General features: G+C 63.3%; 1 long non-coding RNA gene across 1 annotated transcript; it reads left to right on the forward strand.

The window, feature by feature from the left end:
* Positions 1-35,819: 35,819 nt before the first annotated feature.
* On the forward strand, positions 35,820-41,189 carry LOC147575148 (uncharacterized). Its single transcript, XR_015243353.1, has 2 exons — positions 35,820-35,985; positions 39,471-41,189. It is a non-coding gene; the product is annotated as an uncharacterized LOC147575148 (long non-coding RNA).
* The last annotated feature ends 28,597 nt before the right edge of the window (positions 41,190-69,786 follow it).

Genomic DNA, 69,786 nt, shown 5'->3' on the forward strand with positions numbered 1-69,786 from the left:
CTTGGAAAAGCATTTGCTAAGCAAAGGTCAGCCCTGACCCGAAGCCTACTCACAGAATCCTCAATCAGCAGCCGTGTCCTTGCTGGGGCGGAACTCGGCTGCTGGTTGGGAAGGGCCTCGGTTTCTGGCTCTGGTCCCAGCGGGCTCGGAGAGCGTGGCGGGCACTCCCACCACTTGCTGGTGCCTGCTGTGGAGCGCCAGTCACGGGCAGGAGGGCGTCCCCATTCTGGAGGGCCGTCTTCACGCGAGGGCCGCGTGACTTCACATGAGGCATGTCCCTGGATCTCGGTGATGTTACAAGGGGACCCCTGTAAGCACCCCCCACCCCGCTCCGTACCCATGGGACAAGTGAGGCTCGGGTCCCCGGGGCCACGAGAGGAAGCAGACCCAGGACGCAGCATCGCGTCCACCAGCCTTAAGCTCTGAACTGTCCCGGACCCCCTCACCCTGCAGGGGGGCCGGCCGGACGGACATTGATCGCCTCGTCTACAGATAAGGAAACCGAGTTGCAGGGGGATGATGTCATTTATCATATTTATAAGCAACGGGCCACGGTGTGTCCAGGCACCTGACCAGGGGCCAAAAGCTGTCTCTGGTCTCCTGTCTCCTTTTGTGGGCAGGGGACTGTCCTCTGAGCCGGGCCCTGTCCCCCAGAGAGCCCAGCCCCAGCTCTCCTGGCCCCGCAGAGCAGAGTCACATCAGAACACCTCTGCCTCACCCCCCCACCCCCAGCCCAGGCCTCAGCAGGAAATCTCAAGCCGTCGGCAGCCCCCGCTGACGACCCGGGGTGTGGAGCCTCCCTCCAGTCCAGGGCTTCGTCCACCCGAGACGGCCCTCATTTGTCATGAAATCACAGGCCTGCTGTCCCCGTCTCCCCCCACCCCACTGCAGAGGCCCAGGGGGTACAGGCCCAGGGGAAGGCTCGCAGAGCTGGCCCCTTTTCCCCTTAAGTGAAGTTCCTGCCGGGTCTGTTTAAGCTCTCAGCATCGTAATGCCTTAAAAGCTTCTGCTTTCTCTCTGGGTCAATTTTCTTCCAACAAAATATCAAGATGAAGCTTGAAAGGCTGCCACCGGGGCCTGTGTGCCAGACCGGGCCGTCAGCGCCCGGCCATCAGCGCCCGGTCTTGCATCACACCCGCGTAAATATTTAAAGAGATGACAGGGGAGTGGGTTGCTCTCGGGGAGCGTGGGGCCAGCGGGGCTGCAGAGAAGGAGAAGGCCATCCGAAGGTCCATCTGGCCGTGACAGGAGCCATCTGGTGGGGAATCGTCTGAGCCCCAGGTCGCTCGTCACAACGGCCGTAAGTACCAGCCGTGGGGTTTTTAGCGACGCCAGGTGCCAGGGTGCGGCGCCTGGCTTGGTCTTCTCAGAGCCCAGGTCGTGAGGACAGAGCGTGAAGGACTCAGTTTTACAGAGGGGGAAACTGAGGCACAGAGCGGTTGAGCAGCCCGCCTAAAGCATACACCAAAACCGTCCAGAACCCCTTGAATTTTGCCGTGTTTGGGCAGTCGTAGAATGGCCCCACAGGGAGGAACGCAGAGGTCACCAAACCCCTTATTTCACAGGAGGGAAACTGAGGCCCAGACATATCCAGATAGGTGGGGGCGGAGGGGAGAACAGAGCCAGACTTTGCATCGCAAGCATTTATTCGTTCCTTCAGTTGTTCATTCACAGACGTGCGTGGCACACGGTAGGCCCTCAAATTAGCGGGCGAATGAACGACTATCTAGGTGGTGCCGAGCGCAGTGCTAGACCTGAGACCCTACAGTGGGAACCTTGAACCTGAGCCACAGAGAGAAGACAGACAGCCAGGCAGCCCGGCCAGCGTCCGGGGAGGGAGAGGGGTGGTGGGAACGGACGGCAGGGTCGCTGTCCAGCTGAAGCTCGTGATGGATTCCTCTCTGTGCCCAAGCTGCCTGGGCGGGACTCCCACGGAGGGTCGCAGTGGGGACCCGGTTCCTACGATCCACCCTGGCGTGACCGAAAGGGGCCGGTCCATGTAAATACACACAGGCATGTGGGCCTCCCTGAGAAGAGACCCCCGTCTGTGGAATCTCCCCTCTTTGGGGAGCCTCTAGAGACAGGGTCTCTGGAGCCCCGTGCCCAGTAGGTGCCGTGGGTGCAGCGAATGCTAGCGGAGAACATTCCCGGCTCTTTTTCCTCTGTCCGGACACTGTCTCCCTCGCGTTCTTGCCTTCGGGGGGCAGCATCTGGGGGGGGCGTGGACGGGGCAGCCGACGTCTGGTCTTGGCCGATGACGTCTTCCTCTAAGGTCTGGTTTCCTCGCCTGCAAAGTGGGGACGGTGACAAGGGTTCGTCCTCCCCGGTCATCTTGAGGACGAAGGATCACAGTCCTCGGGGAATGCCCATCGGGGCCCCGTATACGGAAGAGGCAAAACAAAGTACCTCTCTTCCCTCCTTGCTCTGTCTTCCTTTGACAGCCCAGGGCAGAGGGGACGACCAAGACTGGTGGGGCTCCGGCAGGCTCTCGGGGGGCTGGGGGGTGGTGCATCCGTTTGCGAAGGTTCAGGTTCGCCGGTCCACAGCCCCTCGTGTTCCTCTTGGACACCGGCGCCCCCAGACCTAATCGGTACCCTTCCCCAGCCAACAGGGACAAACAGACCCCTGACCGCTCCCCCCACCCCATCTCGCCACAGCCCTGCAGCATCACCTTCAGGGGCGACCCCTTACCACCTGAGTTCAACCTCCCAGCTCAGCCGTAAAATCCCATAAACAAGTGCCAGGCCTTCTCTGCAGCCGGCCGTGGACCCTGCTCCCTGCACCAGCCTCTCTCCCGGGATGGGGCTGGGGCCCTGTCGCCCCCTTGCTCCCTTCTTGCCCCCTTACTGTCCTTGCGCCTTTGCACCTCGGCTTGTACCCGGTCACAGGCTGTTCGGACACATCCGTGACTGCCCCGCGCCCTGCGGCTAAGTCCAGGGCCCCTCTGGCCTGCCCTTCAGCTCGTGGTCCGGCTTTTCCTCCCCCTCCTTGGCCGGCTTTGCTGCGGCCACAACACGCAGCCACAGACACGGCACTCATCACCACACACCTTAACTACCTGTGGCTCTGAAATGGGTCTCGCTGGGCTGAACGCCAGGTGTGGGCACGGCCAGGCTCCCGTGGAGGCAGCAGGAGAATCCCCTCCTTTGCCCCTCCCTGTTCTAGAAGCTCCCACCTCCTTGGCTCCTGGCCCCTCCCCTCAAGGCGGCAGATCTCTCCCACCTGCCTGCTGCAGAGAGCACACTTTCCTTGAAATGACAGCTGGGGAGACAGAGGCCAGAGAAACACCAGAAGCAGACCTTTGTGGGAGGTTCCAGGCAGATGGTCCAGGAATTAGCATCACAGCCTGGAGGCCGCTTCGGGGCAGGAGAGGATCTGCCCCTCACGGCAGGAAAACAGGGCTCTGGGAGCCAGACACGACCCCCTTGGGCACCCAAACACATCTGCCTTGACACCCCCCACCCCCAACCCGCGGACAGACCCCAGATGTCAGCAGGATGGGGTCCCTACCCCTGTGAATGCGCTAAGGAGCCGGGCCCAAGCAGAGCGGCCGTCGCAGGCGGAGTCGGGTGCTGGCAGGGTCTGATCCCCAGTAAAACAAACAGCCGGGGGCTAAGCAGCCCCAGGGTGGCCTCCCGCTCAGGCCCAGAAGGTGGGGGATGGTGGCAGGTGTGACAGCAACCGCTGACCCTCTGCCACACAGGTCCCCTGTCCTGCTCGATTCCACCTCCAGGGGACCACGCGGTCTCCTGCACCCCAACGATCAAGCGGAGGCCCGCTCCCCCCTCTGGGGGCCCCCACGCGGACGTCCGTGCAGGAAGCCGCTCGGTCAGAAGGACCAGGACGAGTTTCGACCCGGCAAAAGCAATCTCAGCGCTGATCACTTCGAAGAAGGTTTTCCAATGTGCTATTGGCTTAAAGACGGTCTCTCACGCTTCTGGGGCGAAGGGGCCCCCACGGCCACGTCGCGTCGCACCCAAACTCCGTCCAGATGCCGTGCCGAAAGCCCACTCGTCCTCCTGGCCACGGCTCCGCATTTCAAAGTGGAAAGAAATTGTTTCTATCACCAGACAGCTCACTGTTGCACACATTTCAACAGCTGGTTGAACTTCTCTGCCCAGTTTCATCATGGCTGTGACCACCCGGCCTGGTGCTCCCTGGGCAATGTGCCGTGGGCCTGAGGGGACAGGGCCAGGGGCCCGGCAAGGGAGTCCCGGGCGGTTTCCCGGGATGGCCACAGGGGCGTAAGGGAGGGGACCGTCACAGAGAGGCTATCTGAGCCTCTGAGCTCTCTGAGCACAACATCCCAACAGAGACAAGTCCGCAGACAAGACAGCGGGGTGAGGGGTGAGGGGCCAGGGGTGGGGGAAGGGCCTTCATTCCTGCAGGTGCACCAGGCAGTGAACCCTCAACCGCCCAGGGGAACCGACGTGTGGGGTCCCGCTGCCTCACGTCCCTGGGCTCTGTGGACCCCTCTACAGACCCCCCATCACTGCCACGGTTTCCTCCTCCAGTCTCTGTTGGCGGAAAACACCTCTCAGTAGTGGGAGGTCCCACCAAGCGGCCTGTTCTGCCTCCCTCCTTCCCTCCTTCCCTCCCTCCCTCCCTCCCTCCCTCCCTCCCTCCTTCCCTCCCTCCTTCCTTCCCTCCCTCCCTCCCTCCCTCCTTCCCTCCCTCCCTCCTTCCTTCCTTTTCTTTTTTCCTGTAAAACCCAATGAATGCACCAGCTGGCTTTGGACACCGGTCTCCAGAAACGCAGTGGGCCCACCACATCACCAAGGGCAGCTGACCCACATTTCAAGGTCAGCCAAAATCATTAGAACCGACCCGACTTTTGCATAACACACCAGTTACCGGCCCGACAAAGGACACTCGTGAGCACCACAAGACTCGCTGGAAAGCCGCCAGGAGTCCGGAGCACGTGTGAAAAATGGGGCCTCGTCCGCTCACGGGGGCATGAAGTAGCCAGCAGGGAGGACGTCTTCAAAAGGCCCCCGCCCAGCACAGGCAACGCCGCGGCCTCCGTACTCCGCGCGAGTGTCCTTGAAGGAGGGGTACAGGAAGAGCCCAGGGGACCATCCGCCACGACCCTGACGACGGTGCTCAAGGTCACGGCCACCCTCGGGCCCATTCTTCCCATGAGGAGGCTCAGGCTCAGAGAGACGGGGAGGCGAGGCAAAGGACAGCTTGTGAGCGACAAGAAGCCCCAGCACGGGTGCCCAGGAGCCCCCGTCGTACAGACAGCAAGCGGACAAAGCCAGCGCGACCGGCGTCTGCTGCTTCCTCCGGGCCAGAGCTGTCCCGCGGGCGGGGGGGCGGGGGGCCCCACGGTAGTGACGGGCAAGCCGCTCAGGGCAGGCTCCGCGAGCACTGCCCCGGGATATTGCCTCCTGCGGGGACAAGTGCCACTTCCTGTCCCTCGTCCGAACCGTGGCGGTGGCCACGCCGGGGCTACACATTGGGAGGGCGCCGTCTGCCCCCGCGTCACCGTCTTCGCCGGGAGGCCGATGTTTCCGGAGCCGAGAAGTTGCCAACGCCGTGGGCTCCTTGCACCTCCCCCGCTAACCTAAGCCGACGGCCCACAGAGCAAACCGCCACCTCGGAGACAAATACCAAAACCCCTCTTGAGGACCCGGGATGGACAGCAGCCAGCAAGACGCGGCTTAGTCCCGCCCGGCGTGTGCTCAGACCGCACGAACCCCGAATTCAGACAGGCTCGGGCTGGCACGTCTGCTCGCCGAGACTAGCTGCGCATCGTTGAGCAAGCGCCTCGACCTCTCTGAGCCTCAGGTTTGTCACCTGCGGGGGGGGGGGGGAACGGCTGCCAGGGTGGGAGGCAACGTGTCCCCTGGAAGGTGACGAGGAAGGTGTCGGGGCCAGTGGCGGCAGCTCGGGACTCCTGAGAGCTCGCTCTGCCCACGACTATCGGGGACCGATCCTCGTTACTCCCCCTACTCTACAGCTGAAGGAGCCAGGGCTCAGAGAGGTCGAGTGACTTCCCCGAGGTCACACAGCTGAAGGCGGGGGATCGCCAGACCCACCCACCCGAGGGTCATCTGTCTCCAGTCGAAGCTGGCCGGGCCCGGTCCTTCCAGGAGACCTCCGCGGCGGGACTCAGGCACGAACAGAACCGTGCGGACGTCTGAAGCCTAGGGTCAGAGGGGTCGGGCCGATCCCCCCGGGGCCACTCGGCGATGGCCGCTCACCGCACGAAGCGAGATAGCAACAGCAGCAGCGGCAGCTTCCCCAAACCTCGGAAGCAAGGCGGCGGGCAGGCTCGGGCCGGGTGGCCCCCACTTCCTCCGAAACAGCACCCTGGTGCCAGACTTCCAGGAAGATTAAGCTGAAAACTGGCTTTTCCAGCATCGCTGCCGCGGGAGGAGAGAGGGTTGCCATGGAAACAGCATCTGGCTGAGTTTTAGAGGCGAGGAGACAGGGGGGGGAGGCTCGGAGAGCCCCCAGGCACTACGCCCCCTTCCCCTGCCCTGACACGCGTGTGTGTGGGGTCAAGCGGGAGCAAAGGGGGTGCTTTACAGCTCGCGGACACAAGCCATTTAGGATTTGTTCACGGCCCTTGAGGACCCAGCGCCCCGAGCCTGGCTTTGACTGTTCTGTGGCCAAAAGGGCACGTCAGATGTTTGGCACCGGGACAAGCAGAGCGGCAAGGAGACGCACAGATGCTTCCCTGCGGGCGCGCTTCCTGGGAAACCGACTCCTCCGAGGCCGCGGGCAGAGCTGACGCCCTGTGCCCGTCGCTCACGTGCCCAGAGTGAGGCTGAGACACGCGGGGCCCCGTGGAACTGCCACCGGTGGTGGGGGGGGGACCGAGAATCTCTCGCGGGGCCGGGGGGGCAGCAAGTCCCGAACCCGGGGAGCGGTGGGCCAGCCGGGCAGCCCCAGGGAAGATGCCAGGGAGGCTTCCTGGGGGAGGTGGCGTCCGAGCTGAATTCTGCAGAATGGCTCAGCTACAGGAAGAAGGAGCCGGTGAGAAAGCCAGCAGCACAAAGTCCCTTCCGTGAGGACCCCAGTGATGTGCGGCCTGGCCAGAGCCGGGTGACCGGGACTGCGCGGGGACGGTCCTCGGGGCATCTTTAGGAGGACGCAGTGGAAGGTAAGCCCGTCCCAGCCAGAGCCCCCTGCCCCTCCGGGAAGGTGAGCTGTCCCCGCTCACCAGGTGGGGACCGGTGCTCCAGGGCTGGGATGGGAGCAGAGGCCAGGAAACCTGCAGCCGACCCCCAGGAGGACCTCGGCTCTGCTGGCCTCGGCCCATGACAGCCAGCGGGCTGAAGGGCGGGGGGCCTGGGTGGGGGTCCAGAGAGCCAGGGGAGGGCTCTGCTCCCCAGGAGGGTCGGGGGCACAGGCTGACACTCAGACAGATGGAACAATGTCCTGGGGCCTTGGGGAGCGGGGCTGGGGGAGCCGGGCATGCGTGCTGGGAACCCATTGCAGGGTCGGCAGGGAGAGGCCTGGAGACAGGACCCGATGACTTACGAGGGGCCTCCTGCCGCACACCCTTGTTTATATGCAAATGGAGCCTTCTGAAATCGCATTTATTTCCAAATCTAATTTCGTGAGCCACATACATTCATCACGGAACATCGTGGGACGCACCAGGAAGCCGAGGGGAGACACAAAGCCCGCCCCCTGCCCCCGCCACACACACAAGGGCCCGGCAGTGTCCGGGGCACCCATGTCTCCCTGCACACCTTAGGGCCGCTGGGTGCCCGGAGGCTGCCATCTCCAGTAAACACGTCCGTCTCCCAGGCACCTGCCAGGCACCTCGCACGTTATCAGTAAACACCCGTCGCACAAACGCACGGAAGGAGGAACACCTCCTCCTCTGCGATCTTGTGCCGACAACGCTTCCGACGGCTACCTGGGGACCCACCATGTGGAGGAGACGCTGTGTTTTGGGGGGGCCCACGCCGTGGGTCTGCAGGACCCCAGAGGGTGGGCGCTGGGCGTCCCCGCGGTCGCTCTTTCGACGTCACCTCGGCAGGCCCTTGACACGGACTCACTCGACGTCTGTCGAGAAGGCAGGTGGACCCCCGCCAACGCCCGCTGGGGCCCACGCTGCGCTCGGCGACAGTCGCTGCCATACTGCTTTCAAAAAAAAATTTCTTTTAATGTTTATTTATTTTTGACAGAGAGAGAGAGAGAGAGAGCATGAGCAGGAGAGGGGCAGAGAGAGAGGGAGACACAGAACCCGAAGCGGGCTCCAGGCTCCGAGCCGTCCGCACAGAGCCCGATGCGGGGCTCGAACCCACGAACCGTGAGATCATGACCTGAGCCGAAGCCGGACGCTCAAGCGACGGAGCCACCCACGTGCCCCCATGCTGCTTTTTTTAAAGAGAAAAGTTTATTATTCACAGTTTTCATCTTGTGTTTCCCAAACCCACCGCGGCAAAGACTAGGGGTAGTTTTTTCCGATCAGCACAGACCAATCCCAGAAAAATGAAGCCCCCCCAAAAACTCATTAACAAAAACTCACAGATTGGGGTGCCTGGGTGGCTCCGTCGGTTGAGCGTCCGACTTCAGCTCAGGTCGTGATCTCGCAGTTTGCGGGTTCGAGCCCCGCGTCGGGCTCTGTGCTGGCAACACAAAGCCCGCTTTGGGTCCTCTGTCCCCCTCTCTCTGCCCTTCCCCTGCTCACGCTCTCTCTCTCTCTCTCTCTCAAAAATAAACATTTTTTTAGAAACCCACAAATCATAAGCCCCAATGTTCTGTTCTTAGATTCAACAGACAAAATTATCCCGTCAAGTGGCTCTAAGACATTCTCGGTTTCTGTGGCTTTCTGACCTAAACGCTTAGCACTTAGCGGCTGGCTCACAGACCACCCCTGGGTAGCGCTGGCTGAAAGGATTCCCTGCGGAAGAGCCACCATTCTGTCAACAGGACGACCTCCCCCGGGGGAACAGCAACCTCATTTACATCTCCAACCTCCAGAGGTATTCCCATTTTAAGGAAGGGCAAAGCAAGGCCCCAGAGGCCCTCACCTTCACCCACCCAGGGGCTCGTTGAGGCCAGGGCTTGGATGCAGAAATCGATCGGCCTCCCAGTGGGTGCCCTGCGTCCAGAGCCGGGGGCCCCTCTGGGTCCCAGGATGCCCCTCCGCAGCCGCAGGCGCCCCCCCCCCCCCCGTCGGACACGATGCCCCACGCGCCCAGAGCGGTGAGACGGAAGCCTGAGGAGCGCCTGGGCTGGAACCAGGCGACGGACGGCACACAGAGCAGGTGGCTGAGCACCTGTTACAGCCAGGTCCCCACGGCCCTCCTGCCCACCCGCATAGTCAGCTCCCACTGCTGAGCGGGGAGCACGCGGAGACGCCCGGCCACACCCGCGGAACGACTGACCGCACCATGCACGCGAGGGAAGGTGCCGGAACTCTCTCGATCGCTGCAAGCACTCTGGGAAACCGTTGGCGGTCTCTAACCAAGTTATGCGCGGAGTTACCACCGGACCCAGCAATTCCGCTCCGAGGGGACTTAGGGAGGACGGATGAGCGTGCGTCCACACCACGGTCTGTCCGTGAGCGCTCAACCCAGCTTCGCTCATCACGGCACCAAACTGGAAAGAAACAAAAGTGCCCCAGCAGGAGCGGGAGCCAAGTGTGGGTGGTGTCACGCCCCAGGGAATGGCGGGGAGCCTGGCAGGGCCAGAGAGGCCCAGGCATCACCTGCCCACCTGTCAGTCCGTGGCCGCACCCGGCTCGGTGGCGGGACAGACGCGGTCTGGCTAGCCTGCCCGCGGCCGTGCCGGAGGCTTCCAAGCACAGGGCGGGTGGCGGGGGGTGACCAGTGACCCGCGAGCCCCGGGCTTCCCCCACTCCGGATCTGTCAGGCCGCTCCCCGCTCGCTGGGCATGTCATGGCGTCCAGTAAACAGCCACCGAGCACTGAGGAAGCCATCAGTGCCTGTTCCTCTTTCCCCCACCCTTGTTCCGTGGCTTACAACCAACACCCCCCGTCCGGTTTGCCCAGAGCTGGATCCCGCCCTCACGGGCTGTGTGAGCTGGGCCCTCCCGGGCCCGGCTTTCCCATCTGTAACATGGGCGGAATGAGCTGGCGACCTGCAAGGGTCCTCCCCTCCACCTCCACCACGCAGGACCCCAGCCCCCCTAGACTTTGGGGAGCACATCCAGAGACCACCCCCAGACGCGGAAGGCGGCCACGATGTCTCCACCTGGCCTGTTTGCCTCCCTTGGATGCGGTCAAATGCACCGTGCTCTCCAAGGGATCAGACATGACTGGTTTTGAAAAAATGGCCTCATCGAAACCTTGTGGCTGTATTGAATCCGGAGCTAAACTCCTGGATCTTTGAGGTCTGGGGTGGACGCTCCATCGAAGATTGATTGTGTTCCTTCGGAGGCCACGGTGACTCCTTGTCGAGTGTGGTCTGACAGATGGGGCGGGAGAAGAAGCTTGTTGAGGGAGGGGCCCAGTCCTGCCACCCCCACCCCGGGCATTGACGACCTGGAATCTATACAGCAGGAGACGGACGGGGTAGCTCAGTCTCGAATCCTGGGCTCCTCCCGAGGCTCCAGAGGGCATCCTCCAGGCCAGCGCCCGGGGAAGGTGCGCTCCTGCCCATCACCTGCCTGCCTCACATAAATAAAGGGTATGTGCTTCCCTCTTGTTCATCCAGGACCGACTAGTCTGCAACCCAGGGAGACCCCAGGCCTCCACCCCAACGGCAGGACCTATGACTGGAACACACAGGCGGGGCCAGACCCTGGAGGGCACTGGGGCTGGGCCTCCAGACGTGGGGGAGGCCCCGTAGGGCGGGTGGGGTGGGGGAGGCAAGGCCGCAGGCCTGCAACCTGCACCCCCTGTCCCGTGGGCAGACCCCTGACCTGGGCTCCCTCCCCGGGGGGGGGCGGGGGGCACGTCCCAGCCTCTGTCTGCAGGGCATCTCTCACCCACCAGCCAGAGGTCTAGTAGGAGCAGAGAGAGGTCCCTCTCTCTAGGGAGAAGGGACACAGGGACAGGGAAGGGCTAGCCTGGGGCCCAGCCTCAGTAGCAGACAGTTGGCTGTCAAAGGGGAGGCTCTGCCTGAAGGCAAGAGACCCAGACTCTCTCCACCTGAGCTGGCAGCTAAAAACTAAAATCCAGAAGACTGGGTCCCTTTGGGAGGCAAGAAAGGAATGTGCTTTCAGTCGCCGGGCACCCAGCTGGCTTCTTCCGGCTGAGCCCGTGAGAGGCAGAGAGCGGCCAAGGGGCTGTTCTGTCCCTCCCCACCACCACCAGCCACGCAGTCCCCAATAAATGCCCTTGGGCCCCATCCCTGAGCCCAGGACCTGTCATAGGAGGACAGGCATCCCTTTCCCCACCCAGGTGTGGGGTCAGAGCTCCCGCACCCCCAGGAGATGAGCAGGAGGCAGGGACCCGGCTGCCTGGTGGGAGGCACTCTGGGGAAGTAGCCAGGGGTCAGCGGTCTCCCGACGCCCGGCCACAGCGTGGGTGGTGGGGAGCCCCGCGCACCCCAGGTGAGGGTGTCTGAGCTCCAGCTCTCTCTCTCTGTCTCTGTCTCTCTCTCTCTCTCTCTTGGGTCATACGGGGAACGAATCTGGTCCCCCAGGGAGGGAGGAGGGTGAGGGGAACAGTCAGGAGCACAACGGGCTGGGTTTGCTGAGCCACGTGAGAAGATTGGGTGTGCTATGATACATGGGCCTCCGAGGGCGGCCGGTTCACAGGCTGGAAGGAGACTCCGAGATTCCTGGCCTCTGCAGAGGGGCGGCCACAGCCGGGGGCTGAGGGCAGGGGCCCCGGAGGCGTCGGCTCTCAGCCGGGACCTGGCGGGTCAACCGCACGACGCAGCCCCGCGTAAAAATAGCTGGTGTCGCGGGCACAGAGGCGCAGAGACACGTGCAGACGGTCTCATTTCTGGTGATTACCCGGGTGTCAGTCCAGGCTGTCCCTTCCCCGCCCTGTCACACCGGGTTCCTCTGAAATCCTAACAAGCCTCCTGGTCAACCCGGCAGCCGCCACCAGGAGCGGAGACGCGCCCAGAGGTGCAGAGGCTGGCGGAGGCTTTTCTCAGACTTGGCATTTAATTACCTCCTGGTTGCTTTCGTGCCTGGCGGGCAGGTCTGTCACCGGGAACTTCACACCAGAGGCCGCAGACGAAAGAGGCAGCAGGGCGGGCGGCCCCCTGGCAAGGCAGCCGGGCCCCCCTGGGGCCTGTCCGGACCGCACTTGGGGTTCTCGGGGAGCCGTGGGTTTTCGGGGCTGGGCTGCACCTGCTGGCCTTGGGCCGAAGCCCCGTCTCCCCCACCATTCACCGTGCTCACCGGCTACAAGCTCTGTCCTGTCTGGGGACCATTATTTTGCCTGGAAGCTGGTCTCCCGACGCTCAGAGAAACCAACAGGCAATGGTGATTCTTTTGCAAACATTTGCTTTTATATGTGGAGTTTTTTTTGTTTTTTGAGCCCCTCGAGAAACAGACCTCTTCCTTTCAAAGGAGCAGAGTGCCTTTTCTGCAGCCAGCTGGGCAGCCCCCACCCCCAACCCCATCAAGGCTGGAGCCCGATGGGGCAGGAGGGCCAGAGGGTGTGTGTGGGACCCCAAGCCGCTTCCCATCAGGATGACGCCCCCCCAGAGTCACTCCCCGGCATCTCATGTGACTTTCACCAGGCTCAGAAAATCAGCACATCTTGGAATTGCTTTTAAACAACTTGGACCCTGGGCTGTGGCCACAAAGGGCCTGCCTTCCACCCCCCAAAGTCCCCCGCCCGCCTGCCCTTCCCACCCCGGCCGCCCTCTGGGCAAACCCCATTGTGGGGACAGCTGGCCTTGGGACCTCCACCAACGGGGGTGTGAGGGGATAGTGGCCCCTGCTCTCGGCCCCTGTGGTCCCGTGGCCACCGACGGCCGCAGGACAAACAGACAGATGTACCGGCACCCAGGTCTGCCATTTGACCCCCCGCCCCAGCCCTGCGAGGCTCCCATTTCTATTGTTATCTGTTCTTTCTTTGATAACTTTTATGTTACTCATTCGGGATTTGTATTTGATATAATTCTGGGCAAGAATAACGCGAAGAAGCCCCGCGAGCGAGCCCGCCCCTCACGGTTAGGGTCTCGCCGTCCGTGCACGGGACCCTTCTGAGCCACAGGGCGCTGTTGGGTCGAGGCCTCCTCACCCCCACGCGCGTTTCTTAGAACCAGACTTTTCCATTCTCGTGCAGCCATCACTTGCGCGTGCGGTCCCCACAAACGTCAGCCGCCGCCCGCGGTCACGGCCCCGCGGACCCAGTCACCGGCACGGCCCTCGGGCGCCTCTGTCTTTCCCGCCTGACGTTTGAAGGAGCGAGGGGTGCAGTCCCCACGACTGCTCCTGCTCGGGCTTGTCCCCTGGCGGTCACGACTGCTCACTGCGCATCTGGGGCAGGAGACCCCCAGCGGTGACGTCGTGTGTTCTTGGGGCCTCCCACCCCGGTGACCGCGGCTCTGACCTGCCCTGAGAGTGGACAGCAGGTGAATGAACCTTCACCCCCAGCGTCGGGAGGATGGATAGCATCGCGGACCCGTGGTTACTGTGACCGTGGCTCGGACAGCTCCGTCACAGAAGACGCTGTGACCTCGGGGAAAGGGTGGCGCGGGGTCGGGGCGAGGGCACGCGGCGGCCGCTCCCTCCACGGGGACCGAGCCCGCCGGCCTCCCCACCAGCCGCGCGATGCCAGCTCCGTGACCCGCGCCAGCCAGACAGGCGACAGGGATGATGATCGGATGTCTTTCGGATGTCTTTCTGGTTCGTTTTGCCCTTGCTAGGGAGGTAACACGGCTTGTGTGGGAAATTGCACGCATGTCTCATGCGGGTGGCAACGTTGTGCACCCTGAGTGGTAGGCCGTGTGCCCAGCGCTCCACAGACACCGCCCCAGGTGCTCCCGCAGGCTGGCCCCCACCTACAGACACAGACACTGAGGCTCAGAGCCAAGGGCCCTGCCCAGGGTGCCCGGGACTGGGGACAGAGCCAGGATCAGAAAGCCGCCCCCCACCCCGCCATGCAGCCCACAGGGGTGTGCAGGCCGTCCCCACACCCAGCCCTGCCGGGTGCATCACAGTGACGCCCCAGGAGGGCTGTCCAGAGGGCCCCATCCCTCTGCCCTCCCCGCCAAGCCTCTAAAATGCTTCTGATTATGAAATACTCCAAGTGCTCGAGAATTCACGTGAAAAACACCCCGGTACCCACCACCCAGATGGAACAGATGTTAACATTTTGCCATCTGTTCCAAACCATCCCTCTTTGGGAGGAGACGGAGCCTTCGAGACGGCACCTGTCCCTTTCCCATCCCCTCCCCACCCCCCAGCCCTGCTGGCGTCACCGTCTCTCGTCCTGTGGGCTCCGTGCTCTCACCACACGCGTGCGTGTCCACAAACACCGTGTCTCGCTGCCTTGGGAGCTTTGCTGTTGGCACAAAAGTCCTCACGCCGAGCGTGTCTCTGCATCTCCACTTGCTGGGTCACCTGGCCACGTGGACGCCCGTGGCTGCGGCCTTCACGCCTTCCCTGCTGCCGCCCTCCTCTGCCAGCGGACCTCACCTCGGCTTCCTCGTCATCCTCCTCCTGGGGCACGCGGGTCCTGCCTGGCATTTCAGTTTCCAACAGTGCGGCACGGGGAGAACGTTCTGGAACATCCCCGGTATGCATGGAGCCAGGGTGGGTCAGCAGCGAAAGATGGGCCGGGGACCCCTCACCTCCACGTCGCTCGCCTTGCCAGAGGCCGCCACGGAGTGCCGTGTGCATGCGCCCTGCCTCGTCCGCCGGCCGCCCCGTCCCCCCGCCCCGCCTGCAAGCGTCCTCGCCGCTGCGACCCCCACCCGTGCAGTTCTCTGGCCGCGCATCTTGTCGCAGCGCTGTGGTCGCTCCCGCCTCCTCCCCAGCACGTGTGCTGTCCCGCGTGCGCTCCAGCAGGAAGCAGACGCGTGGTCAAACAAGGAAACTGAGGCTGATTTACGGAGCGTGAGGGGCGAGTGGCGGCTGCCCCGACCCCAGCCCGGGGGAGCCAGGAGGAGCCTGGAGAAAGGGGGTGCCCGACCACCTGCCAGCAAACAGCGTCGAGACGGCCACTCCAGACCGTGGGGATAGTCCTTCCCACCACGGGCACCACTGGACACAGGAAAGCCTTTCATCCAGAGGCTGTGACCGCCCCGCCTCCATCCGCGACGTGGACTCAGGCAGACCAGGCGCCGCGGACAGCCACCGGGGCGCAGGGGATTCGAAAGACACGGTTAACGCACAAGAACCTGTAGAGGCCGAAACGGGCACCCCAGAGCTGGGAGTTGGCGATCTTTCCAGCGCGAAGGGAAGCGTTTCTGAGAACCGGTGACCTGCCCGGATGGGAGCAAGCCTCGCCAACACACGAGGCCCCATGCTCTGGGCCCAAAGCGGTTAAGTCAGCAACCGGGGAAAACTCTACGCCGGGAAATCAAGGCCAACGATCGAGAAAATCTGAGTCACGCGTGCTCAACGGAGGAGTCGGAACAGACATTGGAACATAGTGAAAGGTAATAAAAGACTGCAGGTCAAAACTTGAGAAGCGCAGCTAACGCATAAGTACAAGGAAATGCACGGTGCCCAGAGACTATTTTAGCCAAGAGGGAAGGCCAAGGTGCATCCGCCTGAAATACTATCAAAAGGACGATAGACGAAAACAAAGAAAGTAGCTCGAATTGAATCATGAAGGAAGCAGAAAAACACGCCCCTGAGAGCATTAAAAAGATTGAAACCAGTTCACGCGGGGAAATTAATAATAAAATAGACAAATCTTTGGAAATATCAATCAAGAATAAAAGATGGGAAACAGATTTAAAATACTTGAGACGATGGGGTGCCTGGGGGGCTCGGTCGGTTGAGCATCCGACTTCGGCTCAGGTCATGATCTCGCGGTCTGTGAGTTCGAGCCCCGCGTTGGGCTCTGTGGTGACGGCTCGGAGCCTGGAGCCCGTTTCGGATTCTGTGTCTCCCTCTCTCTCGCCCCTCCCCCACTTGTGCTCTGTCTCTCTCTCTCTCTCTCTCTCTCTCTGTCTCAGAAATAAATAAATATTTTAGGAGGCCAATGCCTTATCCATTAGGCGACCGGGGCAAATAAATATATTAAAAAATTAAAAAAAAATACTCGAGACGAACACATAATCACGTACGTGTGTGACCGTGGTTGCAGAGGTGAGAAGATAGCGTGTCAATAAACAGGAGTTTTATGCCAATATATTCGAAAGCGTGGGTGCAATTGACAAATTCGTAGATTAAAAATTACCTTCTGAATCCTGACTCCACCATAAATAGAAAACCCAAATCATCTCATAACCATTGAAGACGCTGGATTCATAATTCAACGTCTCCCCCCGGAGACAAGAGCAGGCCCAGACAATTTTATCCAGAGCCTCGACAAGTTTTCATACAAAATGTCTGGTACTGAATCGAAAAATGCCAATCAGTCTGAGAGACAGACTGAGAGAGGAAAAGACAGGGACAGGCAGGAGCGGGCGGGCCTGGCAGGCGACCCCTCACCCTGTTCCCGCCCTCCCCATGGAGGTGACGCGGGACACAGGCGGGCGTCCCTTGGGACCATCTGGGAGACCGCCGTATCTCACCCACCCCGCCCACATCACCTGCAGGTGAGGAGGATGTTGGGGCACACGGTCCCACAACCAGGCAGGGGCAAGGGCTGGGCGCTGGGAGTCAGGGGCCTGGGTTCTGGTATCATCTTCTGTTCTTTTTGGTGGTCCACCAGGGACCCCACCTTCCCGGTGACCTGCTGGTGCCTTCACCCGCCACAGATGCCTGCCTCCGCCCGTGTGAAAAATGCCCGGGGCCGCCGCATGGGAACAGGGGGGGACCTCCGAGGGTGGGAACACTGAGCCTGCGCCCCACAGCCCCTCGCAGGGCACCTCCAGCGAGGGCACAGCCACAAGCCCGTGCTCGGTCCTCCCCCAGCCCCACTGCCCTGGCCATCCCCCAAGTGCACAGAACTCTCTCCTCTCCGCCGACTTCACACGGGGAGGCAGGTGCCCGCCTGCCGCAAGGTTCTCACCCAGCCCCAGGCCGGGACACCTGCTGCCCCACGAGGCTGGGCCACCAGCGCTGGGGACGTTTGGGAGACCCAGCTGGCCTCCTGCTCCAGGAGGCCTGGATCTCCGAGGCCTGGGGCACCCCGCCGTCCCCCCAGGGCCCTTGGGGGTGGATGAGGACTTGGCCAAGCTCCCAAAGGATTCCTCCCCCCTGTAGGATGGCCTTGAGATGGGAAAGGCGCCACAGTCTCGTGCTTCCTTCCGGACGCTGTCAAGTCTGGGAGCCCCTGCTGGGCTCCAGCTAGGGTGCAGTCGGCTAGGCTTCCAGCCCTCTGAGGACCCACGGGAAACAACTGGGCCGGCCTCAGAGCCCTCGGGAAGCCGGGATTTAGGGTCACTGGTACTTAGGCGGTCCACAGCTCTCCTCCCAGCCCCCACTGTCAGGCACGGGGGCCGCTGGGGCGCATGGGGCTCAGCAGGGAAGTGTCCGTGTGGGTCAGGCCCCCGGCATTCATTCCCGCCGTTTTCTGGGGCCACTCTGGGGCGTGGGGCGAGCAGAGATGAGAGGGATCATTGCGGCTTCTTCTGGACGCTCAGGCTTCTGAGCACCTGCTGTGTGTCAACCAGAACGTTCTCGGTGGGCAGGCAGGGAGGAGGTGAAGGTACAGAGAGAAGACAGAGGAGAGCAGACATTGCTTCTGGAAGCTTCCAACCCCACTGAAGGGTGACCGCGAGGCAGGGCTCGCCTGAGCGAGGGCCACCTGCAAGGTAGGGGGCCGGGTGCTACGTGCACGGCCTCGCTCAGCCCTCACAGCCACAGAGATGGGTCCCCAGGAGGGCGGAGGCGGGTGGAGGGGAAGATTCTCCAAAGACACCTTTCTTACATGGATCTGACACATCTCTGTCCTTCTATCTTTCCCCAAACAGAATCGAATCCCACAGAAAAAAGGATCCCCCCACAGATTACTCACTAAGGCATAAGGAAGTCACATCTTTCCAAGGACCAAGTGACTGCAGCGTGTGGACGCCCTGATGTGCGTGGCACTGCCGGGAGCCAGTCCTACCTGGTCCTCTTGCCGGAAACCTGCAACCTGACTCCGGGGGAGCCTTTACAGGCGACTCCGTGACTCAGGAAGCAAAGGGATGAGAAATGGACGGAGCCCCCCCCCCCCCCGGGAACAGCCGAGCATGGGACGTGCGGCAGGGACCCAGCCCGAGCCCTCGGCCGAGAAGTCACACCTGACATCACAGTGTCATTTCGTGCCCCCGTTTAGTCAACAACGGTTTTAGGCTTTTAGAAAATAAAACTCATTTTTATAAACAAAAAAGCGAATGTTACCCCGAAAAGTGAGCGAGCGTGTCTAGCCCTAAAAGCCATCGAAGAGGCATAAGCAAACCAATGCACGAACGATAACTGAATTTTAGTTCACAAAAATCGCCATGAAGGACATTCGGGGACAGCTTGCACATCTACGGACCGGCTTCCGGCTGCGAACTAATAATTTTTAGGTGACACACTATATTGTGGTTGTGTGAGAGAACGTTTCCATTAGGGGGTGGGCCCCTCACACTCTGAGATTTGCAGCCTGGTTTCAGACGGTTTGGGAACGAGAGACAGACAGACAGACAGAGACAGGGCCGGAGAGCAGGAGAGTGGCCAAAGCTCTTACACCATCTTCGTAAGCCACGTTTGGCGGGTGGTACAATGGGGGATCACGCGCACAGGCCGGGAGGGGGCCCAGCCGGAGCCTCGGCTCCTGCGGGTGAGCCAGGGAGGCCACTGGCAGGGTGGAGGGTCCCTCACTGCAGGCGGCCAGCAGCTTGGGAAGGGGCGGGTGAGAACGGGTGCACCCGGCCAACGGTCGGCCTGAGAGCAGCCTGTGTGTCCCGCGAGCAGGCGGCCGCCGCCTCGCAGAGAGCGAGGCTGCCACCGTTGAGGGACGGGCGTGATGGGGTGGGAGCCCCCCGACCCCCCGCGGCCCGACGGTCATGGCTGTGGTTCCCCCCACCGATGGCGCTGTGCCCGCTCAGCGCTCCTGGCCACGCTCCGTCCCCCCCCCCCCCCCCCGAGCTCCAGCCTGGCCCGGCCCACGCCAGCGGGGCCGCAACGAGACGTCTTGCGCGCGACCCCCCCGGAAGCCCGTGCGCAGACAGACCCGTCCCCGGCTGCCACCAGGCTCTCCTCTCTCCTGCCCCCGCTCCTGGGCCACGGTGAGCTTCCCTCCGCGGGCGGGCAGCGGCCTTCCCTGCGGGACCCTTCTGGGCGACGACCGCGGGCCCCGGACGCACAGCGCCGGGCACACACCTGGGGCACGAAACTGAAGGGAGAGCCAAGGCACCAATCATCACAAGAGACGCTATTTTAACACACTGCATCTCGAGTCAAAATTAATACCGAAAAGAAAAAAAAAAAAAAACCCACGATGAATAAACATCAAAAGCTTTAAATAACGACAGGATCAGTGACGGTCAGGACTGTGGCTGGCACAAGCCACGTGGGACTCAGGGCCAAAGGCAACATCCGACCACGGGCACAGGTGAGCCTCCCGATACCCACGACGGACACATCCCGGTCACCGAGCCCGAATCCCTCCCGTGGGGCCTCCGTCCCCTCCTGGAACTGGACGCACCCGCCGGGGCCTCTGGGGCCCCACGTACAGCCCTAAATGCCGGTTGGATGGCCGGCCCCCACCCCGCCCACGGTGCCTGCGCCCTGCGGCCATGAGGCTGGCGGTGCTTCTAATGAGGAGGGCAGAGAGGAGGCTGGCGGCCGCCGCGTGGATTGATGGGCTTAATTTAATTTATTAATCAGCGGAAAGCGTGCGAGAAGGGGCTCCGAGGAGGCCCCCGTGCAGCGTGGGGTCTGACAGTTGAGCTGCTAATATAAATCTGCTCAGCTGTGACAGACACGGGGCTGCTCTGGCTGAGAGAAGAAATAAATGCCTGGCCCGTCATTTTCTCGCCAACAGGGCTAAATGCTCTCTGGGGCCTGCCTGAGGCAACAGGAGGCAGGCCACTGCCTCCCCGAGGCCGATCCGTGGCTTGAGGTCCAACGTGGATTTGAATCCAGCTCTGTCACGGGGCCACGCGACCTTGGGCTGTGGCCCAGGGCTGCCGCTCCCTCACCTCGGGGTGGTGGTGGCGGGGGGGACCCCTGCCCGCCTGTGGGTGCTGGAGATCGAGGAAAGGGTTTGGGGGTAGGGGCTCAGCGTGGCCAGAGCGCGTGGAAAGACGCTCCGCGTCCGTAGCTGTCAGGAAAATGCGAATCGAATCCAAACGAGAGACCGGCCCAGACGGCAGCACCAGAAGCAGGTAACACACGTTGGCAAGGCTGTGGGGATGGGAGGGCCCCCACTCGCCGCAGGTGCGCCAAAGTCAGGCGCGGAGCCACCCTCTGCCCCCGCAACTCTGCTCCGAGAGAAGCGAAAGCATCCGTCCACACAAAAACTCGAGCACCCGTGCGCACGGCAGCGTTGTTCGCAGGAAGCAGGGCGTGGGGCCGACCCAAATGGCTGCCGTGAGGCCATCGCGCAAGCAACACGCGGTGCATCCGTCGGATGGAACGTCATTCAGCCTTAAATGGGAGGGAAGGACGGCCACACGCGGCCGCGCGCACGGACCCGGGACACGTGACGCTGTGTCAGCGACGCCACACTCCAGGGACCATGGCGCCCGTGATTCCCGTCGTGGGAAACGTCCAGGACTGGCAGATCCCCGGGGACGGAGAGGACGTCCGTGGTTGCTTGGGGCCGAGGGAGTAGGAAGGAGGCTCCTTTCTGCATAATAAAAACGTCCCAGCATTGATTCCGGCGGGTGCACAACTGCAGATACGCCAAAAGCCACTGAATTGTGCACTTTCGGTGGATGGATTGTGCAGAAGGTGAATTAGATCTCAAAAACGCTGTTAGCAGAAAACAAGAAAAAAGAACCGTCCGTCCTGCACTTGTTACCGGTATCCCGGTGTTAATAGAATTTCACCAGCAACTAAGTGTAAAAACAGAAGACATGCTTTGAGGTGTGGATGAATCTGTAGATCGATTCCTAATTCATTAGTAGTCACCTCCGTCTCCCCGGGGATCCGGTGGACGGACTCAGGACTCCCGGCTTGGCCCCCAGCTCGGACCCCGCCCGCCCGGCTGGTCCCAGAGCCGAAGTCATGGCCCCCCAGGCCCCTGTGGATTCTTCGGCCATGAGGCAGGTGACGGCCACGCGGCGGATGCTGGGAGAATCCTGGTGCCGGTGGGGATGGCTCCTGCCCTCTCGAGTGTCCGCTCGGACGGCCGAGACGCCGAGGCGCGGTCAGGCTGGCGACACCACGAGGACACCCGCGAAACCGACATCCTTAACAACGAGCACAACGGTCATGGCCCGAGGAGGGGCTTGGCCTCAGCCCCCACCCTCGAGACCGCAGCCCCTGACTCACCCAGCCCCGGGCCCCCACCGGCTCCCACAAGGAGCTCACCCACATAGACACCCCAGCTACCCTTTCACCTCTAGGCCCCTCGTCCTCCTCACCCGCCCCCTGGTCTGGGACCGTACTGGAGCCTTATCAAATGGAGGTTGGGACGGAGCTTTCTTCTGAGACAAGGGGTTGGGGGGGAGGGGACAGAAGCTGGGAGGCAGCTCCATCGGTCACTTGCTCCCGGCCCCCAGCTGGCGTGTCCAGGGCGGGTTGCTCGTCCACCCTCGGCTCTGGAGGCAGTGAGGCCCCAGCGAGGTGCTGGTGGGCAGGAGGCGGGGGCCGGTGGGCGGCTCGTGGCCTGGGCCGCCTCCTCTCCGCTCTGGGGGCCAGAGGCCGCGGGCGCACTCAGCGTCGGCGTCGGTGTCGAGAGCCCCCAGGGACCCCTCGGCGGCCTCCGACAAACCCCGGGTAGACAAAGCTTATTTATGTTTGTTTTTCTCTTTCCGGTGGCTTCTGTCAGCAGCGGTGATAGATGGGAACTTACTGATGGATTTTCAATCTGCTACCCGTAAAAAGATTGTGTTCTGACGACTTCGGTGCTTTGGGTCGAGTGTGTGGTCCTAGTGTGATAATTACAGAATAAATATCTACAGCCTTGCAAGGTTGCCATCTGCTGTGCCCGGGAGGCCCTGGCTGCAGGGCCCCGTCTTCCGCGGGACAGACGGCGGCGGGAGTGAGATTCGGGGGGCCGGGCCGGGGGAGGAGTGGCCTCTCCGGGTTATGGGAGCTTGTGCTGTCTTCCCACGGGACAGATTCCCTGTGCCGCATCAGGGAGCCGTGTGCCCTGCCCAGGATCCAGCGCCCACCTGCCCTTTTCTGGGCTTTCTGGCCTGGGACTGAGATGAGACCCGGGCAGGACGGGCGGCCGTGGGACGCCGTGGGACGTGGCAAAGGCGCTGCCAGCCGTGTCCTCAGATCCACCCGGTGGAGCCCGGGACTCTCACCAGCCGGGAGGGGGGCCCCGTTTCTCTGCACGGAGACACGCAGCCAGCTCTGCTCTGACCACGAAGCCCCGAATGATGCCCAGCGCGGCCCGCATTCGGCCCCGGGGGTCCGAGCCCCTCGCCAGGCCTGGCTGGATCGCCACAGCCAGGAGAGACGGTGCACACGCACGCACGCACCTGGGCGTACGTGTGCACACAGCGGCCTCCACGCAGGCACGCACGCACAGACATACGCACACACAGACGCCCACGCACAGCAGGTGCCACCCCAGCTGGGGTCCCTGGATGCCAGGTGACCTCGTCCACCGGGCACAGGCAGGCCCAGATGGGCTTCCCCCGGGGGCTGAGCCCTGAGGGGACCAAGCAGGGAGTGGGCTGGTGACTCCGGCTGCATGGTGGGGTCACGCCGTGGTGCCAGAGGGTGGCCAGGGGACACAACCCCCAGGACACGGACCAGCACATCCTGGAGCAGCACATCGTCTCCGAGCCTCGACCCCTCGCCGGGAAGCACGGAGCACACACGGGAGGGGGAGAGGGATGACGGGGGAGAGGCGCCGACTCCCTGCCTGGCCCCGGGCCGAGCACGCAGCGTGTTTCTTAATCCCCTCCACGTGCTGAGAGGTAGGAGGGCCTTACGATTATCCTCAGTATCCAGAGGAGACAACTGAGGCCCAGAGAGCTTAAGGAGCTTTCCCAAGACCACACAGCCATTCCGTGCCAGCCCAGGGCTCAATCCCGGCCATAGGATCCCGTCATTTGTAAATTTACAAAGTTACAGGGTCCAGCAAATGGGCAAACAGTGACAGAAGGGCTTTGCAAACACAACACTGCCCTCGAGAGGTGAAGGCGGTCATCTCTCCGTGCTCGCTCAGAGCCCCCACCCCCCCCCCGCCCCCGGGGTCCCCTGAGGCCCCGCTTCCTCCAAGCCAAGAAAAGGCCCAAATCACCAGCGTCTGTCTGCAGCTCGGGAAGGTGTGCCGAGTGACGGATGACTGAGCTCAGGGACTGTGGGTAGAGCCCGCGGGGGACTCCCCCCGGCCACATCTACACCCCCAACCGCGTCCACACCCACAGCTATGTCTACACCCCAGCCATGTCTATACCATCACCCTGGCACCTCAACCCCAACCCCCTTCCCCGCACCGGCCCCCACCAGCAGCCGGTAAGCCTCACTCGCTGCCGACAAGCCCACCCACAGGCTCTGGGTTTCAGCTGTGCAACTGGTGAGTATTAACCATCCACTTCGGAGCAAGAGGGAGGGTATTTAAATACTCGTATATATGGGCATGATGAACACACTTGCCTGCGTGCGAGTGCCCGTGTCTGGCTCTAAACCTTACAAATCGTTCCTCTGATCGAATCCAGAAAAAATGACCCGTGATGAAGGCGGTACGTTTGCTCGCGGACAACACTTAAAATCCTACCGCCTCCAGTAACGGCAAGACTGCTCGTGCACAGGCCTCACCCGTTATCGTTGTGAGCAAGCTGCTCATGTTTATGATGCCAAGGGGGGGAGACCCATTTCTAAAAGACACAGTGTGGGAGCGACGCTCTGGCATCCTGGGGCCATGGATTGACCCCTGCAGCTCCTTTCCGGGGAGTTCTCTAAACCGCAGGCCTGGGGCGAGCCCTTCTCCCCAGGGTGGCCGGGCTGAGGCAGCCCTTGGCCTCCGTGGATCCTTCCGGTGACTGCTCCTGACCGCTGGCCCCAAACACTCACACCGATACTTGGGGTCCCCCCAGGAACCCCGACTCTCACATCACGCATGGAAGCTCCCCTGCCCTGGGGCCTGGCTCCCGGACTCCCGGGCTAAGAGGGTCCGTGCTGTGCCCGCTTCACCAGAAGCATCGGAAGACACGATGCCTCGTCCTGGAAGAGGGTCCGTGGCCCAACCCAGGAGATTCATCGGGACGGGGCGGGGGGGGGGGGGGGGGGGAGGAGGAGCTTCTGCCAAAGTAACAAGCAATCCTGGGGATCTCGTGGCTCGCTACCCGACTTGCCTTCCTGCAACAACGTCCGCGGTGGCCGGTGGTGGTCGGGGCAGCTCCTCCCAGGCTGAGACCCGGAGGCCTGGCCTGTGGCCCTCTGTGGTCCCGGCCCTGGCCTTCAAGGTGGCTGCGGCGGGGAAGAGACGGCAAGGCCACCACTTAAAATCCCCAGCAGTGCCATGCAAAGGCAGAGCCACCACACCCTCCCCCACATCCTAAGAGCAGCCGGGAGCAGTGGGTGCGACCCCGGTGGCAGGAGGTGTGGCCGTGGGCCCAGGACACTCTCTGTGCCTCTGTTTCCTCATCGGTAAAACAGGGCAAGTGATCGCAACTAGTTCAGGCTTGTGCTGAGGATTCGGACAAGTTAACAATACGGCCCGGCCCGCGTCTTGCGATGGCATTACCATTATTCCCGCCCATCCAGCTGCTCCCACAAGAGGAGGCTCACGCTCAACGCACTTTCTGAGCAAAAATAGCACATTTTTTTCCTCCAAGGTCCCCACCACGTGGAAGGGTCGGAGCTGTGCTCCCACACTGAGCTGCACGTGGCTCTGAGCTGGCGGGAGCTTCTGGAATTGCAACGTAGCCTCCTCAGGCCGGCCTCGGGGGTACCGGGCTGCAAGGCAGCACTGAGGATGTGGACATCCCGTCGGCCAGAGTGCAGGTCGCTTGGCAGGTGCTCCTGAAGCTGCTCCGGGTGGCACCTCGGCCCCTGTGGTCAGATGGCGACCTCAGGCTGGGGGGACACCTGTCCCCGGGGCCACCAGCAAGGGAACGGTGGAGCCAGACGGCAGCACGCCCCCTCCCGTTGAGCACGGTCACGAGTGACCCCGTCAGACTTCATCCCTCCAAGTCGCTGTGGCAGTTTGTTAAAACTCATGGCAGGTGCCGCCTCTGGAGCCCAGAGTGCTCGGGGAGAGCTGTGCTGAGATGATCTGTACATGACCCTCCTTCTTCCATGAAGAGAAGCCTCCTCCCCGGGGGCGGGGAAGAGATCGTCCAGGACGTGGGTGTCCTTAGCCAAGCCAGGGCACCGGAACCTCCCACCCTGAGGGGGGAGGGGTGGGTCTCCCCCACGGCCGCAGGCCATCGCCTGGGCCGCTGGAGGATCAAGGTATGTGTCGGCAGGGCGATTGTTTCTGAGTCCTCTCTCTTCTCTCCTGGGTTGTGGACAGCGTCTTCTGCCTGCGTCCCCGCATGGTCTTTCCCATGGCATGTCTGTGTCCTACTCTCCTCTCCTTGTAAGGACACCAGGCCCGTGGTATCAGGACTCATACCGATGACCTCCTTTTAACTTAATCTGCTCTTTAGAGACCCCCATCTCCAAACACAGTCACACTGCGAGGTTCTGGGGGCTAGGACTGCAACGTACGAATTTTAGAGGGCACGTAATTCAGCGGTTTGGCCCATCACGGCACTCTATAAATTCCTGTTAAATTGATGACAATGACAATGACGATGAACAATCTGTATTCACCTGACCCGGGGATAAGCACCTTACATACCTCATTTAATTGACTCAGCACGTCTTGAGGAGATGTCACCGGCCCTCTTTTCCAGGTTGGAGAAACCAAAGCTCAGAGAGGATCGAGGACTTAGCAAGGTCACCGGCCAGGAGCCAAAGCGAAGACAATTTCCATTTCCCGGCTCCTACCGACCATGCTGGATGCTAACGTGCGGGGACGCCTCCAAAATAAGTGCCCTGCCTGCTACCATGGCCAAGCCCCGTTCCAACAGCCTCTACACCGTTTGACCTACCTTCATCACAGTTGTGTAAGCCGGGCATCTTTATTCCCTTTTCACAACTGACACAATAAAGGCCAGAGATGAAGCACTTTGACTAACTGCTTGTAAGACAGATAGATGGATGGAGGGACAGATGGATAGATAGGTGGATGGACAGGTGGATGATGGGCGCATGGATGGACGGATGGACGTTAGACCGATGGACAGTGGGTGGATGGGTGAATGGAAAGATGACTGGGTGGGTGGGCAAGTGCTTTATCAGGACGCATATTCTCGCCACAGAGAACGGAGGGAAGCCGCGTGAGGTGAAGGCGGCCACGCCACCGACCAGCCTGTAAATGCTCCTGGATCAAGGGTTCCGGTTCAGCAGTCCTGCCCTGACAGAGCAGCCCCATTAACAACGATGCAACTGTGAAGCAGCCAAAGATCAATCATTTCCGTGAAACATATATATATCTGGGCAAGTGCCAAGCTGCGATTGAAGTGTCCTGGAAGAAAGAGCTCCTCCACGGTCACCAGGGAGTCCAGCTGGCCAGCCAGACAAATGGCAGTGATAAGACCGCCGTGGGTGGCACTCACCCGCCCAAGAGCCTGGCGCAGCCACTTACTGCGCTCGAGTCACAAGGTCGTTTCCATAGAAGCAGAAGACATTGCTGAGCCTGGGGGTCTGACTCGCCAAGTACCGGTCCGTCTGTCTGATAAAGGAGGCCTTCTGGAAGCTTCAGAGAGCCGCGAGTAGCCAGGCTGAGACATACACCAGGTTGTTGGTATGATGGCGGGGGGAGGCAGATTGTCCGCGTTCCCGGGACGCCCTGTGTCGGGGGGTGGGAGGCCCGGGACCCGGAGGAGCTGGAAGTCCAGCAGACCCTGAGTTCCCGCAGCTCAGCCGTGAGAGCTCCGAGGGCGTCCCGGGCCCGCCTGGGAGGGCTGTGGCTTGGGTCTGGAGGACGAGCCAGAGCCGGACGAGAGGCAAAAGCGGGAGAGAGGGTCCGCAGCAAAAGCCAAGAGAGGGGAAGGGCCGTGTGGAAGCCAGAGGACCCTCGCTCCTCCTCCAGAACTTTCTACACCTGTAGGGCCAACAACTTCCAGACACATGTTCACCGCACCCAGGTAGGGAAACAGCCATCCAGACTTGGGGCAGAAGCGTGTATGATCAGCCCAGCCGGCACCTGGCCTCCCTGGGCTCACGATCCCATCAGCAGAGGCCATAGGAATGTTCAGTTTCCCCCTGCCCGGCCTCTCCCAGCTGGACCATCACCACACACAGCTCTAGGCCTCGCCAGTGATGCTGTGTCTCAACAAGACTGCGGTCCCTAGACAAGTGCAGTGTGCAACCTGCACAGCTGTACGTGGAAACCCTGAGATCGGCTCTGTCCCAGCTCCTGCAGCAAACCCGGCTGAGAAGCCCCTCGCCAGGCCCCTCACCCACTCCAGCTCTGGGCTGTTCCGGGCGCCATCCTCAACTTCCAAAGACGCTCTGGACACCAGCAAGTGCACAAACATCCGGGCACACGGCTCGTCCACTCCAGTGTTGTTTCGGAAAGTCAAGACTGGAAGCAGCCTAACTTTCGACCGCAGGAGACTATTTATGCGAACGACGGCACGGACTTACGGCAGATTTTCACAGCACCTTCAATAAAGCGCGTGTCCGACCTGGACGGGGCCAGATGCTCCCTGGGGACCAGAGGAGAAAGAGCAGGCCGTGGAATTATGCAGAGCATGATCCCCGTAAAAATGCCCTGAAGTTTGCAAACTGCGGAGACAGAGCCCAGTGGGCTCTACACCAAGCCGCCCTCTCCCTCTCCTGATTCTGGGACGAGAATGGCTTGCTTGGAGGTGCTCTTCACAAGCTCAGCAGTAACCACCAATCTGGAAAGAGATTACCCGGGAACGTCTGAGGAGCACAGGCCCCCGGGGCCCAGGCATCGAGGGGGCCCTTTCTTGCAAGCGGCCGGGGGCAAGAAGCCCTTCCCACAGGCTTTCCTCACCTGGCGGGGTGGGGACGGTCACGCCACCACGGGGAGGTCAAAGCAGAAGCACCAGGAGGCTGGCCGGAGGCGGGAGGTGGACCGGCCCGGGGAGCTGCCGGGGCAGGTGCCGGGGAGGGGGTCCAGCCCAGCGCTGCCCCAGACACGCTCTCCTAAAGCGGAGGAGGACGCGGACCCTCAGAACAAAGCTGGCCGAGCTTGGATGCCCGCCTGCTGTGGGTGAGGTCCCGGGATCCCTGATGGGCACACTCACACTGCAAGGCTGCAGGGGTGCCGAGAGTGGGACCCCACAGCAGGAGCTCCCGAGGTGGACATGGGCCCTGGAGGAGAGCCGATCTTTAGGGCTTCCACGTACAGCTGTGCAGGTTGCACCTGCACTTCTCCCAACCAGAAGAGGCCTGGACGGTCTCACTGATGGGTATCCAGGGTCCTCCCGAGGGTAGGCACCTTTTGAGGGACGTGCAGCCCCTCGAGGAGAATGAAGGACTCAGAAGGGCAGCCGTCCCGGTCCTGCCGAAGGAGCGGACGACCAGTCCCCCACAGGCTCCCAGCTCTGGTTTTCTTCGTTATCTCCAGAAAGTTCCTTCCACGCCCCCTCCTCCCACAGCCCGGCCCCTTCTGCCCCTGACCTCCGCCTCCGAGCCTTCCGGCCTGGTGGCCCAAACAAAGCAAACGGTAGGTAGGGACGTCTCAGGGTCGTCGGTGGGAGTCGGGGGGATTTCATATCTGCAGAAACCTTTGCCTCCGTTCTAGTCAAAAATAAAGATAAAAAGCCTGCTCCCAGGGGCTGCGTGATCCAAACGCCGAAAATTCCAAAGACTAAAGAGGACGGGGCTGGGCAGGGACCCCCTTCCCTGGTGCGGCTAGGGGTCGGGCTCCCGATGACACGTCCTGTTAGCAGCCGGCGGATAAAATATTTAGACAGCCCTCACCGAGGGTTCCAGGCAAAGCCCGCCCCACAGCCGCGCCAGCCCCAAACAGGAAGGCGCGAAGACGAAAATTAAAATAAAACAAAGGCCAGATAAATGCAGACGTTTCGTCGTAAAAATTCATGAACACCAACCTCCCTTGCAATGTGTTTTGGTTGAACAAGTGGAGAGCCCCGTCTCACCTCCAGGAGACACGCCATCTAAGTATGATTTGGGGAATTCCCGGCCAGTGGTCTCCCAGTGCGTGTGGTGGGGCCCAGCTGGCCGCAGCGGGAGAGCCCCAAGGCCCCCTCGGGACCTGGAAAAGCCAACCCGGTCCGGGCGCCTGCTCCGCCAGGGACCCGGGCCTCGGCCCCTCCCTCCGGGGCTTGGGGGTGTCGGCAGGAAGCAACCGCGGGCCCGGGGGTTGGCCGGTGCCCACTGGGTGCCCGGGCCGGGCATCCCGCAGCATAATCGCGGGAGACGGGCACCGTGCGCTTGACGGGGCGACGGACCGTCCGTCGTAGGAGCTGTGTGGCTGCAACTGGACGGCTCTTTCCCGCCACGCGGAGGGGGGCTGGCCAGGCGCCAGAGGGTGGCCGCAGGACCCGCAGCCGCCCCGCGGGAGAGGGTGGAGGGGCCGACCCGGGGCTGCAGCGGTGGCCGTGGCGGGCACTCTGTACATGGCGACAGGCCCCGTTCCCCGGGGGACGCCGGCCCGGCGGGAGAGGCGCCACCCGCGCTCAGCAGGGAGAGGCTGTTCCTCTGCAGTCGCTAATGGAGGCCTGTTTGTACAGAAGGCCGCTGGCAGAGACAGGCTTTTACAAAACCTAATTGGGGCCGGAAGGCTCCGGAAGGCTCCGGAAGGCGCCGCTGGCTGCTGGCAGGTGTAGCGGCGGCAAGGGGAGCGGCAGACGGACACAGAGGGGCCCACGTGACCAAGGACCCGAGATGAAGGGCGGACGGGTGAGTGGCACGGGAGGTGCTCGGGGACGCCCGGCCAGGGTCCGGCAAGAAGCCCCTCATCCGTGCAGCCTGTTCCGGGCACCCACCAGCCAGGGTCAGGGGGCGAATGACAGGCGGGGCCGGTCCGGACGCAGGCGGGGCTGCAGGGCGGGACCGAGGCTGCTCTCCGGGCTGATGGGCCGGTGCCCTCAAGCCTCGAGCAGCCAGGGCCTCAGACAAGTGCCACAGGCTGTGCTCTGTACCCCCTGCCCGACCCCCACACATCCATTTATCTTCCGCAAAATGGGATAATCACAGATCATCCTACCCACAGACCTGAGGGGCCGCCTCGTGGCTCGAGGACACTCGAGGACACTGCCCTGGCTGGGCCTGGTGGTGACAGGCGTCCTGATGTTCCTGGTAGTGTTACTTCCCCTCTCTACCATCGCAGCCCAGGGAGACCTACCCGAGGGGCCTTTGGCCGCATGCGAGGGGATGACCCTGTGCCCGAAGGAGCTGAGGACAGCATGGGACTCCCGATGTTCCGGGGGACTCAGGACACACTGTGTTGGGAACAGTATCTCCGTGTCATGCTCTCTGGATAAGGGCCCCTGGGGGGTCCTTGTAGTGCCTTTGTGCCCCCCCCCGCCCCCAGCCCGCCCCCCCCCCCCAGGGCTCCCAAGCTCCTCAGAAGCATCCGTAAGACCACACCGCGACATTCATGAGCCCTGGGCACCGCCTCCACTCTGCCTAGTGGGTCTGTCCACCCTGCCCCTGCCCAGGGACAGCTGCCCAGCTTTGGCTCTGGGAGGACCACCAGCGTGAGAACGCCACTGGCCAAACAGCCTGGGCCACGCCCACTCACAGACGGGTTTCCCGACACCCGGGCCGATGGGCAAACAGCAGAGAAGGCTCCTCTTGTCAAGAAATCTTCGCATCTGTACCTCCCTGGGGCCCCTCCCCGAGACAGACAAGCCTGATGTCAGGGCTGCCCAGGACTGAAGCCACAGAGGGCACTCTGTCTGTTCCCCCCCAGCCCCACCCCTCCAGAGCCACCCCTCCAGAGCCACAGCTGTGCAAGCAGTTCGGGGACCTTGGCGGACATCAGAAGCAGCGGGTGCAGGAGAACCAGGGTGCTGGCTGAGCCCAGGCTCTGGCGGTCACCTCCATGTGTAAAGCAGGCTCGGTCACGGGGTCCCCGCATTCGGGCTGGGACAAGTTGACCTCTAGACAGATGCCCAGTCTCAGGATGACACGTGCCGACCTCCCCGGGGGTCTGTGGCCTTTCCAGGAGGTTGTGCAGCTGAGCAGGTCCCTGCAGGGGGGTCGTGGAGGCAGGTGGGTACAGGGGTAACGAGTCCCCCAAAGGCCAGCGCCAGCCTGGGTCACGTGCTGTCTGGACCCCCAAGTTGCCTACAGCTTCCTGCACGCCGACCGGCCTCCTATGTGCCTCTTCCGTTTCCCAACCTCCAAGCAAGGGCCCCAGGCGCAAGCTTGGGCTCTCTCCAGCCTCAGTCCGCTCCCCTGTGAGGTGGCCATCTGGCCCCCTAAAACAGTGGGACACCGTGGGCCCTCTGAAAACCCAGGACTGGCATCAGACCCCTACCAGGGGCACCGTGGTCATTGTAGAGAAGACGTCCCTTTGTGTCCCTTAGTTTACATCACGCAATGGTTTACGGGGAGGACCCGTCCCCCCACCCATGGCGTCTGTGGGGCCTCACCGCAGGTGGGGAGCAGGCTGGGCAGGTCCACGGCACCTCCATTTTGCAGATGAGTAAGACTGAGGCTCAGGAAGGGCAAGCCAGGTCTGGACAAGTCCGGCCCACGTCACAGGGCCTGGCCTGGCCTGGAGAGCACTGCTTCCCACCTCTACAGCCCATCCCCCCCCCCACAGGCACACGCACACTCACGCACACACAGGCAGGGGCAGGCCCATGTGCACACGTCCTAGCCCCACCGACAGGGAGGGGTGTTTCCTGGTCAGAACTGGGCTTCTCCGGGCAGGATTGAACAAAATCTGTGCTCCGGGCTCCGTGAACCCAGCAATGAGGGCTTTAAGCCCCCTGGGAGGGGGGAGGCTCTGTCCCCCTCTCGGTGCTGAGGCCCTGGGCCAGCAGGTGACCGTCCTCCTCAAGCCTCCCGGGAGCTGTTGACAGCAGGACACAGACGTGCAGCAGCGCCACCTAGCGGGAGCGGCGGGGCCTGCAGGCGGGCGTCCACGGCCTGGCCCCTGCACCTGCTCAGCCCAGCGCCCAGGGGAGGGAACCAGCCGTGCAGAAGCCCTTTCTAGGGCACCACACAGCCCGACGCCCACCTGTCTCTGGCACGCGACCCTCAACAAAACACAAAAGAACGTAAGGCTCAAGTTCCACGGAGTCCCAGAAAGGCCTGTCCACGCGGCAGCCACTGACTACTTGAAAAGACAGGTTTGGGCTTTTTCTCCTAAAGACCTGATCTCTTCAAAACCCCTGGTCCCCACGCCTGGGAGCCAGGGCTGGACGGAGGAAGCTTTAGGCGCGTCGAAGTCCATCCCCTCCCTCGGTCCCGGCCCAGTCGTGGAGCCGTGGACACCGGGGAGGGCGAACGGGGAGGACCCAGTCTCACATGAGAAGCTGTTTCTGCGTTGGTGTTGGGTTCCCCCCCCCCCCACGGGGCTCCGGCTGCAATCACGGCGGCATTCCCCTGAGTCCTCTCGGCAGGTGGCTGCAGGGCAGCGGGCAGCGGGGGGCCTCTGAGCCAAGACCCCAGGCCCGCCTTTCCAGGACTTTCCTCACCCCAATGAGGCGGATGCACGGGGTGGCACGGGGGCGCCCCCTGCTGGCACGGCCCCTCGCAGGGGTGGGACAGTTGCCACCCGCTGGGACCCTCACTCCTTATGTCAGTGTGAATGTGCCCTTCAGATACCCCTGCTTTAATCCCAAATTTACCCTGCCCAGCAGTTAGTGGGGACCTCAGAGCTGTGCGGGGAAGGCAACGTCAGTGGGCTTCATAGGCAAGACGCGAGGGGGACGGGCCGGCTGTCTCAATGTCGGAGGTGAGAGCCCGAGGTGGAGACACGGGTGTAAGGCCGCCAGGCCCCAGAGACGGCTCTCTGTGGGGCGCCGCCCCGACCCCAGACTCCCCCTCCCTGGTTTGGCACCAGCAAGGGGCTGGGGGGACGTGGGGGTTGTCCTACAGGCGGGGACAATTGAAATCCGCCCCCTCCCTTTTTGTGTCTCGTCTTCCGTCAGGGCCACACTGCCAGACAGGCTAGCGGGGCACTTGCTGGGTTACGAACAGACGGGTCTGGGCCGGGCCTTCTGCTCTGAACCAGCGTCTCTCAGCCCTGGTTCTGGGAAAGAGGGACTTGGTGTGGGCTCTTCTGTCCCTTCGGGAGACGTGGGTCCGAGGGCTCAGCCGCGCATGCGGGTCGGCACGCGTGTGCCCCCATGCGCGTGGGCGGGCGCGGCCCCGTGTGTGTGCGTGCAGGTGCATGTGAACCTCCGAGCAGCTCCACGCGGGGGTGGGGGCGGGAGTTCGTGAGGACCAGAGTGCTCCCCGGCCCCCGGCCCCTCAACTGCAGCCACGGCCCAGCCCCAGTCCTGAGCGGGGCCTTCCGCACCCGGAGCCTGCCCCGCCCCTCAGCCCCACGGCCCATCCTCCCCTCGGCACCATCAAGGAACCCGGTGCCTCGGAGACGCCACGGGATCTGTTTCGTGGGCCGTGTTTGCTGCGTCCGTGGGCTGCCTTGTTCCTCGCTGAGCTGCAGCGAGAGGCGGGCCCGATTGTGCGGAGCCCGCTGCCAACGCCCCCGCGGACTCGGGCTCCGTCCAGCTTCTGCCGGCGGCCGGCGCCGGTTCAGACGTCCCCCCGGGCGTGGGCCACACGGGAGGTGGACTTTGCCACCTGAGTCGGCACCAGGGGCCGGGCCACGTTACACTACGGTTTGACTTCTTGTGCTAACGGTGGGCTTGAGAGGGACTAAAGCTGGTGTTCCAGAACGTTCCCGTTGCTGATTGTGTACATAAAACAGTGGAATGACAAAAAAAAAATCAGAATTGGAGGCACCCACTGTCTCATCCCCCACCGCCCCCTCGCTCCCCGGCCTACTCCAATCTGGCTTCCGGATTCCAAGGACTCTCCGCTCCCAGCAGCTGCCCGCCTCTCTGGACCTCCTCGGCCACGCCTCCGAAGTCCCGGGGTGACCAGTGGCCTCCCCTGCAGGAGATGCCCAGGTAGGACTTGCACGCCGCTGCCCCTCCCCCCGTGTCAGCCTCACCGCCCCCCTCGGCCACACGTCCCGCTGGCCTTAGTCCCCCCGCCCCCCGCCGTCCTCTGCAGAGGGCTCAGCTCAGTCCGCGTCAACTTTCCCAGCTCTGATGCTGACTCTGCTCCCAGGCATCTGTCCAGTGTCCACTGTCAGGCAATTCCCCAGCACCCCGGGCCCCACGGACCTCTCAATTCTTTCAACAGAAACGAGGCAGGTGGCCCCGGGCCTGCCTCGACCTCCCTTTGGATGCGTGTGCCCCAGCCTGGGTGTGTGGGGGCACCTTCTTCCGCTCGGGCCTCGGCTCAGACATCACGCCTCGGCGAAGGCCCCGGGGCCCCACACTCAGACCCAGGCCAGGTATTATGGTCTCGTCCCCTACACTAGAGTTCTCTGTTCCCGGTAGGCGCTCACTGGATCTCTGCCCTTTGCCCCGCCCAGAAGGCAGGGTGGCCAGGCAGCACTTGTGCAGGTCCCCATTCCAGAGACACTTCTTCCCGTGTCCCACCCACCACGTCCCTGGCAGGGCTCCCTTAGCAAGTTGTTAAACCTCCCGGTTTCACCTGAAGACATCCCAGGTGCCGGCTGAGTCTCTGGTTCTCTGTAGCCCAGCTCTTTGTGGCCAAAGTCAGGAACCAGCAGGGGGAGGCAGGGAAAGATAGGGAGAGGCAGGGGGAGGCGGGGGAGGCAGGGGAGGCAGGGGCAGCAGGGGGAGGCTGGGGAAGGCCGGGGGAGGCAGGGGGAGGCGGGAGGAGGCAGGGGAGGCAGGTGGAGGGGGCTGTCTGCTTCAAACGCACTCTGCCCCGCTCCGGGGGATGCCAGGGCTTTCACTGTTCTCCCACCAGCAGGGACTCGACTGTGTGGTGCGGGGACACTGTTAGTAGGTGAGGGGGCAGCACACCCAAGGCTCGCGGCCTCTGACCGGCCTCCTGCGGTCTACACTCATCCTTCCCGGTGTTCACCTCTGCCCCTGTTTGGTCGGGCACTGAGCTGAATCTGGAGCTGACGAGAGAAAAGACACGGGAGCTCAGAGAGCTCGGGGGAAATGGGTTCTAACAGCCCCCAGCCCGGGTACGCGCTGGGCGGCCCAGGGTCAGGGACCTGCAGGGAGGGCGCCTCACCCGACCCGGCACAGGCCTGGATCCGGGGCGGAAAACACTGACCCTGCCCCGTGCTGGGCCCACTTTACGGATGGAGACACCGAGGCACCGGCAGCTGGAGCAGCCTGAGGTCTGGTGCCAGGGGGCCGAGGAGAATCCAGGCCTCCTGGGCCAGCGTGCTTCCTACCCCGGCCCCACCTCCCCCTAAGTAGACCTTTCCCAGATGCTGGGGTAAGAGCTTCTGCTCCAGCGCCCTGGATGAGCCCAAGGTCACCCAGCCCTTGGGACACCAGGCCCCGGGCTCCTCCTCCCCCCAGGCGCCGGCCGGACTCCAGCAGCCCCCTTCACGGGGTTCAGGAAGCGCCCCTCCACGCGTGATCCACCCACAAGCCGGCTCTGCAGGGGTGCAGAGGCCCCGTGTCAGCCAGGCCTCCTGGGGCTCCCGCGGACACGCTCCACGCGTGAGGAAGGGAGGTCAGAAGCAGCCAACCGTTCACAGCCTCATCAGCTCACGGCGTGTGGGCGGGTGTTTCTCCGGCTGTGGAGAGCGGCTGCCCAGAGCCCGGTGCGGTTAAGCCGTGCCTCTGCGTAGTAGGTCAGTGCAAAGATGTTTACGGAGGCGCGTGAGTTCCAAACGACGCTACTGCCCTGGTAAGCAATCGCATGACCTCATAAAAGAGTTAATGTGGTCCAGGTCAGCGCTATTTCTGGGGCTGGGATCAGAGCTCAGCCTGGTGCTGGGGATCAGGGCTGAGTCTGGGACTAGGATCAGGGCTCAGCCTGGGGGATGGGATCAGGGCTGAGTCTGGGGCTGGAATCAGAACTCAACCTGGCTGGGGATCAGGGCTGAGTCTGGGGCTGGAATCAGGGCTCAGTCTGAGGCTGGAATCAAGGCTGAGTCTGGGACTGAGGTCAGGGCTCAGCCTGAGGTAAGGATCAGGGCTGAGTCTGGGACTAGGATCAGGGCTCAGCCTGGGGCTGGGATCAGGGCTCAGCCTGGGGCTGGGGATCAGGGCTGAGTCTGGGACTAGGATCAGGGTTCAGCCTGGGGCTGGGATCAGGGCTGAGTCTGGGGCTGGAATCAGCGCTCAACCTGGGGCTGGGAATCAGGGCTCAGCCTGGGGCTGGGATCAGGGCTGAGTCTGGGGCTGGAATCAGAACTCAACCTGGGGCTGGGGATCAGGGCTCAGCCTGGGGCTGGGATCAGAGCTGAGTCTGGGGCTGGAATCAGAGCTCAACCTGGGGCTGGGGATCAGGGCTCAGCCTGGGGCTGGGATCAGGGCTGAGTCTGGGACTAGGATCAGGGTTCAGCCTGGGGCTGGGATCAGGGCTGAGTCTGGGGCTGGAATCAGGGCTCAACCTGGGGCTGGGGATCAGGGCTCAGCCTGGGGCTGGGATCAGGGCTGAGTCTGGGACTAGGATCAGGGTTGAGCCTGGGGCTGGGATCAGGTCTCAGCCTGATGGAGGAACAGGGCTCAGTCTGGAGCAGGGTACGAAGCACGAGCTCCCCGGTCGGGTGGTGGAATCTCTTCGCGGGAACAGCGTGAGCCTGTGCAGCCCACGTGATCCTCTGCCGTGCTGGGAGCAGCAAGATATTTCCAACAGCTGCCTGATGTGATCCCCCGCAAAGCCATAAAGCAGAAACTGACTTTGAAATGGCCCTTTCTCCGCCTGTATCCTCGGACATAAATTTAAATAAAACGGCAATTTAAATGCCTGCAACACTGAGGAGGCGGCATGGGGCTGTCTCTCCGGGCTGCGCAGGGAGACGGAGAGCGGCCCTAAGCCCATCGTGCCGAGCCACGCGGGTGAAGGTCGGCGCTGGGGCAGCGGGGAGGGTGACCAGCCCTCGGCAGATGGGGCAAACAGCGGGCACCTGCACCTTCCCCTCTAGGCCCGCGTCCCCAGGCGGACGGGAGGAGCGCCGGGTCACCTCTGGGAGGGCGCTGACCCTCCCTGACCCTCGGTTTCCACCTCTGGACGACAGGGAAATATACAACGTGTGTGTACACCGTCCGTGAGACTCACGGGGACGCAGCAGATCCCCAGCCCGCGGAAAGCGCTCGTAAATCCCCTGCCGTGTTTCTGCTGTGATGGGGACCCACAGCGGCTCCGGTGGGGACTGAGCTGACCTGACCTGTGCCACGGCAGCGCCCCTCACTCCCGAGTGTGCGGCGGGGGTCCCCAGAGCGCCGGCCCACCCCAGGGCCTCTGAAGCAGCAGGTCTGGGGTGGGGTCTGAGAGTGCACGTGTCTGACGCGCTCCCGGCTGGTGCTGCCAGGCGGGGACCCTGCTGAGACCCGCTGTGCGAGAGGGGGTCCCTGGGGCAGGACGGAAGGAGGAGTCTCGCTGGGGCCCGGTCGAGAGAGGACCAGAGCGGTCTCCAGGGGAGAGGGAGGAGCTACCGAGCCTCTGGGGACCCGCCCCAGCCGGACCCCTACGGAGCCCCCCTCAGCGGTGGGTCCCTGGGCAGAGCACCCCATCAAGGGCCGCTGGACCTTGGGCCCCTGCCCGCCCTCATCCATGGCTCGTCACCCCTTCACAGCAGCAAACCTCTCTGCCTACTCCATCCCCCTGCGAACTCGGAGGCCCGGTTTCTGGCCAGGCGGCAAGTCCCAGGATGGGCAGGTGGGGTGCACGTGCCAAACCCAGGGTGCCCTCAATGCCATCCCGAGACAAACCTGGACTGGGGCCCCTTCCCTCCCCTCCCTGCAGCCTCTATCCTCTGGACAGCCAGGCCTCCCTGTTCCCTGCCTCTGCAGCGAAGCCCGGAGGAGGAAGGCCGTCAGCGACATCGGTGGCTTTTACGGGGTGGCCTTTGCCAAGATTTGCAGCCCGGCACTAAAAGTCAGACACAAGCCCACAGCAGGGAGGAAGGAAATCGGTTACAGAGATGAGCCCCCGGGGCCCATGTGGCCCCAGCCTGTCCAGGGGTGGCAGGTGGGGTGGGGTGGGGGTCCAGTGACATGGCTGAGAGGGAAGGGCAGGAAGCAGGTGTCGGGAGGGGTCTTCAGAGCTGGCGTGGTCAGGAAAACCCAATAGGCCAGGAAGGGGTAAAATGGCTCGGGGGTCCCTCTGGGGACAGTGAGCAGACATGAGCTCACAGGTGTGTGCTCACAGATATACTAGGAAACGGCATAGGCCCTACAAGGACTTCACCAGTGACAGGGACTTACTGGCCACCAAGAAAAGCACCAGAAAGGTGAAGAGCTCAGGCTTCAGGCAGAGGCAAGGTCAGAGACTAGCTATGGTCAAGGGGCAGGGGCTCCGTCCGGATCGGGGAGCGGTGATGGGTGGGGGCATCTTAGGAGGCTGGGATCAGAGTCAAGGTCATTCCCCAGGCCAGATGCAGAGTTCTCGGTAGCTGAGGTCCAAGGTTGAGCTCAGGTCACGGCGGAGCCAGCTCTGGGGGCGGCTGGACGCTGAGGAGTGGGGAGAACTCAGCAGGGAGTGGCCACGCAGGGCACAGCCATGGCTGCAGGTGGATGTGGAACGGTGCTCACAGGCAGCGTGGGAGCAGATTCGTCCTTTTTGTCAGCCAGGGTCCCTTGCTTGTAGTATAACCAGGGTCACTCACTACCCCCCACAGCCCAGGATCAGTCCGGTGCCCTCTCAGACAGGCTCAGCCATGAGCCAGTCTTCTCTGCCTCAGTTTCCTGCTTCCACCAGTCCCTGCTACCCTCGACATCCCCCCCAACCCCCACTGGCCCCCACTGGCCCCCGCTACCCTCCACCACTCCCCACTGGCCCCCACTGGCCCCAACACCCTCCACCTCCCCTCCCAACCCCCACTGGCCCCCACTGGCCCCCACTGGCCCCCACCACCTTCCACCTCCCCCCCAACCCCCACTGGCCCCCACTGGCCCCCGCTACCCTCCACCACCCCCCACTGGCCCCCACTGGCCCTCACCACCCTCCACCTCCCCCCAACCCCCACTGGCCCCCACTGGCCCCCACTACCCTCCACCTCCCCTCCCAACCCCCACTGGCCCCCACTGGCCCCCACCACCCTCCACCTCCCCCCCAACCCCCACTGGCCCCCACTGGCCCCCGCTACCCTCCACCACCCTCCACCCCTCCCACCGGCCATCAGTTTCTAGATCATTCTCTGTCTTCACCTACTTCTTTCTCTCCAGTCTTCTGCCAACACAAATGAAGGGCGCACCCCCCAATCCAGCAAAATACCACCCCCTGGGACTGACAGAGAGCAGGGACCTTCTCTGCTGATTCAGTAACACCACCGGCTGGAAGAGAGGGCATTGGAAGCTGTACTGCAGAGGATCCAAAGTGACACATTTGGCCTCCTTTTCTGGAATCCCCTTGGCCTCCTGGGGGAAGAGGCAGGCTCCGGGGTGGAGCCGAGCCCGGAACGTCCTGGGATGTTGCGAAATGATGCACAAACCCACGGAAAGGGCGTGGGAGCCAGACCCAAGGAGCTGCCAGCTTGGCTCCAAAAGCTGGGACAATCTGGGCAAGAGATAAAGAAAAGGCGTGTTGCATTTTAACCCACGACGGAATTAATGTTCACGAGTCCTTCCTGGCATAAATAAACGACTGAATGATTACGCGGAGAAGGGACAGTGCTTCCTTCGGGAAGGTCCTAGTTCATAAATGTGGAGGGAGTGAGGGAACAGAACGTCATCAGACCCGCTGCCACCAAGATTCACCAATGGGCACCCAAAATCACAGAAGTTTGAGGGGGAACAGTGTCTCTGCAGAGCCTGAACGTATCTCCCTCAAGACACTGGCTAATTACGAAGAGAAAACAGAGACGGTTTGCAAGAGAAAATATTTTGCAATAACTTTTCAGGAGACAAATTTGCAGTAGAGAAACATAGCAGACGGCAGCTTAACGAAGGGCTCGAGGTTAACAACACGGGGACCTGTGGGCGTCCCGTCCCCCCAAGACGGGGCGTGAGAAAGCCGCCTCTGCTCTCCTGTCTTCCTGCCCAGGCGCAACTAATGGTGAAAAAGTACCGGACGGACCCCATTTGGGGGACATTCTGTGAAAAAGCCGATCGGCACAGTCCAAAGGCAGAGAGACAAAGACAGACCTCTCGGCAGACGGCAGAGATTAAGGGGCAAGACGGAACATGGGCGCGACGCAGCTCGGTCCTGGCGGGAAGGGACTCCGCAAAGTGGGTGAGCCCCGGGGGAGGCCTGCGGGGCCCTTCATAGTGTCACAGCCGTGCTTGTGTCTCACTCTTGCTAATTGCATGAGATTTGGCCGGACACGGGCGTTAGGGGGACTGCACAGAACTCTGCCCTATTTTGCGGCTCTTCCTTTTATTTTAAAATAAACAATAAGGAAAGCACCCTGTTTGGATTCCAGCCAGGCCCCAAGTGGCTCAGCCCTCCCTCGGCCTCCCTCCTCCCTTCCCCAGCCCCTGCGCCCCCCACACCCCTCCACGGAGCTCTCTGACCTTGCCTCATTCAGAGGTACTCCCAGCTGGAGACAGCTCCCGCCTCCAGGAGCTCGGGCACCTCCCTCACCCCACGACTGGCCAAGCGGCCCCCAGGGGGAGCCCCACGTCCACTGCCCCCGGAGGGACTGACTCCTGGCCGTAGCGGCCTGTCTACCGGTGACTGCCTTGGGGTCAGGCGGCCCACAAGATACTGAGTATGCAGCCTGTGAGTAAAAATCCTTTCTGGAACAGGGGCGCCTGGGTGGCTCGGTCGGTTAAGCACCCGACTTCAGCTCAAGTCATGATCTCACAGTGCATGAGTTCGAGCCCCGAGTAGGGCTCTGTGCTGACAGCTCGGAGCCTGGAGCCTGCTTTGGATTCTGTGTCTCCCTCTCTCTCTGCCCCTCCCCCACTCGTGCTCTGTCTCTCTCTCTCAAAAAACAAACAAACTGAACAAACAAACAAAAAAACAACACGTTAAAAAAAAAATCCTTTCTGGAACAGAAAGATTCCCCGCTCAAATGACTCTGCTCTCTCCCATCTCCCTTTCTCCTTAACGCCTCGTCGTGTTTTCCATGTAGAAATTTCTGCCAAAGCCTACTCCCTTGGGTCAAGACATGGCACCAAGGGACAGAGGCAGAAAAGAGAAAGCCAAACCACCGTGTGGGGCCTCTCGTCCCGGGGTTGGGTCCAGAAGGGACCTCTCAGCCCCGGGAGCACAGAGAGATGCGAGAGCCACGGGCCTCCGGCCCCAGCCCACTCCCCAGCCCAGCCCTCCAAGAACGGGACCCCCTTCACAAGCAACCTCGGGCCGGAGCCATCTCTGCTCACTCCGGGCAGCCGCAGGAGGGCTCTGTGAAGCACATCGTGACTTCACACTGGGAAACAGATTAATAAACCATTATGATAAGCAAGCTGATTATTAGCGCGAGAACGAGGCTCGGGAGCTAATTGAAGCCATCCAGCAAAATGTCAGCGCCTTCTCGGGGTATGAAATATTAATCGCACGCAGGCCCAGACTGGGGAACAGAGGTCTCGTGAGCACCTTTCCTCATACGGGCCCAGGGTCAGGTGCAGCTCCGTTCCCTGCGACAAGGTCAGGGCCACCTGCTCCTGGGGCACGGGGCGCCCCCCTGGTCCCCCTTTCCTGGTCCGCTTCGAGACAAGAGATCCCTGTAAGTGTTGGGGAGCCCCGTTCTTATGGGGTCTCAGCTCAGGGAGGGTCCCGTGTCCCAGGAGGTGGGGCTCAGGGCTGCCTTTGCTGCCACGTTCCAGCGGCTTCCTTGAGGCGTTCGCGGGGACTCTGAACCAGCCCGGAGGAAATCTGCCTGTTCCAGAGACTGGAACAAGCCATTCCAGACCCCAAAAGCAGCCCTCAGCCACCGGACCCTTCTCTCCCCATTGCTCGGCCGGCAACCCCGGGGCCCCCTCCTCCGGCCAGCTCCAGTCACGGTGGTGGGCAAGACGGGATGGCACCAGGCGCACTGGCCAGCCCTCGTGCTGAGGCCTTGCCTCCGGAGAGCCCCAGGCTCATCGGAGGCCAGGAGCCTGTCTTTCTGGGGCGAGGATGAGTCCAGGTAGGTCGGCTCTAGGTGAGGTCAGGGTTCTGGGCTGGGAACGTCCTCCCTCAGGCCTCGCTCCCCGCCCGTGAACTGGGTCGCCTGACAGTGGAGGGGCACGGGGGAAGCGTATAAGTAAGACGGGTGCAGAGCCGACCGTCCGAGGCGTGGGGCCCGGCCGTGTCTCTTCGGCAGAGCCTGCTGAGCATCAGAGCCAGAGCAGAGCGGGCCTGGCCACGGCAACGCTCGACTCGGGGCACAGGCCGGGGGTGGGGCCCGGGCGTCCGTCCTGGAGCAGCGCGGTGGGCGCCACAGGCCTCCAAGAGGCAGTCCCAACTCCCCTAAACCCGCCGGCTGCCGGACGGCCTCGAAGGCAGGGGGGCGGTCTCTGAGCCCCTCTGATGTGGTAAATATTAATGGCCTCTTCTCTATTGTCATAGCAACCACACTTTCTAAAAGGTATCCCGCCTTCTATTGTGTTAGGTGTTATGAGATCGAGGTCAATTTTTCCAACATTGACAAAAGGAAAGGGGGGGGAGGCTGCTCTATACCGTGGCAATTTTTTTTTTTAAGTTAAGGTCCCTTAAACTTTCTCTGGTTTGCCTTCCTGGGGCTCCCTCCCTCCCTAGCTTTGATCCCATCTGGATCTGAGAACCCCCCCCCCCCCGCAGAAACCCCAACTGGGACCGAGGCCCAGTGCCCACGCTGAGACGCGGGTGCCCCCATCTCCTGCTGGGCACTGGAGCAGAGGCAGCCTTTGGGGGGCACCGTGAAGCCTGAAATATGTACATGCCGTCTCCAGGGGTGTTACAGGCAACACCAAGGGACGGAGTTCTGATCCGCCCCAGGGCACGGGTGAGAACAGCGTGCTAGGTGGAAGAAGCCCGACACACGGGACCACGTGTTATAGGACTCCGTTTAGGGGAATGTCCAGAAGAGGCAAATCCCAGGGACAGAAAACACGTCAGAGGTTGCCAGGGGCGGGGGGCCGGGGATTTGAGTCAGTGCCACGGGGGACGGGAGTTTCCTTCTGGGGGTGATGAAAATGTCCTCAACATGGCTGAGGTGGTCACACGACCCTGTGAATACACCAAAAAAACCACCGAATTATAGTCACATGCATCATACCTCAATAAAACTGGGTTTTCTTAATCCCTATAGAAAAATAATACATTTATTCTGAAAAATATATACACATATATATACTCTCTGACCTAGAAATTCCATTTCTGGGAGTTTTTCTTTTTTTTTTTTTTTTTAAATGTTTATTCACTTTTTGAGAGAGAGAGACAGAGGGTGAGCAGGGGGAGGGGCAGAGAGAGAGGGAGACACAGAATCCGAAACAGGCTCCGGGCTCCGAGCCGTCAGCACAGAGCCCGACGCGGGGCTCGAACTCACGGACCGTGAGATCGTGACCTGAGCCGAAGTCGTCCTGCACGGGCAGGACGTCGCGGGGGAAACACGTTTACTGAGTGGGTTTGTGTTCTCGATAAACCGTTCCGTGAAATGAACGGGTCACGACCAGCAAACGCACGTAGAACCACAGGCCTCACGGACGCGGAAGGATGGGGGCCGAGTCCTAAAAGGGGGCGTCTCCCGGATACGGCACTTGGGAGGACTCTTTGCTCCTCTTTGCCAGTTCTGAGGCTTGTCCCATGTGTTACCGTGACCTGGGGTGGTGGTATCACCCTCCGGCATGAGTCGCGCTTTGCGGCACATCACCAAGAGCCCTAGCGCGGAGCGTGGCCTCGCGTGGCCTCGCGTGGAGCCAGCCGAGCGAGCGCTGCGTGAGCACCGCTGAGCAGAGCACACGTGGCTCAGGGGACCACAGTGAGGCCTGCCTCTCTGGGCCTCCGTCGCGGGCAAGATGTTAAGTGACAACTCCCTCCCGGACCCCCAGGCCCGAGGTTGCGCCCCAGCGGGCCCGAGGCGGCGGCTGATGGAAGGGGCCAGCTGTGGGTGAGGGAAGCCGGCCCAGAGCCCGCAGCCTCCTGGGCACGCCGGCCCGGATGACAGCTCTGGGCCCCGGGCCAGCGGGTCCTCTCCGGGCCCGCTCCCTCTGCCGGCGCATTATTTCCTGCTAATCAGCGTCACCGGGCCCCAAGAGATGTCAGCCCGGAGCCCCACCAGCTGCTCAGACCCTGTTCCGGGGCACGCTTGGCTGGTTTTGGGAAGGCCGGGCGTAAGCGGAGCTGACAGCCCCATCTGCTTCCCCCCGAGGAGCCCGAGGCGCTGGGAGCGGGCGCAGAGCCCTGTTCGACACCCAGGGCCCGGCCTGGCGGGGCTCCCTCCTCTCGCCAGCCTGAGCCCCAGGCCCGCCTCCCCTCCGTGCCTCTCTGCCAAGGCGACCGCAGGAGTCGGGACCGTCACCCGGACACCAGCCCGGGGTTGGGAGGCAGGGAGGGGGCCGGGATGCTCCATCCTGACGGCGACACGGGCCACAACACGGCCTGTAGACCAAAAGCCGTTGACGTTAATTGAGCGCTTGCTTACCAATTGCTCCGCTGGACGGCGGCCCTTAACCTGTCGGGCGTCCCTCTTACAGACGAGGGTTCTGACACCCGGGGAGGCGGTCGTCGCGGACCGGCAAGCCACACTCCAGCCGGCCCACACTCCCAGGCACGTGGCAAAAGGTCTTGGATGGCTGAGTGTGGGCCCTCCGCTGTGCGGCCTCAGGCTTCCAGACTCCTGCAGACCCCCCCCCACCAGGGAGAAGCAGGAGGAGGAGAGGCTCCATCCGAAAGTCTGATAGAGCAGGGAAGAGGGGCCCGGGGCCCTCATACGTCCGGAGGCTCCTGCGTGACAGGCCGGGGCCTGGAGGCTGGCTGGAGGCTGGCTGGAGGGACCGAGCCGGGAGCCTCGGCCAGGCCTGCGCCCCTCGGGGACGAGAGGACAAGCAGAGCCTGCCCATCGGCCAGGGCCCTGAGACAAACCCCTCCCGGTGCCGGTGCAGGCACCTCCACGCTGGCTTTTCTGGCTGCCACTGCCACTCTCAAAGGTCCCTCGCGGGCTGTGGTGCCCCTGCCCCTGGGTGGTGCTTGTTGAAGGAAGCCGGAGCAGGTGCAACAGGGGGGCGGACACACGCTTCCTCCGACAGCTCCAGCAGGGGCTCGCTGCCCTGAGCCCAGCGCCCCTCGCCCCTCCCCGCTCACAGCGAGGGCGGTGCAGACCCTGAGACGGCCGTTACCGGTCAAGAACAGGGCATTTGTTCTTGACGAAGATATTAGAGCTCATTGTGGCACGTCCGGAGTTCTGTCGGGCAGGAAGCAGGTTTCCCGAGCGCGCCCCGTGCCCTCCCCCCCACCGCCACAGAGAGAACCTGCTGACCACCCTCAACCAGCCCGCCTGTGGTTTGCGGATACGGGAACTTTGCAGGAACGGATTGGGCCGCTGTGCTGCCCAGTACCTCCTTGTGTCACTCAACGTGATGTCCGTGGACCAGATGGCCCCTAGCCTTTCTAGTAAAAATCTCAAACCTCGGCGACCTTCCCCGGGCGCGTCTGGGTCGGCCCGCCCCCGACGGGGATGGACCCGAGAGGTGGGTGCGGGGACAGCAGAGCCCACAGGGCCGAAGTGGGGCTGGCATGGCGTGTGCAGACGTCACAGCCGCCACCCGTCCGGGAAGCGAGGAAGCTCTCCAGGGCGTCTGGGGAGGCAGGCGGGAGACGGGAGCCTGGGACCCAGAGGCGGCAGGCGGCAGTAACTTCTTGCCTCAATCAATAGCTATTTCTCTGCTCCAAATTACTTTCTCTTCCCCCTGAAACCATCAGAGGCAGCAGCTGCCGATCAGCTATGACACTTTAAAGAAATGCTATTGGAATTTCCAAACTCGGGAGGGTTCTCCGGGGCCACTGTTTGCTCAGCCATGTCCAGCAGCCAACGGGGCGGGGAGAGCGGGCCCCGAGCGAATGGACTGCCCTGGGCAGCTCGCTCTGGCCTCCGCGGGGCAGCCAGGGCACGTGCGAGGCCACGGTGCCCCCAGAGCAGCCCTGGTGGGGCCCCACACGACAATGGGTGGGGCCAGACGTGGGCAGTGACCTTGTGTGTGACCTTTGAGCAGAGGTGCTTCCTGGAGCGCACTAACGCCAGGGAGTGGGGTTTGAGGGCCCGGCCTGGGCCCAACCCCTGCAGATCGTGTTCCGGTGAGACCATCTCTTGAGGTCCCTGTGGGCTCCAAGGTCGAGTCTGCGAGACAGAGCTTTGGAGGTGTTGATTCTTTCCTCGTACACCCCGGCATTTGCAGGGCACGGCTTACAAAGTGTTTTGATGAGTACTCACTCCCTTAAGCCCCCACGATTGGATCCCAGCCAGTATCCACTTTGGGATAGTCAACCACAGCTCTCGGGGAGGGGGTCCTTGGCCCTGGGTCCCAGAGCCAGAAAAAGGTGGGACAGGCAGGCTGTCTCCCACCGGTGGCACAGTCCCATCGAGGGAAGGACACAGGCTCAGGGGCCACACCGAGCCTGGACTCCGATCGTCACCTGTCACTAGCTGGGTGACCTTGGGCTAGCCTGAACAACGATGCCTGTCGCGTGACTGGCAAGACAAGTGTCCGTGCAGGAAGCGTCGGGCACACGCCGGGCTCTGATCTGCACAATTACAGGCCCATGCGTTACGGTTCCACGGCCACCCACCCCTCGTTCCGGTGCGAACGCCCCCCCGGAGGCTCAAGCTAGGACCCCAGTTTGCAAACAAGGCCTGGAATGACGGGTCAGTCACAGAAGGTGCGTCAGCGGGCTCTGAGGGCTCGTCAGGCCACGGCCCAGCCAGGGGTCCCCAGCCACAGCCCCGTGGCTCGTGCCCCGCGGTGCCCAGCCACACCTCTTCGGCGGCTGGGACAGACGGTGCAGGGCCGCCTGGGTTTGAGTCCGTGGGCCCCTCTCCTCCCCCATGTGGACGCACTTCCCGGAGAGCAGACAGGCCCTGCCTGGAGGCTGCAGCCCCCTCACCCAAATGTAATTAACAGAAGGAACATGGCGGTGACCTTCTAATCCCAGAGGGGCTCCAGCGGGCTGTGTCTACTACAACTGGCGGGAGCGGCCGCCAGACCCGCGGAGTCGGAGCTGCTTTCCCGCGACTCCCCCCCCCCCCCCCCGGCAGCCCTGGCCACCCCCAGCAGAACTTAAGAGGCAGCGAGGCAACTCCCCCGAGATGTCCCCCAGGGGGGCAAAATGGGGCACTGGGGAGTCTGGGGTGAACAAGGTGCCCCCGTTTTCTATCTCAGGCTCGGTCAAAGCAGCAGCTGCATTCAGGAGGCGGTGCAGAGTGGAAACACAGGCCTGAGCGCCAAGCCCTGGGCCCCGAGCCTCAGTGTTCCCATCTGTAAAATGGGGAAAACATCACCTGCCTTCGTGGGAACTGCAGGAGCATCACACAGAGGGCCCAGCGGGGGGCCAAGGAAGTGTGGTTTCATTCTGCCCCAGTCGCTGTTGGTTTTTCCAAGAAAGGAAGGGGAGCTGGAGGGACGTGAGTCGAGGACCATCCGGTCCCGGGTCCCAGGCACGTGGGGGATGATGGGGAGGGGCTGGAAGAATTGGGGAACCTGACAGCAACAGATGAGCGGGACACAGTGAGGCCGGCCACCCTGGGCCCCAGCTGCCTGCCCGGCCCGCCTCTGCCCGTGAACTTCCAGAACAGGGGATCCCAGCGGACCTAATAACCACACTGAGTCGACCAATTAACCGTGGCCTGCGGGAGACTGTGGTTTCAGCCCGAAAAATGCATTCAAATAAAAATAAATAAAGCGATGTCGGAATTAAAGTCCGAAGGATCCATACAGAGCCTCCGCCCAGGGCTCAGGAGGGCCGGGGCCCCGTCGGGCTCCCCACTGTGTCTCCAGCGCCTGACCCCGCACAGGTGCCCCAGGCAGCAGGGTCCGCGAGAGCAGGGCCCCAGGCAGCTGTCTGCGCACAGGCCCCGGGAGCTCCTCCTCCTCCTCCCAACCCCCGGAACCCACACACCTGGGTCCCCACCCCAGAGTGAGAGGGTTTCTGATGCCCTCTGCCCACACTCGGCTCTGGTGAGACCCTCGGGGGCTCCCGCTGCCCACAGGCTCCTTAGCTGGGCATCCCAGGCTCCCTCCGGGCCTTCCTTCCACCGTCTGCCTTGTGACCGAACCCCCCCCCACCCCCGCCGTCTGCTTCCTGAGCACCCAATCCAGAGCGAACCCCACTTCTCCAAATCCCCCCTGGCCACCTAACACAAGCCGGAGTCCTGCGATCAGCCCTTTCTAACACCCTGTGTGGACACGCCCCTTGGGTCCCCAGAGCGTGCGTTCTCCCCTGCCGCGGCCAGCAGTAAACCGGACTTGTTCAAGCCCAGGGTGTCCCTGGTGACCTTTACCAGGGGACGCCAACAGCAGCACGTCCTGTCATACCTCTGCACTCACTTCCGCAGGACCCCTTCCCAGGAAAGCACTGAAATGTCCCCGTGTCCTCCTCTATTCTCACCGATACATATGGCTGATTCTTATCTGTCCCGTTACCTTCCCTTGGACGGCCCCTCCTCCAGGAAGCCTTCCTGACCCTCCAGACGGGCCTCAGTGTCCGCGTCTGTGTCCCGTGCCCTTGAGCCCCCCTCACGGTCCTGGGCCGGCTGCGCCACGGCTGCGTCTTTCCCCAGAAGACCTGCGTGCAGGGCCCTGGAGCGGACGCCGGGGGCCCAGCCCCGGCAAGAGGAGAGGCAAGCTCGGCCAGTGACCTTGACCCTCGCAGCTGGCCGCATCAGCCCAGGGGTCTGCAAGGCACTCGGGGCACCTGCCCCGAAGGGAACAGGACCAAAGAAATTGCTGCGTGAAGGCGCTGACTTCTGCGTGTCCCCCTGCCGCCCTCCCCACCCCTCTGGACGAGCACCGAGCACGGGGCTGGCGGCGGGGCTTTTCCTCATCTGGAGGGGCAGTGTGCCCCCACCCGGGCTCCAGGTTGGGCTCGTAGCAAGACAGCCACGCACTGGCAGCACAAGTGTCACATTTTAGGGGCCCTGGACGTCCCCAGGCGAAACAATGCGGTAGAACAGACCTCACACCTTTCATAAAAGTTAGCTCAAAATGGATCACAGACCTGAACGCAAGGTCCAAAGCCGCCTGAGGGGAGAGGTCTGGCTGACCCTGGGGTCTTCTTCCTTACAACATGAGAGGCACCATCCGTAATGAAACAGCCGATGGGCAGGACTTGGTTAAATTTAAAACCTGCTCCGCAAGAAAGACAACGTCAGGACAGCGAGAAGACAGGCCACAGACGGAGAGAAAACTTGCAGAGCACGGAGAGAAAACTTGCAGAGCACGTCTGATAAAGGGCTGCTATGCAAAAGTCTAAAGTACTCTTAAAACTCAACAACCAGGAAAACAAAAAACCCGCTTAAAAAATGAGCAAAATACGGGGCGCCTGGTGGCTCAGTGGGTTGAGCATCCGACTCCGGCTCAGGTCATGATCTCGAGGTTCGTGAGTTCAAGCCCCGCGTCGGGCTCTGCGCTGACAGCTCGGCGCCCGGAGCCTGCTTCCGATTCTGTGTGTCCCTCTCTCTCTCTGCACCTCTGAGAACGGCCAACGTCCAGAACACTGGCTGCAGGACCACTGGCGAGGGCACGGGGCCACAGGAATGCTCGTTCAGGGCTGGGTGATAGCGGACCGGGGCCACCGCCCCGCAAGACGGGTCGGCAGTTTCTTACAGGACGGGGAGCCCACGCAGCCCAGTAACCGCACGCCTTGGCATTCACCCACGTTAAACGCATGTCCACCGTGAAATCTGGTCACGGATGTGAAAGGCAATTTTGTTTATAATTGCCGAAACTTGGAAAGTAGCCACGATGTCCCTCGGAAGGTGCATAAACGAACTGCCGTCCACGCAGACGGCGGAATATAATTCAGCGAGAGAAAGACACCGGCGATCGGGCCACGAAAAAACACGGAGGCACCTCACGTGCAGATCAGTAACTGAGACGCCGACGTGGGAAAGCTCGCGCGGTGCGCTCGTGAGTCTGTGGCATTCTGGAAAAGGCAAGATTTTGGAGACGGTGAGGGGGTCAGAAGTTACCGGGGGCAGGTGGGGTGCGGCACAGAGGACGGTTAGGGCAGGAAGACCATCCCGCGTGACGGTGGAGCAGCGGACACACGTCACCATAAAATCGCCGAAATATGATTGTCTATAAAAGTGTCTTGATTTTGCTTAACAGAAAAAAAAATTATTCGGTTAAATTGTAGAAGAGAAGCCAAAAGAAAGAAGCCAGGGGGTGGCATTCCAGGCAGCAGGTGGATGGCCGGTCCCCTGCACAAGGCCAGTGCCACCGAACTCGGCCTGGAATGTTTTCAATCAAGTGCCCCCCACCCCCACCCCGCGAGGGCCGAGGGAGGGTTGGGGGACCCGGGCAAGAGGCCCTGAGAGGTCTTCCTGGGCGTGGAGTCAGTCCCCAGGCACGGGCGCCGCCGTTCATTCTGAAAGTGGACCGTGGGGCCGCCAAGGGCCCGGCCTGGGCGTTTGCTCACTCTCATTACCAGGGAAATATTTCAGAAGAGCCGACCGCGGTACCGTGGCCAGGGCACCATGTGCCGGAAGGTACTCCTCGCCCAGATGAGCCACGGAGAGGAGGCCAATCAAGCAAGGAGCACTCGCCTCCCCCCCCACCCCCCCACCCCCCCACCCCCCGCAGAGGGACAGCCCTGACCTTCCCCGGGGCATCGGCACCCAGCAGAGCAGACGGGCCAGGACCCGCCTCCGGGAAGGGGCGGCCCAGCAGCAGCGAGGGTCCCTGGCCTGGCGGCTGGCAGGCGTCCCAGCCTGGAAAACGTGTTTACTGGTGGCTACTGCCTACGGAGGACAGACAGACGTCCAGTTGCTTGTCCGTGCATTTTAATGAGCTCATTCATGTTCGTGCGCTCCCTCATCGGCCATGGTGCGTTTTTCAAATGTTCAATGAACGTCTACTCTGCACCAAGCACCTTCAGAATGAGCCCACACGTTTATTTATGAATCTACGCGCCCACAGACTTCAGGCATTCTCGCTTCGGAGCGGAGCTGCGGGAGGGTCCGGGGCTGCTGGGGGAGCAGGAGTGCTCCCCGAGGAGGGGCCTCCGCGCTCCGGGGGGCGGGCGGGGGGCTCGCTGTGGAGAGGGACGAGGCCCGGCTCTGGGTTGAGCGGACGGCAGCCACAGAGGCAAGTAAGCCCCAGGCACCACGGACGGCGAGCCTTCCGGGAGGCCCGGCTCAGGCTGCCAGCCGGGGAGGCGGTGGGCTGGCGGGGTCCACGTCGGGCGGGCTTCGAGCCCACGGCCACCGCGCGGCGGCGGGACGGGCTGCCTTGGCCCCCCAGTGCCCCGTGACGAGCGCGCAGCGGCAGGAGCGGAAGGAGCTCACGTTACGATGAAATATTCATCGCTGCTGGCAAAGCCTGGCCCTGAAATATAGTTTGGAGAAGGAGAAAGAAAGCCATCAGGCAGTTAATGGTGGTGTTAACAATGCTTTATTTGGAGGCGAGTTCGTCCCCACGTCATCCCAGCCAGCAAGTCAGGGCCCGGCCAGCCTGCCCTGCCAGCTCCAGGGTGATCTCTCATTTCCATGACACTGAGGAGACGGCCGGCGGGCCGGAGGCACACCTGGGCGAGGCGCGGATCCCGCTCGAGGTCACGGCCAGTGGTCCTCCGCTTAAGGGGAGCCCATGAAATTTTAACGACGTCCTGAGGTTTGCCAAAAGCATCCTCTCAGGTGAAAAGGGAGGAGCGCCCTGTGCGGAGGCTGGGCACGGGGCCACGGCGAGCGGCTTCTCCCGCGCACCAGCTTCCCGGGGCGGGAAGCAACCTTCACCTGCTGCCTCTGCCTCCCCCCGCGGCCGCGCGGGCACCCCCAAGTCACTGCCCTCCAAGGCAGGCGTCCCCACGGGGGTCTCCCACGCTCGCACTCCCCGGGCCAGCCCAGCTGGGCCCCGGCTTCAGTTTCGTTCCCCTGGAAGTCCCTCCCCAAGGCAAAGGCACCCTGGTCGCAAGGCCCAAAGCCCCTCTGGAAGGGCCATCTGGACCTACACGGCCCCTCGGGATTGCTTCCGGGAAGTAATTTGCGTGTAACGAGAACCCCACACTTCAGACACCGCTGACCGGGGGTTTGCGATCAGCCTGTCTGGGCCGGCAGAAGTGGACGTTTGCTTTCTCCATAGACAGGATCAGGGGGACCTTTCAAACGCCAGAGGCGGGTCCTGGCGGGCGGCTGGCCGCCACTGGCATCTCCGTGCGCGTGGGGGGCACCAAATACAAGTCTTTCCTCCCTTGTCAGTAGTGGAGGGTCCCCAAAGTGTGGCCAGGGGCACCGCGTGCGGCCTGGTCCCTTCACAGGGCAGACCGAGCGTCCGGTCACAGGGAGGACACCACACAGACCGCCAGGCCCCCCGTGCCTCAGGGGCTCCTTCACAGGACACACGGAGAAGAGGGACACAGGCCGGGAGTCAGAACCGCCAGGCAGGTACTGGGCTCCCTTCTGGGCTTTGCCAAATCCCACACTCTCTGGGAGACCCGGAGGACAGGACCGAGGGGCCCTTCTCCTTTGTAAACTGGGGTCCTGGGGTCAACAGAGAGGGTGGTGGGAAGGGGAACACGGTGCTGCTGGAAAGCGTCCTCGAGGGCACACGGTGGGCTGGACAGTGGGAGCCATGGAAGGCTAAGGAGCAGGAGCCTGTGGGGGCAGAGGTCAGGGGGCGGGAGGGGTGGAGGGCAGGGACGGCGACGGGGCGGCCCGGGGGAAGGTGAGCCCAAGGAGGGCGGGAACTGGCAAGGGCTGCCCTCGGGGGCCCAGAGCCAGATGAAACTGCAAGGCTGCGGCCCGACAAAGCAGGAGAACAGGCTGCACACGGGACGGAACCCCAGAACACCGTCCTTTCTTCCACCTGATGTGTTTTATCCGCTATTTCACGCCACTCCAAGGAAAATCCTAATTCTAATACGGAATCCTCCCGTATTTCTCACCTGATCGTTACATCGGAGCATCTCGCTCGTGTGCAAGATGACAGAAATTACACAATTTGTGCTTCCCGTTTGTTGCCGGGGAATGCCTCTGGGCACCGGGGTCCCGGCCCCCCTTGCGGCCCCTCTCCTGCCATCCCGCCCCCGCTCCGGGGCCTGGACACTGACCCGGCCCCTCCCCAGGATGTCCTGCCCGAGGCTGACCCCGGTGCCGTGTTTGACTCGGGGTGGGCACCCGGCTCTGGGCTCCTCCCGTCGCTGAGAAACCGTCAGCCTGCAGACCCCACCCCGTCCCAACCTTGTGCCTCCTGTGGCAGAGGCCAGGGCTGGGGGCAGCTGGGGACGAAGGCGGCCTTTCCAGGTGCTGGGTCCCCCGGGGCCAGAGCCTGGCTGACAAAGCCCCACCGGGGCAGGGGCCCTGCCCGCCCCCAGCGCCCCCCCTGGGCCCTGCAGACAGGCCCTTCACACCTACCCTCCACCTTCTCCCCAGACATCTGCCCGCACAGGCCCGGTCTGTCCCGGCCTGTCGCATCACGCAGGCCGTGGGCCATACTTCTCTGTATCTCTCTGGCTGTAAACTATAAGTGCCCCGCGAGCAGGACCGTGGCTTTCCCACCCTGGTGTCCCCGGCATCCGTGGGCGTTGGGGCTCCCGACGCCGACACACCAGCGGCAGGAGGGGTGGAGCGGGGGGACCTGAGCCGGGCAGCTCCCGGGGAAAGGCAGGGCGGTGGGCAGTGTCACCCCGCCAGTGGGGTGACCAGCTGACCTCACCGGCCATTCACGCGTCTGTGCTGGGACTGCCTCTCTGCCTGGTACGGCAGAGGACCCCTGGCCCCGTCTGCCCTCGGCGCCCCAGGACCACGGAGCCCCTTCCCTGGGAGCAGTCGGGCCCCTGCTGTCCCCATCTCTCCCAACAATTCTTTCAGCCCGTGTTGTGTAAATAAAATTATTCTTCCCCAAAAATCATTAGCAGGGCCCGACATTAATTCCCCCGCAATCTGGGTAATTAGCTGCACGTAACACAGGGCATTAAGGGATCCGTGTGCTAATCACCGAGCCGAGCCTCCTGGCTCCTGATTAAACCTTCCTCCTGTTTACCCGCTTTACCGGATCCTCTGTGAGGATACCGCAAGGAGAGAGCGTGGTAACAAAGCATCCTTCCAGATTTTCGGAGGGAGGGGCTCCACTGCAGGGCCCCCTCCCCCCACCCCCCGCGGTCCCCACGAGCCGCCGCAGCACCAGGAAAGGTGAGCATCTTGGTAGGAGTGTCCTTCTAAGGGGGAGGCAGAGGATATGTGACACCAGATGGGAGAGGCCACGAGAGGACAGAGCGGGGGCTGGGGGGGGCGGGGGGAACACGGCCGCAAGCCGAGGGACGCCGGAGCCACCGGCAGCCGGAGGGGACAAGGAAGATTCCTCGCCTCGAGCCTCCAGCGGAGCACAGTCCCTGACACCTTGATTTTGGACCCATGGCCGCAGAGCAGGGACAATGAGTCTCTGATCTCTGTTGTTCGGGGCCCCGCGCAGCCACGGGAAACCGATATGTGAACTGAATCAGAATCTGAATCTCAACAGCCTCCCCCGGCCGTTCTGCACGTGTCAGGGTGGCCTGGAGCCCGCCCCCCACCCCCCCGGGCAGAGCAGGGCTTGGGTCTGACACCATGACATTGCGCTTGCCACACGCCCGCCCCTCTCCCTTCTAACCCTCACCATTCGATCCTGGAAAACACCAGCCCGGGAAACTGAGGCAGGGTGACGACGGAGCTAGGCCGGGAGCGCGCACTCTGGCTTTAGAATCTGTCCACGGGGCATGGGGGGCGTGGGGCGCAGGGGGTAAGGAGGCCCCTGTCTCGGCACCGGCACGGAGAAGCTGGGATGAGAAAGCTGAAATCAGGCAGCCATGCTGGGCTGATGAGGAGAGATGCGGGCTCATTCTGACAGGGAGCCCACGGAAACGAGCCACCGCACCTCCTCCCTGTCGCCCGAGGGCGAGGTCGGTGAAGGTGGGCACCTCGGCCTGGGACACGCTCAAGGAAATGGGGACGCGTGGTCTGCCGGGGTCTCCTGACCCCTGCTCCCTGCAGCCGTCCCCGAGGCCCTGCCCAGATGTCGGCCCCGGGTGGCTCGATGCCCCCTCCACAGGTCCACCGTCCGGGCCCTGTCCCTGAGACAGACGGGTGTGCAGGAGCCTCACTGGGGAGCCTGCCGGGATGAGCCCCCGTGGGGGGAAGAAGCGGGATTGGGCAGAGAACTGAGCTTTGACCCAATCTTGGCAAAGGCCGTAGCTCGTCCCCCGGTGCTTAGAGGGTCCCAGGCCCGGGGAAGGGGCTGGCCCCTCCACACCCCACCTCCTGCACCAGTCCGGGTGCTGGCTGCCCTCAGAAGGCGGAGACTGGGGCCGGAGGTGAGTCTGCAGAGGGTGCCCCCCAGGGCTGTTGTTGACCATCAGTACCCACAGCTGCAGGGGACACGAGGCTTCCCTCCAGGGACCCAGGGCAGCGGGGCCCACACCCACCACCACCCACCTCCCCGCCTTCGTCGTCCACGTACCCTCCCCCAGCTGCCCCGCCCACCACCGTAGAGGCCCCGAATCCTGCAAGCACAGAGACCCTGGGTCCCCAGAACAGGGGGCCAGAGCCAGTGCTCTGCGTGGCCTGGCGGGGGGGCGGCCGCATTCACGGCCACCGGCCCCCCCGTTGCCCTCCACGTGCACGCTGAAACCGGGCGTCCTGCCAAGCCCGTCTCCGGCAATTTCCACGTGTTAATAATGCTCCCATTAGCCCCATGCGGCAAATCTGTCACAACCAGCCCCCTTCTGGGCTGTATGTTTTACTTTTAATTATGATCAGACGTGGAGTATTGAGTACTTTGATGCATGTTAGACGTCTTCAAAGCGTTCTTTTTAATAACACAGTTGCGGGGCTCTCAAGGCTCGTCACCTGGGTCATTACCGAAATAAGCCTTCGGAGGTATCTCCAAAGTTAGGGGGCTTGGCGGGCGGAGCTGAGGGCTGGAGGCGACCCTGTGGGTCCCCACGGAGACCTCAGCCCCCAGGAGCTCACTCCCCCTCCTGCCAGCGTGACCACACACAGACCCGCACTAACCTCCATCAGGGCAGGACAGCTAAGGGTTCGGGGCGGCCTCTGGGTCAGGCGGGCCTGAGCGCCTCTGCACGTGGGTGGATCAGTGAGGGGATTCGGCGCCATAAGCCCTGAAATCCACCTGCTCCGGGCCTGGCTGGTGGCAAGTCAGTCGGGGACCCGAGCCTGGGTCTTTCTAGCTCAGGGGAAGATTGGAGGCGCGTTGATCAGAAGTTTCCAGGGTGTGGGAGGCAGTGAGGGAGGGGATGGTCAAGGTCAAGGACACTGGGACCCCAGTGCAGTTCTGGATGCTGTGTGGCCCCAAGCAGGCTGAGTCTCGGGTCCCCTAACATGGGGGTGTGCAAATCCATTCATAGTGAAAGGACTCAGTCAACCCTGAAGTTGGCGGGGGGGGGGGGGGGGTGGTAGGCAACCAGACTTGGGGGTGCATTGCTGCTGGCCTGGAAGGAAGAGGTTTGTTTATTCTGGGAACAGCGGGGGCCTCACCACCTCCCCGGCCCCACTCTCTGCTTCTCCCTGGGGCGGCCGGCTCAGGTGTCCCTTGCCTGGGGGGCCTTTCGCCCCTCCACCTGCCCACTGGCTGCTACCCTCCCAAGGGCTCCCCGCCCAACCCCCACCCAGGTTCATTCATTTAACACAAATGTGCCAAGCACCTACTATGCGCCAGGCTCTGGCAACCAGTAGGGACACATTCTGGGGAGGCGGGGCGGGGGGTGGCGGTTGCTGACCTGCTGTGGTTGTGGAATCTCCCCCAGGGCGGGGCACACAGGGCACCCAGGTCAGCGGAGCACCCCCAGGTCAGAGCCCCGCCCGCCCCGCCTTCTCCCCAGGGAGCTCCCTGGGGGTCACGGTGCACGCAGTCTCAGCAGCCGGGCGGGCCCGGCGCCCTAGAAAAGGCCTCCGTGGGAGGTCAGCCGTGAGGTCCGAGGGAAGCTGGAGAAGAGCCGGGACGTGCCAGTGTCGGTGTCCGGGCTGTACCCACGTGCCCTGTGACCATCGGGGCACGAAGCCTCTGACCCATCTCTACGGCTTTACTCTAAGCCTAAACCCAGACAGAGTAAGTTCAGGACCTCGCCTCCGAAGTCACACAGCCTGGCCTCTTCCGCCTTCTGCTGGCCAAGCCAAGTGACGAGGACCGACCCAGGTTCCCGGGGGCAGGGGCTTGACGGGCACCTTTGAATGGAAGAAAACAAAGAACTGACAGGACACATAACTGACCAAAGCGGCTCGGCCAGGCCAGAGCCTCCCTCCCGCCACGGCCCCTGACGAGCCAGAGGGACCCCCGGGCCCTGGGGCTCCGGGCTGCGCCCGCCTGTCCTGGCTTCCCTGGTGGTCCCCACCTGACCACGTGCCTCCGCGGGTCTGGGGGGGCAGGCAGCCTGGGATGGAGGGCATCCCCGGGGGCTCCCTGCGTGGCTGTGTCTGGGACCCCGCCCCCCGTCGCCCTTGGACGGCGACCCTGATGTCCACCTTCAGCTCTGCACGGGGTTGGGGGGTGTGTGCAGCCGCCCGAGGCTGCGCGGGGTTCCCGCCCCCCCCCCTCCCCGTTCCCAGCTCACAGGGGAAGCACCCCGAGGGCACCCCGCCCAGCGCAGCACCCGCACCTACTGGTGCATGAGGGAGGCGCTAATCACTCTCCACCGCAGCCCTGATTTATGGCTCTTTCCTTGCAAAAAAAATAAATAAACTCTGCTGGTTTCCCTGAAGGCCCCTAAGTTCCCTTCTGCAGATCCATTCATCAGCCCACTACCGAGCACAGCGCGGAGGGGCCGGGGGGAGCCCACGGGCACACGGACACTGCCCGGCCGCCGCATACCCCGTGCTTCCCGACAACTACTAAGGCTCGGGCAGGCGGCACCAAAGGGGGCCACGGGCAGAGTGTCCGAGTGGCCAGTGTCTCCGAGTATTCTGCTCACCCTGGAGGCTCTTGCAGCCACTTGGCTGGACCTTGGCTGCTCCTGAAACACTCACCATCTTGCCTTTCCCGTCATGGCGACTACTGTCCGGCCCCTGCCGCCGCCGTGGCCCCCGGGAGCCCTGCCCCTTCTCGGGGGAGCCTCTCTCCGAGGCAGGCTAGTGCCAGGACCCCACCCTCGGCTGGATGTGACCTCTTTGAGGCCGGTCGCTCCAACGCGCGCCTGGAAACGAGAACCATCTCCTGAGTGTTCATCTGAGACCCCCGCCCGTACAACGGGGGCGCACACATCCTCCAGCCAGCCGCCACGCCACCTGCGTGGGGACCCACGCGGAGGCTGGTCTCCCTCCCGCACCTGTGACCCCACAGGAGGACGCGAACAGCCTGCCAAGGGCTGGGAGCGAAGGACAAGCGTTTCCCTGAGGGAAACGTTGCCGTGTGCTGCGTCCTGCGCCCCCCACCCCGGGCAGGGAGGCAGGTACTCTCTCGGCACTGTGAGTCAAGCCAGGGGACCTCAGGCTGGGCACCTCCACCCGGGCCGTCCAGGAATAGGGGCTGTGGCTGGAGGGGCCTTGTGACAGAGTAAGGGGCCCACACTCGGTGTGGCAGGGCCAGGGGCCCCATTTGGAGGCATGGCACAAGAGGGCTTCTCCACCAGGGGAGCTGGGCCTGGGGACCCACGAGGACCACTTGGAGTGGCCAGGCGAGCTCAGGAGAGGAGACAGTGGGAGGTACCCGGCCAGCAGGCTTCCCCTACGTCAAGAAGAGATCCCCCACAGGTGAGAGACCTTCAGAGACCGGGTCTCCAACACCCAGCCCAGGGCCCCCAGCAGCAGGTGCGAGCCTTCCTTGCCCCTCCTCCCCACCCCGGACTCTGCTGGAGCCTAGTGAAGGGGGGAGACCAGGCAGGGCTTAGAGAATCAGCCGACAGCTCCCTGGAAGCATCTGTATCCCGCCCAGAGGGGCGTCGTCCCAGAAGGCAAGGGCTTGACATCAGATGAGTGTCTGGAGATATGTGACTATGGGGCCAGACTGGACAAGAGATGTCGTCCAGGGCAGGGAGAGACGTATCTGAGGGAACAGGCTGAGCCGGAAAGCCCATCCCCCCCATCCAGCTCTTTCGATAAGATCCTTACGAGCCCAAGCGTCCATCGAGGGATGATGGATAAGTAAAGTGTGGTCGATCCCCACAACGGAATACGAGGTAGCCTTAGAAAGGAGGGAAATTCTGGCACAACCTGGACGGACCTGAAGGTCGTCATGTTCAGTGAACTAAGCCAGGCTCAAAAGGACAGATTCTGTAGGGTTCCATTGATACGAGTCATCTGGGGGTTGGGGGGGGGGGGATCCACAGGTGCAGGGAGCCGGAGGGGGGGGGGGGTCCGTGTGTAACGGGGACAGGGTTCCGTCTGGGGAGAATGCAGAGACCTGGAGACGGACGGAGGTGGTCACGCAACCACGTGAGTGTGCCCGACGCCAGAGAACTAGGCACTTCAAAATAGCTATGAAGGCATAGCTCGCGTTACCTGTATTCTACCACGATTAAAAACGGACATAAACCCGGCACACATGTCCCTATTGTCATCAGCGTGTGCACCGAATGAGGGCTTGCTTATTTCCGGCCGGGTGCCGACGACTGGCCGCTAGGACTTCTCCATCTCAGTCGCTTGTTCCTCAGTTTTCCGCATGAACACACGTCCTCTGAGCTGGAAACAAAGGCACGGGGGCCAGTCCGCTGGGCGGAACGGGCGGGGCACAGAGGGCCAGGTGGGTGGGAACTCAGGGATGGAGACGGGGCGCTGAGCACGCCCAGACCCATAGGTTGGGGGGGGGGGGGGCATCCAACCTGCCCCGAGGGACTAAGCGTGTGTGACTAAAACAGTGGGAGGAGAGGCAGGAAGGTACGAAGCAAAGAGCAGGGGCTCCAGGGGACCCCGAGGACCCAGCCCTCCCCGCCCCCCGCCCGACTCCCCACCAGGAGCCAAGAATGGCCTATGGGCGGAGCCTGCATTCGGGGCGGGGGGGGGGGGCGCCCAGAGGGAGCCCAGGAAACTGCTCTCCTCCCTTTGAGCAACGGGTCCTCAGGCCATCATAGATGATGCGTGGTTGCCACGGCAACAGCCTGGCCCACACTCCGACCCCTGGAGGTCCGGGAGGGCCGGCTGAGAGGGTCAGAGGGAAGGGGCCTCGCCCGCTCCCTTGCCTTTGCCCCGGCCAGACCCAGGGGCCTCCGAGCTCAGGGCTGTCTCTGGACAAAGGGCCGGGCACGTCTCCCCGGCTCTGTCTCTCCCCTGAGTCCCAGGAGAGATGCACCCAGCCACCGACCTCCAGCCAACGGGTCTCTCCAGGAAAACGTTACCGCCGGTCCACGAGATGTTTAAACGCCGTATTTCACAACTGAAACGTGAGGCAGGAGCCAGCACCTTCTGGGAGGATTTTCCTGGGTCCACACAAGCACTTTATAGATCAAAGCCATAGAATAAAATAAATATGACCATCGAGGTGCAAGGAGCAGGAAGTCCTGTCCAGGGAAGAGGTCCTGGGGAGACTCGGCCACACAGGGAGCAAAGGCTGGACGGCAGGGGGGCCCCTCCCCAGTTCAGTTCAGACTCTGCCGTTGAAGTTCCCCGATGAAGAGCCTGAGGTTCTGAGAGCTCCCCTGACCGGCTCGAGACCCCACGGCTCTCGGTGGTGGAGACAGGCTTGACCCTGTGTGAACCCAAAGTCCGCGCCTGCCCCCCACACCTCAGCCCCCCTGTCAGTACAGCGGGTGACCCCCAACCTCGTGGGCGAGGTCGAGGACACCTCGGTGGGTCCGCCGAGCAGCACCCTAACAGCCACTTGTCCAAATTCTTTGCGCTCGGGTCTCAAGAGCAGTGGGGCCCACGCTGACCACGGGATGGGTCTGACGCTGCCCTCCTGCCCCCGGAAGAAACCCGAGAGATGCGTTAAGGACGGCCTTTCGGGGGGCGTGGGGCAGGGCGGGCTCCGGGGACAGGCAGCCCCGCGCCCCCACACTTGGGTCCTTGCTCTGTTCTTGCATTAATTCCTTCGTCATTCCGAACAAAGGGCCCCGCTGTCCTTCCGCGCTGGACCCCACGGACCACGACGCCGGTCCCGGCACCCGGCAAGGAAGGCTGTTGTGCCCGGGGCCCCTGCACCCCCCAACACCCAAGCGGGGTGTCTCTGGAAGGGTTTTGGCCTGCCGTCCCAGCAATGAGGGAGGGTGGAGAAAACGGGGGGGTGGGGAGGGCAGCGAGGTGACCCGTGCTGGGACACACAGTCATCAGGGAGCCACGGGAGGTGAGGGACGGAGTCTGAGCATCAGGCGGGGGTGGGGGAGGGACGGAGGCAGAGCGTGGGACTCCTGGCAGGCAGCCGTGAGGGCAGAAATGGGGCGTCGGGGCCACAGTGGACGGCAAGAGCCGGGTGGCGGGGCCGGGTTCAAATCGGACTCGCCTCCGTGGCAGCAGTGTGACCGTAGCAGGAGGCCTCCCCTCTGACCTGGCGGTGCTGGGGGACTAGGGCCTCACGCAGGGGTTGAGTACGTGGGACCAGCTCCGCGGGACCCCGATTCTGAGCCCCTCAAAGGGCGAGAGCCTCCCGGGCTGCCCGAGCCCCTCTGCACGTTCTGCTGGTGCCATGTGAAGCATGGCCTCCCAGAGACCCCAGACCCCTGCCAGCCTCCAGGAGACACGCACCGCCCGCCGCCCAAACAAAGCCCTCCCCTTGTGGCCCAGAGAGGCCCCTGCAGACGTGCTGGGCGCCAGCCTCTCCCTCCGGCAGCTTCCGAAGCGGGCAGCCCCCCTCCAGCAGCACCGGGCCAGATACTATGTTTTCCCTCCGCCGTGGATTCTTTAATGAGACCCAGACAGCCCGGTCCCGCCCGGAGTCACCCTCAAAGACTCACAGTCCAACAGCCAAAAGTATGTAATAAAACAAATTCTGGCCTTTCTTTCTGCTTCTTAGAAAAGATTGAACTGGGGCGCCTGGCTGGCTCAGTCGGCTGAGCGTCCAACTTCCGGTCAGGTCGTGATCTCGTGGTTCGTGGGTTCAGCCCCGCGTCGGGCTCCGTGCTGACAGCTTGGAGCCTGAAGTCTGTTTTAGATTCTGTGTGTCTCCCTCTCTCTCTGCCCCTCCCCCACTCGCACTCTGTCTCTCTCTCTCAAAAATAAATAAACATTAAAAAAAATAGCTAAAAAAAAGAAAAGAAGAGGTTGAACCGACCCAAATCAGAAGGCACGGACAGCCTTGAGCACGTACTGTTACTTCTTTCTCTTTCTCCCACGACCCACAGGGCTCCAGGGCTCGGTGCCCTGAACACATGGCCTCCCCGAGTCCAGAGCCCCCCACCCTCCTCCTGGCCCCTTGACCGCCCCGCCTGGTCGCCTGGCTCCATTGTGGTGCCGCCACAGAGGCACAGGGGCCCGGGATGTCTCCGGGACCTGCAGCCCAGCCTCCAACCGGCTCCTTCTCCCACGGCCCTGCACTTCTCTCCCCGAGGGGGTGGGCGCCGCGTCCCCGCACCCCTCCACGCTCCCCAGCACAGAAGACCCACGTGTCAAGGTGCCACGGGGGCCCGGCTGACCCCGGCCCGGCAGACCAGCCTGCCCACGGCCCTCCCACCGTGGCCACGTCCCTCACCCGGGGGCAGCCAGCGACTAATTACGCTCCCCGGGGAGAGCCTTTCTGTCTTGTGTCCTTTTTAATGAGGCTCTGGGTCTGAGCCTCCAATCACCGCCTTCCGTGATCTGTGGGCTGTCAGGCTGCTGTCCTCTGCGGCCCCCGCCCTGCGGGAGGGGGCAGGCACATCTGAGGGCAGAGGGCGAGGCTGGCAGGAGAGGAAAGGGCAAACCCCCGCCCTCTAGATGGAGGGTCCCTCCATGTGCGGGATGCCTGACACCCCGGCGCTCCTCCTGGCCTCCCCAGCTCAGCCGAGGCCCCCATCTCCTCCCAGATGCCCGGCACACAGTCTCCAGGCCCCCCTCCCCGCCATCCACAGACCGCAGGTCCGACGACACAGGGGCCTCCTCTTGCCCTTCCCGCCGCCTCTCTGCGACCCAAACCCAGCGTTCTCTTCCCCATCTCCCCCACGGGCCGTGGGTTCCATGCGGGCAGGGGGGTTCTGCTGTGCCCACTGTCGGCAGACCGGCGTTTCTCCAGGGGGACCCTTCCTGCCCCAGGGGACGCTCGGCAAGGTCTGCAGACATTCTGGCTGTCACAAGTGGGGACGTGTCCCCGGCATCTAGCGGGCAGGGGCCAAGGATGCTGCTCGACACCTCCCAGGGCACAGGCCAGTTCCGTGACAAAGAATGGCCCAGCCCCAGGGGGCAGCGGAGCCGAGGGGCAGACATCGGCAAGGGACAGGCCACCCAGCACCGCAAGCCCACTGTAGGGGCTCAACCACCGTGTGGGGGCGAATGACTGAAAAACGAATCTGTTGATAGCAAGTGAGTGATGAGTGATTCCCTCCCGCCTACCCCTCTGCACTCCTCGCCCCTCCCCCAGGCCCCACCCCCAAGTCCAAGCCCCCCTCCCCCAGGCCAGGCCTTCCACGGGGCAGCCCTCCCTCCAGCCTCTCCATTCCCCCGTCCACACCCGCACAGATCACACGTCCCACCGAGGAGAAGGCTCAGCCCTGTCCCTGGGAGCCCTGCGCCAGAGACAAGCCACCAACTCCCTTGATCCTCAGTTTCCACTTCTATGAGGCGGCAAGCCTCCCGGGACTGTCACAGAAACGGGCCTCCTATACTGTAAAGTGATGCGCCTCCTGGAGGAGCGTCCCCCCCACCCCCACCCCCGGTCTCCACCAGGGCGAGAGACCCCCCCCCCCCCGGGTGCCAGGGCCCACGTGTGCAGCCGGCAACTGTGCCGGGAGCCGGGCAGCCCACGGGCTCCAGCGCGCTCGCTCGCGGAAGGAAAGAGGCAGATGGCTCGTGGGCAGGCTGGTGGCGCCGCCCGCGCGGGCGGTCGACGCAGACTTTTCTGTGCAGCCGCCTCCGCACGCATCGGGAGACGCCAAGGGGGACAGCCGGCTTGGCCAGGGGACGGGCCTCCAGAACCTCAGCTGTGTCCTCCGGGAAGCCCTCCCGGATCAGGTACCGCCCTCGCCCCGCCCCCGCCCCGCGTCCCCGGATGCAGCCGCTCAGCGGACTTTGGCTCTGTGGGGGCAGGATCTGGATCTGGTTTCTCCCCTGTGGGCCCCTCCCCACCCACCCCCACCCTGAAGTGGCATCGTGACTTGCCCGAGAGGACATTTATAGAATGAGGCAGGCAGGGACAGGTGCACGGGGATTGGTGGACGGAGGGTGGGTGGCTGAGGGGGTGGAGGCATGGCCGGATGAAGAACATCCGTGCCCGGACAGTGGGCGGGCCGAACGACAGACGGAAAAACGGACAGAAGGACGAGCGGCTGATGGGTGGACACGTGGCCAGGTAAGGTTGCCTGGACCAGCGGATGGACAGACGGACGCGTGGACAGACCAGTTCAGCACGTAGGTGGAGGGATAATCCCGGTGCAGAAAAGCAGGGGGAGAGGCAGGGCCCAGGCCGGGAGCCAAGCCCCCGGAGGCAGCGCCAGGAGCCGGGAGGAGCGGAGCCTGTGTGCACAGCCCCGCAGCCCCAGCAGCGCCGTCTCCATTAAGGTGCTGATAAGGAAGATGTCATCCGAGGCAGAACGGCGGTGTGAGCTGCTCCTTGTGTTCCCGGGCAGCCTCCCGACGACGACGCGGCGTCTCTCATTCACTGGGCAACCCCCCCCCCCCCCCCCGCGAGCGCACCCCACCGTCGTGTCCCGCGACGTGCAGACTGGAGGCGAGGCCCCAGTGGAGGCCTCTTTGGGCTCCAGGGGCAGAGAGCTCTGTTCCCGAGCTGCCCTCGGCTCCCCGAAGCCCGAGTGTTTCTGGAACCCTCCGCGCACGGGACCGGGCATCCAGAGGGTCAGCCCCGCGGGAACCTTCAGTGTGCTAAAAAGAACAAGGGCCATTTTATGGGAAAGAATTGTGGGTTTGAGCCGGCCGAGGGCTTCTTTGCTTGGTGACCCAGTTTCCCCGGGTGCGGGGTGGAGTGGGGGTGTGTCCAGTTAGGACAAATTAAAACGCATGTGTCCTTCCATTCGGAAGGAATCCAGCCCAGCGGGGAAGCGAGGGGCGGTCTCGTCCCAGCATGCCCAGCGCCAAGTCAGCCTGCAGAGAGCCGCACGCTTCTGGCTCCGCGACAGAGGCTGTGGCCGATCCGGGCCGGGCACCCTCAGCCCTGCCTCAGCGCCTCTCGGGAGCCTGGTCCACGCTCCGTCCAGGGCCACGGTGGCCCACACTTTAGGACGGCCCTCCCTGCTTCCTTGGGGTGCCTCCTCCCGAGATGACAGCCCAGCGAGTTGCTGGCACAGGGTGGGCACTCCCAGCTCGGGCAGTGGTCCCAGCTGGCGCGCGTGGTGGGAGAGGTGACGTGGCGGAGGCCACGCTGCTGAGCGCCGTGTGTCAGACGCTGTGGGGAGCCCGCACCCGGATCCCCGGGCGGGCCTCAGGGCAAAGGCCGTTCTCAGCTCCGCAGGTGGGGACACTGAGGCTCACACGGGACGGACCACGCCAGGAGCGTTTCCATGCATTCATCCGCGGGAGCGGGGCTTGGGTGGGGCAGACGGTCCCCACCCTGCCGGGCTGCATCCGGGGACAGGCGGCACGGCAAATGTACACGCGGCTCTGTAATTACATTGAGGCCACAGGGAGAAAACCGGGTGTTGGCAAAGCAGATGGGCCTGGATCTAAGCCCATCGTGGGGCCGGGATAGTGTCTTGGGGTGGGGGGTGGGGGGGGGGTGACGGACAGAGAGCACGAGCCCCAAAGGCTGGAGAAGCCAGCAGGCATGGGGACATGGAGAGACACGGAAATGGGGCAGGTGGGCGCTGGGCGGTGGCAGCCGGGCTCAGAGGGCCCCAGGGCCAGGAAGGGGAGTCCTGGCGGCTGCTGCAGCAGGAAGGGACCGGCTGTGGGGGAAAGGGACACCCTTGACCTGGGCTGGGGTGCCAGTGTCACCAGAGACACAATCCTGGACCCCCCACTCGGAGTCGATGGTGGGCCCTCCCCGGCTGCTCAGCCCGGCCACGTGCTGAGTGCCCCACCCACAGTCCCCCACCGGCCTCCTGCAGGGGGAGGGCCCTGAGCTGCCCACAGACTGGGACCCAGGCCCCTCTCCTGGGTGCCCTCTCATCCACCTCCCAGCAAGCTCCCTGCCCTCCCTCGTGTGGGAGAAGAGGTCTCCTCTGGACCCCTCCTCCTGAGGTTTTCTTTGCTCCTGGAGGACTTTAGACCCAACTTAGGAAAGATGCCCCACAGCCAAGTGGACTCGTTCCCCCCCCCCCCAACCACCACCTCCCAGCGGCACCTCCCTGGCCTGGACCACCTCCAGGCACTGCTGTCTGTGTCCCATCGCAGCCACCTCAAACCCCGAACCCGCGCCCTGGCCCCCTGCAGGGAAAACAGATGAGAGAGGGGCCCAGCGGGACCTCTGCGAGTGGCCTCAAGGCTTCCCAGACAAGCCCCACACACAGATGCAGGTGCCTTGGGGCCAGGGAACTGGCGTTTTCACCCAGCACCCAGGTCATGCCCATGAGTGCTGGGGCTGAGGCAGAACCCGGGGAACGCACGCCCACGCCCACGGAGGCTGGCAGGGTCCCAGCCTGAAACTACACAGAGGGCAGGGCCAAGCTGGAGGCCTGCCCTGGGCCTGGGCCCCTCCTGACCGGCACCCATCGAGGACCCCCTGGGCTGCCCTGGCCCACCGCCCTGCGGGCACAGCGCCCCCAGGCCCCCAGATCCGTGTAGACACGCGCACGCCTGCACACTCCCGCTCCTGCCACGTGCGCGTGCTCACCCCCCTCCCCGACCGCTCCCCAGGCCACTCAGCCGCCGTGGGTGGGCTCTCGGCGCCCTCTTGTGGACAATCACAGGCTGGCCGGTCCCCAGCCGTCTGGGGCAGTGCCAGGACAGCACTCCCCGGTCACCCCACACAAGGGATGGGGTCCCAAAGAAGACTCCGAGGGCAGGAGGGCGGGCAGGAGGCCCGCGGCAGGGGCGGGGTGGAGTGGCCTCGCGGGTGGTGGAGGGTGGGAGTCTCGAGTTGGGGGTGGTCCCCACGGCCCCCACCCACGGCAGGTGATTCTGGCGTTTCAGGGCCCAGGGGCCACAGGGTCATCGTTCACATATTCATCCAAGCCGTGTCTTCCTGGGTGCCCACTGTGCCAAGGACACCTGCCACCAGGGCCCGGGCTCGGGGGCTCTGCTCGTGGAGTGCCAGTCTGGGGCAGACAGATGTGTGAACCGAGCCGTGCGGTCATCCCGGCTGAGACGCTCACAGGGTCCCATGGGAGCCCCAAGGAGGAGTGCATCCCATCCGGGCCAGGTCTGTGGGGTGGGCTGCAGGGATTGGGGTCAGGACACGCGGTCCAGCATCACGGGAGTGAGCAGGGAGAGGTCAGTAAGATTCACTCTGGGGGCTTGGGCGTGGGGGGCCACGGAGTCCCGAGCAGAGGTGGACGAGGCCAGACTGATGAGTTAGGGAGACGACTGTGGGGGCCTGGGGGAGGGGGCCGTCACAGCGGCCCGGGCTGGTGGGGGGTGACCTGGGGCAATAGGGTGGGCACAGCAGGCCTGGAGACTGGGCGGGTGTGGGATGAGGGCGGGAGCTCCTGGAGAGCTTTCTAGAAGGGGAAGGGAGCAGCGGGCGGGGCTGGGGCCATTCAGGCGGCTCTAGGGTCTCAGGTGGGCTGGTGGAGGCACCCAGAGCCCTGGGGCCACCGCTTGGGGCCACCGTGGCCTCACAGCCCCACCTCGTGCCGTTGTCACTCTCCCTCTCTGACCCCAAGGAGAGCCCCGAGGGCGACGGCTCTGCTCTGCCTTCCACGCTGTGGCCCCAGCACCGGCCTCCGCGTGGCACACCCAGGAGGGAGGCGGAGGCGTCTTGCAGGGACTCAGGGAGAAGAGGGGGTCTGGAGAACTTGCTCCCGCAGGGGCCCAGCTGTGGCAGCTGAGGCCCCCCGGCAGGTGCGGTCCGATTTCCCTGTTTTCCACGGTGAGGGCAGACGTGGGGCTCCGTCCCCGAGAACCAGCAAGTAGAGGAGGGCCTTCCTCCGATCCCTGAGCAGGAGCAGAGTCACTGTGGAAAGCTGGGGGGCCCGGGACCCTGACAAAGGGAAGCCTGTGCTCCTGGCGGCCACAGGGCAGCACCAGCAAGGGGACAGAGGTGGCTCGGCTGCCCTTCTCGCTGGTTGACTTGGGTCCGCGTGCAGTGGCTTGGAGACGGCACTTCTGTGACCGACGTGGGGCTGAGCACTTCTCAGGTGCCATGTCACTAAACCCCAGTGACTGTCTGTGGTCCAGGGTCCCACTGTCTGGACAGTGCCTTTTTACAGAAACATCTGAGGTGGGAACAAGGACACGTCTGAGCCCAGAAGCTGGCCGTGTTCCCCAGACAGGGGTGGCCACGGGACAGGGGAGCAGTCACAGGGAAGGGGGGGCAGTCACAGGGAAGGAGAGCCACTGGGGACCAGGCCAACTCTCCCTCACTGTCACTCGGGCCCCTGCCCTCAGCCTGCACAAGACCAGCCCCCCGAGGGGCCCAGGACCGGGTTGGGACACGTCACTGCTGTTATTCACAGCACCTCCCCCTGAATCTGTGCTCACTCTTCTCCAGGGTGGGCCCTACGTGCTTTTGGCCTCATGTGACCCCCCCTCCCCCAGCCCCATCGGGCACTAGATGGGATGACCCCTGCCCTCAGGTCTGCTCAGCCCCAGGCCCAGAGAACTTGGTCCCAATGTTGGGACTTGCCAGCCGGGGCCACGGGCGAGTGCCCCGGGCTGCTCTTGGCCGGACCCAGGACGCCGAGCCCAGAAGCAAGGCGGCCTCACCAGAAGCAGGGCGGGCCAGGCACCCGGGGAGATGGTCCCCACCACACGACAGGCAGGGCACCGGACCCCTCACCCACCCCCTCAGCAGGACACTCCAGCCACCTCCCAAGCCACTGCCCCGGAGGCCGCTGAACAGGTTCTGGGGACCGAGTCAGAAGCACAGAGGCCGCCGGGCTTTGCTAGGATCCATGCAGGTGACAGGCTGTCCTGAGCCCCGCGCCCAGGCTTCAGCTTCCTGTCCCCAGAGGAGCCACACCCAGCTGTCCGCGCTCCACACAGCCGTGCAGGGAGCTCCTCGGAGGGACACACACTGTTGCTGGCGGCTGACGGGCAGAAGACCCTACTCTGTGCTTGGCCAAGTGCCCGGCGGGCTCCCTGCAGGCCCCGGGGCCCGGACCACTGCCATGTCCCTACACACTGGGAAGCCGGTAACCCAAACGGGGTCCGACTCTGGACATCGGGTTTGCATCAAGTCCAGCAAGTGGAAAAGTGTGGAGTTTGGAGCTGGGTAGAACCGACTCCCTTCCACGGCCAATTGCTGCGTGACTGACACAGACTTGGAGTGACCCCGCCTGGTCCCCTGTGCCCCCTCCGAAGACCGGGGCAGTGATGTCACCCACCACGGC

Source organism: Puma concolor, chromosome D4, assembly GCF_028749965.1.
Source record: "Puma concolor isolate L17-30 chromosome D4, mPumCon1.1.hap2, whole genome shotgun sequence".
In the NCBI taxonomy this organism is placed as follows: domain Eukaryota; kingdom Metazoa; phylum Chordata; class Mammalia; order Carnivora; family Felidae; genus Puma; species Puma concolor.